The sequence below is a fragment of the Prionailurus viverrinus genome, chromosome A1, assembly GCF_022837055.1.
Source record: "Prionailurus viverrinus isolate Anna chromosome A1, UM_Priviv_1.0, whole genome shotgun sequence".
NCBI lineage: Eukaryota > Metazoa > Chordata > Mammalia > Carnivora > Felidae > Prionailurus > Prionailurus viverrinus.
Genome location: NC_062561.1, coordinates 74223833 through 74295921, shown reverse-complemented (window position 1 = coordinate 74295921; position 72089 = coordinate 74223833). Strand labels below are relative to the sequence as shown.

The window sequence follows — 72089 nt, the reverse complement described above, 5'->3', positions numbered from 1 at the left end:
TGAGCTGACTCCTGAATTTTTAGGCTTTCTGTCTTCTCTGGTACCCAGGCATGTTGACAAGGTTGACTTCTGTGATCCCACTTCTCAGACTCCCTATAGACATGCTTTTGTGCTCGTCCTTTGACTCCAACCTCTTCTGTCTTGAGTAACTTTGCACGATACCCATCCTCCAGTTCCCCCCTCATAACACCATTCCCAAAGACAGCTAAACGAAGATGCTCAGGTCCCTGTGCACAAGGGGTACCTGCTCAAGTGCATCCTGGGCGAACATCCTGAGCAGTGGTGAAGCAAAGCAGCACAGACCCATCTTTGGACTTTGTTTGAACTCTGTCTCTCTGCCATCACTTTGCAGTTTAAAGAAAAACAAGTAATATTTTTTAAATGTCGCTGTCATTACATCAAGTAGAAAGAAAATTTGCCGCCAACAAGATAGCAGCCTTGGCACATGCTCTACTCCTGTTCCCCTTTTTGCTTCCCAGAAAACCCAGAACAGAGGAGGAAGGGTTTGGAAGAAAAATGAGACACCCCTAAACCAGAAGCAACAATCAGTTGACTGGTTGCATCTAGCCAGGCCTCTTAGAAAGGCAGCAGCAGCCTACCTCATGACCACGTACACTCTCCACTCTCCACGGCCATGGCCACAGCCACCAGCCTCCTTTCTTTGAAGACCTTCCCACATCAGCCTCAACCTACCTTTCTGGCCTGATCTCCTTTGATGGCCCACACATGCATAACACACTCCGGCAAGGGTGGCATATTTGATGGTCCCCAGTGATCTTTCTCAATGACTTGTGATATTATCTCCACCAGGAAGTTCTTTCCTCGTTTCTCCTCCCATCTTGCTCATTTTCCATATTTAGTTTTGCTTCTTCCCTGAGCTCAGTCACTGTGTCACCCCACACTTGCAATGAGATATAATCTCTCTGCACCTAACCTGTCTCAGCACTGTGAGTCTACCTCTCCTTGAGCCCTTACACCACTCAGTTATACATTATAATCATTCACATATTGAATTGTGTCCTTTGCCACCATCAAGCCGTATTCATCTTGAGGGTAGAGACAGTATCGTTGTATCCCCTGCCAGGCCTAATACAGGGTTTGGCATGCTGAGAACACTGAGTAAACATTTTTCAAGTGGAATTAAACATTGTACTGTGGATAAATATCCTTTGAGTTACTTTATACTTGTTTAAATTTATTTTGTTTTATTTTGCAAATATAACTGACCATATCAACTTAATATATCTTTTTCCCTGCTTTGTTCCTGTTAGTGGCAATGGACAACATTCTCAACACACTGTGTATGTATGTGGAAAGCTAAAGGAGCAGAAAGAGTGACAAAAAATGGAGAACCAGGCCTTGTATTTAATCTTCATGTTTTACATTTCAGGTGAAAGTGAAAAAGCTTCTCAGGTTCTCAGATAACCTGCATAATGCACGAGGTTATGGCTCCACTGGAATAAAATAAAACTTTAAACACAAGGTTGTATTATTATTCTTTGAGACCATACTTCTCAATTATCCTTCGGTTTATCTCTAGACCTTTATCCCCATGATTCAGGGTTCTCTTCCTTTTTTTTTTTTTTTTCATTGTAAACAATTCAGTTTACAAATGTAGAATAAAAAAATTAGGCTTCATCATAAGAAATTCTGGATGCTGGTAGAAAATAAATCCTATCTCTTTTCCTCCCTGAGCCTGGCTTCTTGGTCTCTGTGGTTTCTTCTCTCTGGATCTGTGCCTCTTAAATGCCTTAAGATCAAAAAGTGGGAAGGTGGAAAAGTTGAGAAGAATGATTTTAATGAGGACAGCTGGGTACTATGACTCTGTAATCAATAAGTTAAGTACAAAGCAAGGGAATGTTTGTTGGAGAGCTATTTTAAATGTGTCATCTTTTTTCTCAACAGGAACACCTGGAAGAATGTACTATTTTTGTTTAAATGGATTCTTATAAGGCTCATCAGAACCCAGCATATTATAAACAACCCATGATATTTAATACAGACAGTGTGATAAAGATAAAAACTGTCAATGTTTTTGTTTCCAGATTCTTTAAAAGACATTGAATTGCTGAACCAATTGGAAAGAAAGAAACAAAGAAAAAAAGGCAGGAAGGGGTAGAACGTAGGAGGGAGAGAGGGAGAAATACTGATTTGGGGAAGGCTAGCTCAAGCTGTCTCCACTAGTAAATAAATTGAAAAAGCAAGGAAGACTTTCAAGTAACTTACACAGCACTTGTCCAAGTCCAGGGTTGAGTGTATCTAAAGAAAACAATACCGTCAGTTATTAACATTAAAAAGCTCCAATAAAGCCGTTTGAAATTTCTGAATGGATGTTTATTGTAATTCATTTCCTGAACACGTAGCCATGTACCTATCTGTTGTAGAGTTGGTGATATCTGAGGTATCCTTCCAGATTCAATGACCAAAAAGCTAAGTGTCTTAAAAACACTTTGTCCTTTACCATATACAGCACTTCTGTGCTGCGGGGGAAAAGAACAAGGTTGAGTGAAAGAAAGGTCTTTACAAACTGAAATATAGGGGTGCTGGGTGGCTCAGTCAGTTGAGTGACCATCTACTGATTTCAGCTCAGGTCATGATCCAAGAGTCATGGCATCAAGGCCCTTGTAGGGGTCTACGCTCCTGCTTAAGATTTTCTCTGTGTCTCTGCCTCTCTACCTCTCTCTCTGTCTCTGTCTCTCTCAAAAAATAAAAAGAAAGAAAGAAAGAAAGAAAGAAAGAAAGAAAGAAAGAAAGAAACTGGAATATACATTTTTAAAGAAAATCAGCAAGGAAAAAGGGACGATTTCAGGCATTGTCCTCTATCATAATTCTCCATTCAGATATTGTTCGAAGACTCAGATTTTCTTAAAAGCAATATGCCCCCATCTTTTCCTCTTGCCATTTCCATAACTTAAAATTCCTTCTGAGAACACCTGGGTGGCTCAGTCAGTCAAGCTTCCAACTCTCGATTTCAGCTCAGGTCATGATCCCAGATTCATAGGATGGAAAACCCTGCATCCAGCTCTGCACTGAGCATGGAGCCTGCTTGGGATTCTCTCTCTCTCTCTCTCTCTCTCTCTCTCTCCCCCTGCCCTTACCCACCCCCCTCCCTCTCTCAAATAAAAATTTTAAAAAATCTTTCTATTATTTTTTCCTCTTATTAGGGTTGTTAGATTTTATAAATAAAAAATACAGGGCATCCAGTTAAATTTGATTTTCAGATAAATAACCATTTTTTAGTAATAAGTATATTTCATGAAATATTGGGAAATTTGTACTAAAAAGGATTCATTATTCACCTGAAATTCAAATTTAAACAATGAATCTTTTTTTTTTTTTTTGGTATAAGTATGTCCCAAATATTGCATGGAACATACTTACAGTGAAAATTTATTTGTGGTTGTTCTGATGTTCAGACTGAATCTGCTGTATTTTATCTGGAAGCTCTGCTGTTAGGTAAATTCTCCCATCGTTCAAGCCCCGGTCAAATCCCATTTCTTCAGTGAATGCTTCCATACCCATCTTATTTTGAAAAGATTCATGCATTTATTCATTACCCCCCAATCAAATATGTAATGAGCAGCTATTTTCCCCCAGGAATCGTGCTGGGTACTGGGGATAAAAAGCAAAACCAAGTCCATAGCTAGCAGGTAGAAGATGGCCTTGGAGGTGGGTGATAATGACCCAGGGGAGAAAAAGTCACAAGAGAGATGCACAGGGGACATCAGAAAATCCATAAATAAGCATCCTTATAGGATGGCAGCCTGACTGTCCCTGTATGTCCTATCTAACTCTATGTTATATTAACATTTGGAGACATACCTTCTACTTCTCAGCCTCTTCCTGGTGTCACACTTCACCTACAGTAGGACTTGTGTTTGTTTTGTGCAGTGAAGCCCTTTTCTTGATCCCATTCACTTGCTCTCCTTTGGAGTTTTTAGAAAGATAACCCCAAGCTTGAGTTTTGTTTGCTTCACTTTATGGTGAGAAATGGTGCCTTTTCCAACGTACTAAATGTGACAGGTGTCACTTCATGTGCTTCGCATGGTCACTCAATCCTCACACTTACTCAGCGAATGAGGTACTCTTTATATCCCATTTCATGGAAGAGGAAACAAAGATACAAAAATGGTTCATTGACTTGCCCCAAATCACACCAATAATAAAGGCTTCACTAAGATTCAAACCCAGGAGCCTGGCTTCAGAATGCTGTGTTGCCACTCTGTGATAGAGGTGATTTTAAAAATGGAAGTTAATAATAATAGTAGGAGACTTCTACACCCCACTCACAGCAATGGACAGATCATCTAATCAAAAAATCAACAAGGAAACAATGGCTTTGAATGACACACTGGACCAGATGGACTTAACAGATATATTCACAACATTTCATCCTAAAGCAGCAGAATATACATTCTTCTCCAGTGCACATGGAACATTCTCCAGAATAGACCATATACTGAGACACAAATCAGCCCTAAGTAAGTACAAGACGATCGAGATCACACCATACATATTTTCAGACCACAGTGCTATGAAACTCGAAATCAACCACGAGAAAAAAAATTGGAAAGGGAACAAATACTTGGAGACTGAAGAACATCCTACTAAAGAATGAAAGGGCCAACCAAACAGTTAAAGAGGAAATTAAAAAGTATATGGAAGTCAATGAACATGATAACACCACAACCCAAAACCTCTGGGATACAGCAAAGGTGGTCATAAGCAGAAAGTAGATAGCAACCCAGGCCTTCCTAAAGAAGGGAGAAAGATCTCAGATACACAACCTGACTTTATGCCTTAAGGAGCTGGAAAAAGAACAGCAAATAAAACCCAAAACCACAAACGACAGGAAATAATAAAGATTAGAGCAGAAATTAATGCTATCAAAACCAAAAAGCAGTAGAATAGATCAATGAAACCAGAAGCTGGTTCTTTGAATGAATTAACAAAATTGATAAGCCACTAGCCAGTTTGATCAAAAAGAAAAAGGAAAGGACCCAAATAAATAAAATCAAGAATGAAAGAGGAGAGATCACAACCACAGCAGAAATAAAAACAGTAATATGAGACTATTATGAGCAATCATATGTCAATAAAATGGGTAATCTGAAAGAAGTGGACAAATTCCTAGAAACATATAAACTACCAAAACTGAAACAGGAAGAAATAGAAAATTTGAACAGACCCATAACCAGGAAGGAAATTGAATTAGTAATCAAAAATCTGCCAAAAAACAAGAGTCCAGGGTCAGATGTTTTTTCCAGGGGAATTCTACCAAACATTTAAGGAAGAGTTAACACCTATTCTCTTGAAGCTGTTCCAAAAAAATAGAAAAAGAAGGAAAACTTCCAAACTCTTTCTATGAGGCCAGCATTACCTTGATTCCAAAACCCCACTAAAAAGGAGACAGAGACTCCACTAAAAAGGAGAACTATAGACCAGTTTCCCTGATGAACATGGATGCAAAAATCCTCAACAAGGTATTAGCCAACTGGATCTAACAATACATTAAAAAAATTATTCACCACGACCAAGTGCGATTTCTACCTGGGTTGCAGGGCTGGTTCAATATCCACAAAACAGTTAACATGATTCATCACATCAATAAAAGAAAGATCAAGAACTATATGATCCTCTCAGTAGATGCAGAGAAAGCATTTGACAAAATACGCATCTTTTCTTGATAAAAACCCTCAAGAAAGTAAGGCTAGAAGGAGCATACCTTGAGATCATAAAAGCCATATATGAACAACCCAACGCTAATATCCTCCTCAATGGGGAAAAACTGAGAGCTTTCCCCCTAAGGTCAGGAACAAGACAGGGATGTCCACTCTCACCACTGTTATTCAACATAGTATTGTAAGTCTTAGCCTCTGCCATCAGACAACACAAAGAAATAAAAGGCATCCAAACTGGCCAGGAGGAGGTCAAACTTTCACTCTTCGCAAATGACATGATACTCTATATGGAAAACCCAAAAGATTCCACCAAAAAACTATTAGACTTGATCCATGAATTCAGCAAAGTTGTAGGATATAAAATCAATGCACAGAAATCGGTTGCATTTCTATACACCAACAATTAAGCGACAGAAAGAGAAATCAAGGAATCAATCCCATTTACAGTTGCACCAAAAACCATAAAATACCTAGCAATAAATCTAACCAAAGAGGTGAAAAATCTATACGCTGAAAACTATAGAAAGCTTAGGAAAGAAATTGAAGAAGACACAAAAAAATGGAAAAAGATTCCATGCTCCTGGATAGGAAGAACAAATATTATTAAAATGTCGATACTACCCAAAGCAATCTACATATTCAATGCAATCCCTATCAAAATAACACCAGCATTCTTCCCAGCACTTGAAAAAATTAATCCTAAAATTTGTATGAAATCAGAAAAGACTCCGAATAGCCAAAGCAATCTTGAAAAAGAAAACCAAAGCAGGAGGCGTCACAATCCCAGACTTCAAGCTATACTACAAAGTTGTACTCATCAAGGCAGTATGGTACTGACACAAGAACAGACACTCAGATCAATGAAACAGAATAGAGAACCCAGAAATGGGCCCACAGACATATGGCCAACTAATCTTTGACAAAGCAGGAAAGAATATCCAATGGAATAAAGAAAGTCTCTTCAGCAAGTGGTGCTGGGAAAACTGGACAGCGACATGCAGAAGAATGAACCTGGACCACTTTCTTACACCAGACACAAAAATAAACTCAAAATGGATGAAAGACTTCAATGTAAGAGACAGGAAGCCATCAAAATCCTCGAGGAGAAAGCAGGCAAAAACCTCTTTGGTCTTGGCCGCAGCAACTTCTTACTCAACACGTCTCCCGAGGCAAAGGAAACAAAAGCAAAAATGAACTACTGGAACCTCATCAAAATAAAAAGCTTCTACACAGTGAAGGAAACAATCAACAAAACTAAAAGGCAACCGACAGAATGGGAGAAGATATTTACAAATGACATATCAGATAAATGGTTAGTACCCAAAATCTATAAAGAACTTATCAAACTCAACACCCAAAAAACAAATAATCCAGTGAAGAAATGGGCAAAAGACATGAATAGACACTTCTCCAAAGAAGACATCCAGATGGCCAGCCGACGCATGTAAAAATGCTCCACATCACTCATCAACGGGGAAATACAAATCAAAACCACAATGAGATACCACCTCACACCTGTCAGAGTGGCTAACATTAACAACTCAGGCAACAACATGTTGGCAAGGATGCGGAGAGAGAGGATCTCTTGCACTGCTGGTGGCAATGCAAGCTGGTGGAGCCACTCTGGAAAACAGTATGGAGGTTCCTCAAAAAATTAAAAATACAACTGCCTTACAACCCAGCAATTGCACTACTAGGTATTTATCCAAGGGATACAGATGTGCTGTTTCAAAGGGACACATGCATGCCAATGTTTATAGCAGCACTACCAACAATAGCAAAGTATGGAAAGAGCCCAAGTGTCCATTGATGGATGAATGGATAAAGAAGATGTGGTGTATATATACAATGGAGTATTACTCGGCAATCAAAAAGAATGAAACCTAGCCATTTGCAACTATGTGGATGGAACTGGAGTGGATGGCTAAGTGAAATTAGCCAGAGAAAGACTAAAATCATATGACTTCACTCATATGAGGACTTTGAAAGACAAAACAGATGAACATAAGGGAAGGGAAACAAAAATAATATAAAAACAGGGAGGGGGACAAAACAGAAGAGACTCATAAATATGAAGAACAAACTGAGGGTTACTGGAGGGGATGTGGGAGCGGGGATGGACTAAATGCATAAGGGGCACTAAGGAATCTACTCCTGAAATCATTGGTGCACTATATGCTAACTAATTTGGATATAAATTTTTAAAAATAAAAAATAAAATTAACAAATATATAAAATAATAAAATGGAAATTATATAAGCTTCTGGAATTTTCTGTGGACACTTTATTTGTTCTTTTGCTATCATTTTATTTTTAAAACAAGCAATCCTTTTTATGTTTCTAATGATCCACAAAAGAACCACATAGGCCCAAAGACAATTCAAGGGAAGAAATGTTAAGAAGGAGGCTAACACAATGCAATCTCACACACTGAAAGCGTAAGTTAGTTCATGACCCTGCCCTTCATTATTATCTGCCCCAATCCTTCTGGTCTGTGCTACGGTTTAAGCCTGGATTCAAGTGCAAACACAGTGCACATCCCTGGTTACTACTAGACAACAGCAGACCCGATCGATCTAAGACAACAAAGTCATGAAAGCCTTTTCAAGTAACTGTTTAACTGTAAGTTAGTTATCATGCAGTTAGAAGAAGTAAAATCATTCTCAACGTGCAGCAAGAAATTTAGAGAAAGCCAAACATGGTGCCAAGAGACGTACTTGGGATGGAGGATTGTAACCTTATTACCTGACTTATAAAATTACAAACTCGAGTGTGCCGAATGCTCTAAATCTTATGACCTCCAAAATGTGACCTGGAGAAGCCCACTTGATGAATGTTAAAAATATCCATTTTATGGGGCACCTGGGTGGCTCAGTCAGTTAAGTGTCTGAGTCTTGATTTCGGCTCAGGTCATGATCTCACAGTTCCTGGGATCAAGCCCCACATGGGGCTTTGCACTGACAGCACAGAGCCTGCTTCAGATCCCGTCTTCTCTCTCTGACCTTCCCTCACTCTTGTGCGTGCGTGCATGTGCTCTCTCTCTCTCTCTCTCAAAAACTAAAATAAACATAAAAATATATCCATTTTTCTATTTGCATAAAATGAGAATACTTAAAACATAAGAGATTAATTTGGAGGCGCTCAAAGCCCCATTCTCTAAAAAGGATACTGCCTGTTCCCTCTTCTTGGTGGCTGGGACTTCTAGCAAATATGTCATGATTTAAATTTCAACTACATGGGATACAAAGAGATGTCCATCTTCAAGAAGTCACCTTCCACTATGAATAACAGAAGCTGTGGTCATCTGGTCTCAGTGTTTGTGTCCCACTTAATTTGGTGCAGTACATCAGGGGAAGTTTGGCTCAGTGTAATTGTTGCCAATAAATTACAGTGTTAAAACAAGTAAAATTATTGAGAAGAACTGTTTGTCCCTAGGCGGCATTCTGATACCAAAGCTAAGACTTCACTACTATTTTTTTTAAGGTCGTTGAACTAAAACATAGCCAAAGGCATCTTTCACTTTCTGAGTCAGAAGACAGTGCAGAAATGGGAAGTTACCATAGCAAATTATGGTAATTTAATACTTCATATAAATCAAAAATTACAAAATCTCAAAAATATATGGAATTCTCTTACTTTGGACAAATTTTCCACCATAGAAATTAATGGGAGCTTCATATATAATTGATAATAGTGTGACATTTAGAAAAATATAAAATGTCAACAGAGACATCTTGAGTAAACAGGTCACAAAAGCCTGTGCTTATAACAATAAGAGATAAATCGGTGTGGGGGAATAATAGAATCTCAGAGGTTGAAAAAACTTTAAAGGTTACTGAGTTTACTACCCCAAGTTTTAATATGCTCTCCAGCATCTTCTCCCCCATCTAGACAGCTCTGGTCCAAGTATAGGTGACTGTACATATCACCCCCAAGTTTGTACCTATGTTTCCAATCAAAAGCCATCACTGAAGTTGACTTACTGACAAAGAACAAGAAAATGGGGCAAAGATTGGGAAGCGACCTTGAAAGGGACCTGTGGGACAGGGGACTGCTAGCACAGTCTTTATTTATCTTTATAAATAAAGATAAATAAAATAAAATAAATAAAGGTCCCCTGTGGGACCTTTCCTCGTGTGGGAGGATTTTCACTATCACTAATGGAATCACTGATATCTCTTGGCTCAATGCAATCTTTTTCTTTTCTTGCAACTTTAACAAGGAACCTATCCAATGACACTTGCTATTGCCTCCTTTTGAGATTTCGCGGAAGTGTGACACTGCATTGTCATTAAACAGGTTCATCACTATCACTGCTAAAGCTTTACTCGGGTAGTGCTTTTCCACAAAGTTTTTCAGTTTCCCACATTTTACATGTCTCCCTAATCTCATCTGAAGTGATTTGAAGGGATCCGCCTCCTTTTTCTCCTCCTCTGCAGACGAGATACAGATGTAGGCTTCTTATAAAATCTTGCAATTTCGGCCACTCCATACCTCATTCGTACTTTTCGATGATTTCCTTCTTAACTTCTACTGTAATCATCTTATTACTGCCTTTCTTTCCAACCTTTTTCTGCATGGGCGCCATTGTATACACGCACATGGACTTGACTACAGTGCAGTATTAACAGACTCTTGTCATGTACTGTATTGAATGTAAGTGGCAATAAGGCAGCAGAGGAAATGGTCTGTATCTGCAGGCAGCCTGACCTAGAATGAAGCAAAGCATTCCTAAGCCCACTCTTGTACGGAAAAGCAAAGACTGTCCATAGGTGCTTTGAAGTGACAAAAAATACACTAGTATCAGTTGTGGGCACCTTCCAATGTCCTGAGAAATCACTGATTTCTGCCGAATGCTGTAGCCTAAAACCAAGCATCCGAGCATGGGAGACGATCACCCACAATCCCTTAGAGAGAGAGAGTTAGAGAGAAGAACCATTGGCTCATATTGTAAGACATCGCTTCTTTATCAAGTTAAAATTTATTAGAAATGTTTGCTCTCCTTGTGGAACACTCACAGAACACGTTACTTGCAAGCCAAGGTTTTACTGTATATGCTATCTTTTCTCTATCCATTCATCGATGGACATTTAGCTTGATTTTACCTCTCAGCTATTGTGAATAATGCTGCAATGACATGGGTGTGCAAATATATTTTTGAGATCCTTTTTTCAACTCTTTGGGATACACACCCAGAGTGGGATTGCTGAATTACACGGTAGTTCTATTTTTAATTTTTTGAGAAATCTCAAGTCTTCCCCCTTTTTTTTTAACTATATCCCTATGTGTTCTTTTCAACTGCCAGTGCTTCCAACTCTGGCTCCTGGGAATTTGCTCTTAACACTATCCAGGGGCATCTGGCAACAACCTTCCTCTGACTCCTCCTACACACATTAGTGTCACTGCTAAGACTAGAGCAGGCCTGTGTGGGTTGCTCTATACAGTCCTCCAAAGATAAAACCAACCCTGGTTATTCTTTACTTACTTCCTTAGGATGGGAAATATGCTGGTTCCTCCAATAATTAAGTGTATCCCAGCTTTATTGCAAGAAAGCCTGTCAGTGACACAAACAGAATTTCTATTTCAAAGGAATGATCTCCTTCCCCTCTTCTTTGGAGAAAGTAACTTAGATATTTTTAGGTAAAAAAAAAAATATATATTCTTTGGGGATATTTGTTATGAGATGTGTATTGATATGTTTTTTATGTGTACAGTAATTTATAAATGCAACTTATGGAATTAGGAAATGCTCACCTAAAATCTAAAATTAAGGTATCTCCTATGAATTATATTACCAAATAAACACGTCAGGGGAAAGGCAAGTTTTAATGTTTCTAGGTAGAATTCTGAAGAACCAGGACTTAGCCCAGTAAAAACTTGACTTGTACATTAGTCAGGACCACATTTCCCCCCGGCCCCCGAAAGAAAACCAGGACAGAGAGAAGTTTCAAGGAATTGGCTGAGAAGTCCCAAGGTCTGCCATCTGCAAGTGGGAGACCCAGGAAAGCCAGGGGGATAATTGAGTCTGAGTCCAAAAGCCTCAGTCCAAAAGCCTGTGAATCCCATTTTGAGAGCAGGAGAAATTAAGATGAGATGGACTTAGTTTAATTACTTGAGGCAGGAAAAAAAAAAGGATGAATTCTTCCTTCCTCTGCCTTTTGTTCTATTCAGGCTCTCAAACACTTGGAAGATACCCACCCACACAGGGGAGGGCAGTCAACCCTGCTGAGCCCACCTATTCAAATGCAAATCCCATCCAAAAACACCTTCACAGATACAGCCAGAAACAATATTTAATCTGGGTACCCGTGGTCCACTCAAACTGACACATAAAATTAACCATCACAACTGGGCATCAAGAAAATTTTGTGTAATCGATGGAATTCTTATTCTACAGAACTGTGAACATCAAGGGACCAAAGATAGACAAGTGCAAAGCAGAGAAATTTTCCAGTGTTTGTCAAGAATGATTCAGAAAAAAAGCAATACTGAAATCAAGGCAGAAACGCTCTGCTTCTTTCTAGAGCCAGAAAATATGAAAGGCAGTGAGAGTGTCTTGGATTTTCCAGAGCCTGGAAAAAAACAGTCCTTAAGGTGATCTCTTTCTCTTTGTACAATATCGAAAAGTAGAATTTTGAGTACCCCTGAGTTACCCTGATACTGTAAAGGAGGCATTGGCTTGAGGCCACTGGAAATATATTTTCTCCATTGTCAGTAACAGCTTGCCATTATGTTCAGACATCATTCTCTTGTGAGTTGATTTAAGGTGTTAGTCATTGGAAGGTTTATAAACTCCAGCACAAGCAAACCAGAAGACAAGACCACGTGCAGGGGACCTCATCAAAATTCTCCACTGACGGCATACTCCATGAGCAGGTGAATCCTAGCATAGGTTTATCTTCAATTCCTAACTTCCATATAGAGGCAATGGATATCTATCTATCCGTCTATCTATCTACCTACCCAACCGCTGTAAAGAATTCATCTAAGTGGTAAGATCTACCCCAGGCTATAAAGATCAAATTTATCTCAACCCGAGACTAAAGGACAGAAGCCAGAAGAGTGCAGGAAAAAAGCTTATGTTGGAAAATGAGCACAATAGTTAAACCCAGGACTCCCAATAAAAATGAAGAAATCAGTGGCGCCTGGGTGGCTCAGCCGGTTGAGCGTCTGACTTTGGCTCAGGTCATGATCTTACGGTTCATGAGTTCAAGCCCCGTGTTGGGCTCTGTGCTGACAGCTCAGAGCCTGGAGCCTGCTTTGGATTCTGTGTCTCCTTCTCTCTCTGCTCCTCCCCTGCTCATACTCTGTCTCTCTGTCTCTCAAAAATAAATAAAACATTAAAAAAAAATGTTAATGAAGAAATCTCTTAAACAGTCCCAAGCCATGATAGGCAAGGCTAGACAGGAGAACAGCACCAGTCAGGACAGACATGACTTTGACACCCTTTGGCCCTCTCCAGCCAGGAAAGAATCCTACCTACCATCCCTCCCCGTTAGCCCTTGATGAGAACCTGTCTTCCTCTCCTTTGTTAGGGGCAACTCTCAGGAATAAATACAAAATCAACCTCACCATGAATTTAATTCCGCTCAGTGAGTTCCTAGAGTTCTCATATGTTAAGCCTTAACTTCTACAATTAGACACCCCATTGAGTTAAGTTCATGGGATCCCACGAACTCTTCTCTACCTCTACCGGTAGAGGTGTTAGAATGATCAAATGTCAAGGAAGGAAATAAGGTCATCAGTAGGTATGCTGGGCCAAGGTTGGCTAGGTAAAGTTCAGAATCAAAAACCCGGGCAAGTCAGAAGCTCAGATCATAAATAGTTCTGACCTCTCTGGCTGGATTTTGTAACAGTCATCTGTTACTGACTTCAGCTTTTGTTTCGTTTTCTAAGTTTTAATGAGTTTGCAGTTTTTGGTTTGCCCATTATCTTGGCGGTCACTGATGGAGAGGGGTAGAGGAGGATGGTGTGTTATTCATTCCTTCAGATGAACATAGATAGGAATGACCAAGATTCTGTATTGTAGCATTGATCAGTTATCAATAATATCTACAACCAACTCCAAAAAGGCCTGATGGGGTGGGGACAGAGGGGGAGGGTCACACCACAAAACACAAAGATATACAAAATTACATTAATCACGTTGTATCTCTTCAACATTTTATTCCATAACCTTTCATCTAAAACAGCTCAGTGCGTCTCCTCAGCCCTGTTCTGATATGTACCTAATCTAATCGTTGCCTTCTGTTTTTTCAAAAAGCCAGGGAAGGCTGAGCCCAAGGAGAAAGCATGCCGAAAGAAAGGAATACCGTCAATCCTAAGACTTGCCTTGAGAAAACAAGGTAAAAGGCGAGATCCATAGACAAAATGGGCCCAGGCCATTTATTTTACCTTCCTTCACATGGCTATCACCTATGTTCCTACTTAGCAGTACGAGTTTTCTACCACTTCCTGATGTATAGAAACCCAAAAAGTGACCAACTGCTTGGAATAAAGTTGGAATTCTTACAGCAGAAACAGAAAAAATTAGTATCTCAGAAATCATCCTGCCACACGTGCAACAAAAATTCAAAATGCTCTCCTCAATAATTATCAAATGTTAAGTTAATCCTCAGTGAGCCAGATGGAATAAATTATAGTTAAATATTTAAACATTTATTGATGTTGCAGCAACTTTCCAGACAGTCCAAAATTCCAGAGTAATATTCTTCAAGATGTGGCACAGATTTTTTGGAGTTCTTACCACATCGGAGAAGCGCTGCTCTTTCTATTAGGTCCTCAGGAACTGGGAAGGGCATTCTGATGGACGACTTCCAAATCAATGGGGTTTTCTGCCTGTGGAAACAAGATCCGCCACAGGAAAATCAAGCCCACGTGTGAGTAAACTGTGGTGCCTTCATGGTGCCTTCACATCTCTTTATGGGAATTGACATCCATTGATTTTTGAAAGTATACATTTTACCAGAACTCAACAATGTTTTTTAACAAGGCTTTCTTACACAGTATCATCAGCTTCTGTCGCTCTATAATTAGATTCAATAGCATGTCCCAAATGCCAGAGGGGTTGGCAATAGTGACAACGTTTAGTACAGTTAATGCATAAAAATTAAAATGTTTGCTCTCTGTAGCATTGAGTTACATATCGTATTCCTCTTTATTTCTCTCATGTTTCTTTGTAGGAACCTTGAGAATGATGGTTTCTTACTGTGGGTCATTCATATGAATGCATTTTATACACAAGCTTACTGGTGGGTGACATAGTAAGAAGACCAGACGATCAACTCATAATAAAAGTGAGAAGTTTCCATATCCAACCCCTCTTTCCTGTCCATTGCCAGACTGAAATCAGGCATCCCGTATGAGCTCATCTTTGAGGGTGAGAGAAGAGTAGTTCGAAAAGATAAATCTTCCTCAAGATATGCAATAACCACCTCCAATTCTGTCCAACAAATAGGATAGGATAAAATAAGATCTAAATCCAGTCGTGTCTATAATTTTTTGTGACTGCATGAGCATGAAGCGAAATGCATTGATAAGAGTGAAAGACAGCAGACAGCAATTAACCATAACATCAGGTCTGAGATGGTACTTTCTAGTACAACAGGCTGCCACAGTAGTTTTGAAATAAAGTTTGCATGTGAATTACCAATTCAAAATTGACTAATTCATTCACAGAAATAAATTCACGTATAAATGTCAACCAATAAAAGAGAAGAACAAAGAGTGCCTGGGCGGCTCAGTCAGTTAAGCGACAGACTCTTGATTTTGGCTCAGGTCGTGATCTCACAGTTCATGAGATTGAGCCCCACGTTGGGCTCTGTGCTGACAGTGCGGAGCCTGCTTGGGATTCTCTCTCCCTCTCTCTCTGCCCCCTCCCCTGCTCGCTCTCTCTCTCAAATGAATAAACTTAAAAAAAGAGAGAGAGAGAGAAAAGAATGAAAAAGAAGACTAAATAAATACTTGGTAATTTATCAACATAAAAGTACCAAAGTTACCACAGAGTCAACAACTTCAGCCAACATCCCAGAAAGATTAAAATAGGTGTGAACACCTTTTTTTGAAACTGAAAATATAAAAGCTAATAAGATAGGAAATATAGATAAGAGGAGTTTAAGCAAGCATGGAGGGACATTTTTCCCAAGGTCCTTAGAATTCTGGAGGAGAGTTCAAAGGATTAGTTGCACATGTGACAGCTTTTTAGGGAGGGAATACAGTGACTGGGGTCCAACGCATAATAAAAAATAACCAAGAACTCAAGGACAGAGGACAACCTAAATGAAACCAATTAGGAGAAAAAAAAAAAAAACAAAAACAGGTGATAGAATCAGATCCATGGTGGTTCCAGATATTGTAGAATTTGTATTTTTTAAAAGTATTATTACTGTTTTCAATAAGATGCAAACCAAATTGATACTTATCATCAGAAAATTCCAGAAATAAAAGGTACAATGACTGAAATTAAAAAGATATGAATGACTTTAGCAGAATAAAGACAATTAAATGAAGAGAGTATTGGTGAACTTGTGGATATACCAGAAGAAAAGATTCAAAATAAAAAATAAACAGAAGATTATAGAAAATACACAAGACAGGAAGCAACTCAGAAGTCACAATGTGAAGCCTTAAAGTATATGTAATTTGTGTCTGGGAAAAAAAGATCAGACAGAAGGAATGGTCACAAAAACAATGGCTGATAGTTTGCCAACTTGAGAAACGATATCGAACAACATATTCAAAAGGACTACGAAGAGCAAACGAGATAAATAAAAATATAAGTGTATGTAAGCACATCATAAAATGCTGACAACCAAAGAGAGAGAAAATATTAAAATCAGCCAGATGAGGGGGAAAAAGAAAAATTATTTTCAAAGGATCAGCAGTAGGACTCAAAGCTAATTTCTCAACAAATGCATTGGAATTCAGAACAATTGGAATTATAACTTCCAGGTGCTAAAAGGCAATAACTCCCAAAATAGAATTTCAGACCCAGTTTAAGTAGCCTCCAAGAAGGGGGAAGCAGATCAAAACTAAAAGGATTCTCTACTAGAAGCCTCTCACTACGAAAAATGTTAAGTACCGCTTGGGGGCAGAAATACAGTCATGCCTGATGGATGCTTAGAAATGCAAAAAATAATAAAGAGCAATAAAATATATTAAATATTAAGGGCTAATGAATACTGGCTATGCAGGTGAAAATAATGCTTTATTTATGATAGAGACACATAAAATTCCCAACATCAGTGGCATATGTCAGGGTGGTTACTTACGTTATCTGGGGATAGGACAAAAGTAACAAGAAAATTGTGTTTGGTAACTCAGTTGTCAGTTTATACTGTGACCACCAAAATGATAATGGTAACTGTTTAGCACTCCCAATCTAATGCACAAGGAAAATGTAATATAGAAAATAATAAGTCCATAATTAGGCAAGAAAAAAAAGAAAAGGGAACATTGAGTATGTGTTCAAACAGAAAGCATTTAATAAAATTAAGTATTTGAACCCAAGTATATAATAAATTACATTAAATGTAAGAGAAAGTAATTTTCAAATAAATAAAACTTAAGATGAATAAGTGCCTTCAAGAAAGACATCTTAAATATAAGGAAATAGAAAGGTTACAAATAAAAGGATACCAAAAGCTACACTGTGCAAGCACTAAGAAGAAGTCTATTGTAGTCATATTAAATGTGATAAAATTTATAACAAAAAGCACTACAGGCCATTGTAATAATGAAAGGTTCAAATAATCAAGAAGATATAATTCAAAATTTCTATAATCTAATAACATAGCTTAAAATACATAAAAACCAAAATTAACAGTTTAAGAATATAAGTATATTCACAATTATCGTAGGATATTTTAATATACCTCTGTATAATTAGAAGAACAAGTAGACAAAAAATAGTGGAAATACAGAAGATCTGAAAAATATGATTAACAAATGTTATTCAAATAACATTGTGTTCAAAATACATTCTTATACATGCAGAAAATATATTCTTATAAAACACATGCTAATTCATTAAATAAATGTCAACAAATTTCAAAGAATTAAAATAAAAGCAAATATGTTCCTTTTTATTTTTATTTTAAATTAATTTGTTTAATGTTTATTTTTGACAGAGAGAGAGAGAGAGAGAGAGCATGAGCATGGGATGGGCAGAGAGAGAGGGAGACGGAGAATCCAAAGCAGGCTCCAAGCTCTGAGCTGTCAGCACAGAGCCCAATGCGGGGCTCAAAATCACGAACTGTGAGATCATGATCTGAGCCAAAGTCAGATGCTTAACCAGCTGAGCCACCTGGGGCCCCCGCAAATACTTTCTTTAACCATAATTCAAGCTACCAATTTCTAGAAATTATAAGTAGGAAACTTCATATATTTGGCAATTAATGATCGATACTTCTAATTAAATCCTGTTATCAAAGAAGAAATTAAAACTAAAACTGGAAAAATGTTTAACTCCTTGATATTAAAAATGCAACATATCAAAACTTATAGAATGCAACTAAAGATGTGAAAATGTGTATATTAGAAGAGAAGGGTTCTATATCCATCTCAAGAGATGAGGAAAAAGATAGCAGAGAAGTAAAATGAAGAACCTGACAAAAAATTTTACAAAACAGGAAAATTACTGCCACTTTCACTGTTGCTTCATAAAGTATATTTGGAGAGTGTTTCTTTAAGTAATGAAGATAATTCATGGGTGGAACCATTTGGGCCTGGAGTTTTCTCTGTGAGAAGATTTTGATTACCAATTCAATTTCTTTAGTAGCTATAAAGCTAATCATATTTTCTCATTTTTTTTTCTTGCACTAGTTTGATAAGCAGTGTTGTTTAAGGAACATGTCCATTTCATCGAAGTTGTGTGATTTATTGGCCTAAAATTTTTCCTATTTGTTTATTATTATCCCTGTAATGTCTATCGGATTAGTGGTGGTATTGTATCTTTCATTCCTGATGTTTATCATCAAATTTCTTTCTAACTTGATCACACATTCTAGCCATTTATCAATTTTACTGATCTTTTCAAAAAACCAATTTAGTTTTCTCCATTGTTTTATTCTCTTTCATAAATATCTTTAACTTATAGTATTTTTCTTTTTTATCTTTGTAATATTAAAACTTGGATCATTAGTTTTAAACTGTTCCTCTTTATTGCGAGCATTCAAAGCTAGTAACTCCACGGTTTTTGCTACAGTCTATCTCTGATATTGTGTGTTTTCAATTGCGTACACTTCACAATGCTTTAAATATTTCTTGTGGTTTCTTCTTTGGCCCATGGATAATTTAGATTTTTTTTCATTGCTAAATATTTGAAATTTTCTAGCTCTCTTATGGGCATTATCCTGTGGTTAGATGACATACTACAGAGGATTTCATCTTTCATATTTACTGACACATCTTTTGTCCTGTTATCTGATCTTAGTAACTGTTCCATATGCACTAGGAAATAAAAATGTGTGTTATGCTGTTATCAGGTCCAGTATTTTAAAGTGCCAATTAGGTGAATGTGGTTGATAATATTACTCAAGTCTTCTATAATCTTAATTTTTAGCTCCCTGTTCTATTAATTAATTACTGAGAGAGATATTAAAAATTACCAGGTGTGATTCTGTATTTCTTCCTTTCATTTTATATTTATCTCATATGTTTTGAACTGCTGTTAGTAGATATATATACACTCAGGATTGTTACATCTCCAGAACAAATAAAATCTTCACCGTTATGCAATATTTCCTTTATTGATAATATGACTCCTTTTCGTAAGTTTAGTTTAGATGATATTAATAGAGCCACACCAGCTTTCTTACACGAGGTAGTCTGATATATCTTCCATTCTTTTCCTTTCACCAGTCTATGCCTTTGGGTTATGGAATTTAAGTTTTTGTCCCCCCCCCCCTACACTCATATGTTGAAGCCCTAACCCCCAATGTGATGATATTTGGAGGGGGTCCTTCGTGAGGTAATTCAGTTTAAATGAGGTCCTAGGTGGAGGGTGGGCTCTCATGACAGAATTAGTGCCCAGTCTACCACAACTCAGTGGTGAACATTCATAAACTACTGTTCAGGTTAAGAAATACAACATCACCAGCACAGAAGTGGGTTCTGTCAACCACTACTCTCTACCTCTTATGATTTCCAAGGTAATCACATCCTTGCTTTTCATTAATAGTTTGCCACCGAAGCATGCCACCCCAAAGTTGGCAGTTTATTTTGTTCTGTTTTTAAATAAATGGAATCACAGAATACTGTTTCTGGTAATGGCAAGTGGCTTATGGGGAATTCATCCTCTTACAGATATCAGTTATAAATTCTGGCAAAAAAATGTTAAAAAGAACTATTTGAGGGTAATGAATAGCCACCAAAGGCAGGACGAAACTGGAAGGTATTTGATCCTTGATAAAAGAGAACCACTCTGAGTGAGATCTGTGATTGCAAAGCTCTTCCCCTCGAGGTAGCCATCAGTCCATGCAGCATGCGGTGGTGGAATTAAAGCAGAAATCCACACATACTTGAGATGTCAGAGCAAAATGTGTCCAATTGTCAGAGAAGCTACAACTTGGGGGAGAAATCCCAGGAAGAAAGAAGATATAAGGACATTCCCCAATTGCATGTAATCTCCCCTAAATCATTGGCTGGCCCCTGAGTAGCTCGGGTGCAAGGAAGACTCCAAAGAGTAAAGCAGAGAGAAAGAGCCGATCATACATTTCAGCCCCTACTCACCAGAGAAGACACAGCTTTAGATTTGAATTCCTGCAAATTAGAGAGGGTTTTGTAAATCTCAAAAACTCAGGCTTTTTGTGGAAGAGGGCCATGCCTCAAGAATAAAACCCGAAGACTAGACTAAGTGCAAAACCAAAAGGCTTATCCTTGCACAGTTAAAAAGCCCATGTAAGCTCAATGTAATAAACCAATAATTTAACTGCCCACTGGGGCAACTGCCACTTGGGTCAACCGCATTAACCTCTGCAGAGGAAGATTCCTTAATTAGGGAATCTGCAACATAGTGTACAATGTCCAGCACGCACTTAAGAAAACAGAACCTAGACATGGGGAGAAACAAGAAAATGTAATCCATACTCAAGAGAAAAAGTAATGATGCCTAGGAACAGATCTCAAAATGTCACATTTTACCTCAAAAATAGTAAAATCCAGCACCCACCCCCCAAAAAATCAACTGGAAACAAAGAAGTTGAGATACATAACCCAAAGCTAAGAAACTCAACCTGTAGGATCCAGGGTAAGGAAAAGAAGACTCTAGATTCTGTTGTAGCAGGGTTCCTAATCCTACTTCCCAACCAAATGCCATCCATTCTCCCGTAATAATGAGGCAACATCCTAAAATTGGTCACTAATATTCTGAAATATGGAACCAAGCAAGCTGAAGCAATACCCTTATATTTTTTTATCTTCAGATTTTTTAAATTTTATTTTAGAGAGAGAAAGACAGCATGAGTAGGGGAGAGGAGCAGAGGGAGAGGTGGAGAGGGAGAGAGAGAGAATCTCAAGCAAGTTCCACCCTCAGCACAGAGCATGACACAGAACTCACCGAGGATGATGGGATCATGACCTGAGCTGAAATCATGAGTCAGACGCTCAAACTACTGGGCCACCCTGGTGCCTTATCTTGAGATATTTTGAATCAAGAGAAAGAAGTGAATGTGAGGATGTGAACCACTTGGGGCTGTGGCAGTGTGTGTATTTAAGAGTGTACACTCTAAATTTGCTGGAGAACAATCCATGATTCAAGGGTAGAATACACCTTCCTCAAAAAGTAGAATAAATTCTGGCAAAGATATTTAGCAAAATCTGAAAAGTAAACAGAATGTATTATATATGAAAATGTAAGAGGGCTGAAGACAGGAAGAAAAGACGGGAAAGTAGAGGAGAAAAGGAAAAGAAAAGAAGAGAAAGGAAAAGAACAGTGCATGCAAAACATAGATAAAGAATGTAATCTGAAAGAAAATCTACATTTTAGAATAACTAAAAACAAATTCAATGAAATGGAATTTAACAGATTAAATGCTAAAAATACAGACTTTGATGATAATGGACATTCCAGAACAAAGTAAACAATTCAAGGACAAATGTATATCGTTTCCATGGTAAAAAATAATTTGGAAATGATAAGGAATAAAACCAATATGTACAAGACTGGAGATAATCACCACAAATTAAAAGAATGGGGCAAAAGATATTTTTTTAAAAAAATAGAATAGATAACAGAAAGAGAGGGCCTTTAGAACATACTTATTCTAAATAAATAATTAACTTTTTCTTAAATATGAAAGCTGAAATATGAAACAGGGAAAGTATCCAGATAAAATATAAGAAAATTTTCCTAATCAAAAGGAATATTGAATCAAAACAGAGGATATAGTGTTCTAAGACATGTCAATATAGTATGACCAACCCAGAGTCATGTTCTGACTGGAGTCCTGAACTTCAGAGTCAAAGAATAAATACTTCAAGTATTCAGCAGGAAAAAAAAAGCCATCGAGGAAAAAAAATATCTAGTCAAGCCTTCTCTACATCAATGTTCAGTGCCAGTAGACAATACTGTAATGTCCATAAAGGTCTAAGAAGTAATGTGAAATAAGAATATTTTACTTTCCGGGGCACCTAGGTGGCTCAGTCAGTTTAGGGTCTGACTTAGGTCATGATATCTCAGATCATGGGTTTGAGCCCAGTGTGGGGTTCTGTACTGACAGCTGGGAGCATAGAGCCTGTTTCGGACTCTGTGTCTCCATCTCTGTCTCCCTCCCCGACTCATGCTCTGTCTCTGTCTCTCAAAAGTAAATAAATGTTAAAAGGGAAAAAAAGAATATTTTACTTTCCAAGAGGAAAGCAAAAAGATAAATATTTCCAAATAGGAAAGCACAGGGGATAAAAATTCCTTGAGTCTTTCTAGATAAAACTAGTCAGTGGAATACATACAATCAAAAATTGCAATTTAAATTAAAAAAAAACATGAAAGAACTCAAAAAACAGAGAAGTCATCTATGGTGAATTAAAACTGGCTACAATTTTTTTTTTCTTCTCCAAAGTAGGATTTTTTTTCCCCCTTCTACGTAGACTCTTCCATGGAAATGGAGCTGGCTGTGCCAGTTCCAGGCTCAGCCTTCAACAACTGGCAACTTTCGGTCATTATGAGACGCCTCGCCATGTAAAGAGGCAACGCATAGCTGTTTCAGTGGACAGCCCCCACTGAGCTTCCAGCCACCTGCCAGCATGGGCTGCCATCTTGTGAAGGGGCCATCTGGGAGGCTCTGGTCATCCCACAGAATCATGAGAGGTGATATCACAGTTGTTGTTTTAAATCACTAAGCTTTGGGGTATTTTGTTACACAGCATTAGAAAACTAAAACACTAACATAGAAGGATTGATAATAAGCGCTAAATTCACTTTAAAAGATGAAACATTCTGTGAAGATTAGAGTTATAGAGAAAAATGTGAATATTATCATGAATGGTATCAGTCCATTAAGCGTCCAGCTGTTGATTTGGGCTTAGGTCATGATCTCACAGTTCGTGACTGAGAGCCCCCATGTCGGGCTCTGTGCTGGCAGCACGGAACCTGCTTGGGATTCTCTCTCGTTCTCTCTGCCCCTCCCCACAAGCACTGTCTCTATCTCTCTCAAAATAAATAAATAAAAACTTTGTAAATATATATTTAAAAAACAACAACAACGACGACACACTATCTAACAATGGCTCCCATTTCACTTCCAGTATCAGCCCACGTCCTCACAATGGCCTCTAAGGCTCTAACCGATCAGTCCTTCCATCCAATACACTTTCTCTCCTCTTCCATTACTCTGCTCTTTACCAACCCTATTCCAACCAGGCCGACCTGCTCACTGCCCCCAGATCTGCCAGGCCTTCCTTAGGGATTCAATCCAGCTTTCCTGTGCCGAGAATGGTTACCTCAGACACCTGATCAACTCCTGACCCTCTTCTCCTCCTTCATAATGAATGACTGGAGTCCAACTTTCTTCTCTCACTCCACCTGGCACACATGATTCTTCCTACCCTTTGTTTTTCTATTTGTTTATTTTTTATTTACCAAATCATTATCATGTTCACCTTCGTTATTTATTTCCTATCTCCCCCTGACTATACTATGAGTTCCACAAGGGCAAGAATCTGTCCATTTTATTCACCCAAACACCTAAAACAGTTTCTGGTGCAGAGTAGGGGCTCAACATAGATGAATAAATACAATTTAGATGCTGGAGGGCAGGCAGAGAAGAAATGTGAGAATGTTCATTTTCCTATATTTTATGTTAGAGAGTTAACATTGCATAAAATTCAATATATGTTTTTAAATGCATTCAATATCTAGGGCACCTGGGTGGCTGAGTCAGTTAAGCATCCGACTTCAGCTCAGGTCATGATCTCGCCGTTTGTGGGTTCAAGCCCCGCATCAGGCTCTGTGCTGACAGCTCAGAACCTGGAGCCTGCTTCGGATTCTGTGTCTCCTTCTCTCTCTCTCTGCCCCTCTCCCGCTCACACTCTGTCTCTCTCAAAAATAAATAAACATTACCAAAAAAAATTATTTTTAATAAATAATCACATTCACCATCTTACGCTTTCCATAATTCCCTCTCAATATTTCTCTGAAGCTCTTTCAGGCCTTTATTTGATATTTTGCTGTTAAACTCATGTAAAATAATTTTAATACATCTAATTTTTACCACAGTGTGCAGACACGGTGCCATTGTGAGCTTTCTTTTTATGCTAATGGAAAGACCTTTCCCTTCCCTCCATTTATCTGCTTAGGGACACGTTTGGACTGACGCTTACTTAATATTAACGAAATGTGCAATAACCTGGACGTGTTTTTACTTCCTTTTTCGAACCCTTTCACATTCATTGAAATTTTTGTAATAAATATGTATCACTTGTAAAAAATTTTAAAGTGAAATTTAACAGATAAATTACTTCCTTAATCAGTTATTTCTACCCCAAATGTCCTAAAAGTAGCTCATATTCAACATGTACCAAAAAAAAGAAAGAAAGAAAAAAGGACTGGCTTTATCCTTTTTACCGGATCCTTCTTTTCTTGTGTGTATCATCAAGGATGAGGCATGCTTAGCAAATTGCAACTTGAAATTTAAATTTATCTTTGACTCCCATCTTAACAAGGCATCTAGTTATCAAGACTTCCCTGTTTTTAATTTTAATTAGTGTCTCCATTCCCATTCTGCTCCTCGATTCCATTGCTGTGATCAAACACCCTATGCAGGAGGAGGTCCAAATTCCTTCACACATCACTCAGATATCTTAAGAAGATGCCCTTGACCACCTTTGCTGCCTCAGTCCCTATCTCTCCTCAGCCTAGAAACCAGGCTTTCATTCGTGGGGTTTTTTTTTTTAATGTTTACTTATTTATTTTGAGACAGAGAAAGAGCAGGTGAGGGTCAGAGAGAGAAGGAGAGAGAGAATCCCAAGCAGGCTCCACACCCAGAGTGGAGCCCAACTCAGGGCTCGATCTCACAGCTGCAAGATCATGAACTGAGCAGAGTCAGACATTTAACTGACTGAGCCACCCAGGCGCCCCCACCAGGCTTGCATCCTTAAAAAGCCCAGACAATTTGTGTGATATTAGGCTTTCCTGCCTATCATTAATTTGGTTTTCTGCTCTCTTAGTATTTAATAAAGTTCCCTTTGAAAAGTCAAACCCATGTCAGAAGTGTGAAAGTGTGACAGGTCGTGCATCCACTTTTTTTAGTTTCCCCTCGAGCTGGAAGCCGGACAGGAGGTTCAGTACCTGCAGACGGCAAAGAGGCCATGAGGCTATGATATCCAGTTTATCCAGAGGGTTAAAATCTGAGAAGTGAAACGTGACCAAAGGGCACATCCTTGTGTTGCTTCATCTGTTTAATCAGCTGCCCTGCTGCTTGGAGAGATCTATTACCAGAATCCCACTGTTGCGGTTTGGGATGGTATAGGTTCTATTAAAGAGATTATCGCCCTGAACTTTGCTTTACAAAGTGCCATTGAACACGAGCCTCCTGACGTGATAGACGTACAACTGGTGTGCGGTGGCCAAGCCTTTGATCCCACTCAGATGAATGGCCAGCCAGTCCGATCGTGGGTGACTCTCTGAGGGCCAGTGGAGACTCCAAACAATAACCCTGACTGTGGGACTTCCGGGCTCCATAAAAGTCCAGTCTGCAGGAAGGAATGGGAGACAGGAGCGAGGGAGGTCATCTCGGCCAGAGGGAGCTGTTCAACACAACCACTCAAGTCCCAAATGCCTGTTGATCTCAACAGAGCCATCCCTGATGAAACACAATAGGAAACAGAAAGCTTGCCTTTCACAGTGATCTTCACGGCAAAGGCTCAGAAAGCTATTAAACGTTCACTACTCCAGTGCGATACAGGGGAACCAAATGGAAGCCTGAGCAGTTGAACTGACCCACAACCTGCCTGTGTCTCTACCTGTGGGGGCTGAAGCAGGAATGTGCAGCTGGCTTCTTGAAAATGGCCCCGTGCATGGAGAAAGTGATCAGGATAGACTGAGGAAGGTGACAGTGGAAATCAAGCCCCAGCCTCCTGACAGTGACACTCAGGTGCTCATCTGTTCCCTGATCTTGCATTGTAATTAAAAAGAATGATTTTTGCATATTTAGGTATTTTCCATTTATCCAGTCTGATGCCTGAATTTGAATGCAGCTGAAGTTAAGGGTACTAATTAATTGTGAATCCCTCCAATACTTGAATATGAGGCCTCTCGAGCCTAATGTGCAAATTTATGTAAAAACAATGTGAAAATTAGAAATGCATTGGCACATTTTTTTTAACCAGAACTGTAGCGTTCTGTCTAGTCAAACAGACTGCTCATTTGCAAGTTGTCTATATGTAAAGCATTCTGCCCCTGGGAGCCTCAAATCTCCTTAGCAAGCCATCTGAAATTTGAGAACAGCTTTGTTCTGAACCTGCTTTCTACTCTCTACACTTTGTCTCCTTTGCTTCCAGCAGAAAGGCTAAGTAGGGAGTTCACCCAGTGACCCAGCAGCAAGCCCAGAACAGGAAGCCCATCCTGGGAAAAATCCCAGCCACCCTGGAGTTTCCCCTCGCAGACCAGACCTGGTGAAGCGAAGAGGCTGTTGGGGGGTAGGTCCTAGGCTAGCTTTTTCACTCTCCAGGGCTGTTGGAGGTGAAAGCAGGACAGCTGCTTTGGAAGCTGATCTCCAGTCCTGTGGACGTGCCCAACCCAGCCCAGCCCAGGCACTGGGGGGCAGAGCCCGAGCTGGCAGGTGCCGAGCTGCGGCAGCAGGGGGAGTGTTCAGCTCCTGCCCTCAGCTGCCGGGCACCTGAGCCAAGAAGTGGGTCAGAGGTCAGTGCCAGGAGATGCTTGCAGGGCAGGGACCAAGTCATTCCACACACAGGAGTGAGAGGGGAGCCCTTGTGGGGATTCCCTAGCTAATCATTTAGCTGTGGGAGCAGGAAGGGTAGTGAGAGAGTCGGGACGATTTCCCGGGAACTGGCATGCAGCCAGGCAGAGCTAATGGGAGCCCACCCATGCCAGCAAAGGCGGCTGTGAAGCATGACAGCTAGAGAGGAGCACTCTGGGGACAGAAGCTGCACCATAAGGAGTGTGAATCATGGTCACCCCTTAAGGACACTCTTCGACATTTTCCCAGCAGCTCAATTCCAGATTAAAGAGACAGTGCCCCTAAGCCCCCAGCAGCTGGGACATCTGACACAAATGGATCCCTTTGCCGGGTGCTCACAGCTCATGTGTACTCAAGCGATGAGAAAGGTAATTCCCCGTATTGAGTCACTCTCTAAATGCTGTTCTCAGTTGTGACCGGTAAGCTCAGTTTCCACCACCTTGGGTGCCATGGTAGTCACCCTGACATTGGTATTCTGTGGCCTTGATGCTCACAGTGTGGTCCTCTGGATCGGCATCATCGCCATGAATGCCAAGCTTGTCAGAAATGCAGACATCCTGAGGCCCACCCCAGACTTCCGGAATCGGGATTTGTGCTGTAACAAGACCCCTGGAGGGTTCATGTGCACACTGAGTTTTGAGAAGTTCTGTTCTAAGGTACTGCTAATTTTCACCAAGCCAGACTGAGTTTCAGGATGTCGAGGTATCCGCTGGGTAGCTTTGAATAAAGCACTTCATTTCCTTGACCCTCAAGTCTTCATCCATAAAATGGGGATGCTCATCTTCCTTAATTTAACATGATTAAATTCGACAACACATACATCTTGACGCAGTCGTTGGATTGTAAACTTCCGAGAACAGGAACAATCCCTCTCTCCCTCCTTTATCTTCCTTACACACCAAATACAGTGTTCTGTCTGCAATGAGGTTGACTATTTGACATTCATAAAAATCAGCCTCCCTTGGAACCTCTATCCACCAGCCTGTTACCTTGACCTAATCTTCTGAGGCTTATTCCTCTAAATAATTGTATTGTCTCTACCTAAAAAAAAAAAAAAAAAAAAAAAAAAAAAAGTGCTTTGTTACCATGGCAACACACACAGAATCGCTTCTGTAATTGAGGGTGGCTCTACTCATCAGCTCCCTTCCCACCAGACCACATAGAGAACAGTCCACCCTCCTGCATGTTACTGTCCCATAGGTTTGCATCAAGACCCTACAGATTTCTGAAACTTACATGTACTTTAGGAAAACTATAGACCAATACAAGCAGACCAGTTGATTCAGTAGGAAGGCTCTTGGAGGGAGGAAATTCAAGGTCTAGGTCCCAGTTCAGAGCCTGACACTATTTTGCAATTTAACTCAGCACAGGACGTGACTTTTTCAGGACCCAATCTCCCTTATATGAGTGAACAATGTGCTTTCCTATGGCTTACACCCTCCAACGTTCTTTCGTTTTTCTTAGTTGTTTTTAAGTGTCACTTAACTGAAATTTCACAAACCTCCTCAGCATTAAACATTAACACGGCTCTTTTTATATGGTACGGTTCATTATCATGCCAATAAATGATTAATTATAATTCTCCAGCCGGACCAACAATTTGGCAGGACTTTTATGATTCATAATTTGTGCTGTGTTGTAATGTTACCTCTGGAAACTGACATACTGGCATTTATTGTTTTTTATTGCTTCTCTGAGGTGGCTTTTGAAAGAGACTCAAGTGACACATGTTTGAGAAGGGTTTAAAAGTTGGACACGGCTGGATGAGGCATTATTCATCTGGTGAGGAGTGGAAGATTGGTACTTCTGTGGATGCGTGTGACCATTTGGGCACCAAATCCAGCAATGAATAATTCAACAGGCTGTTCGGCCAGTGCCACGGTTTGCAATGGGTCATCCTGTGTGCTGACTGAGAGCAATTTTAATAACATCCTCAGCGTGGTCCTGAGCACTGTCTTGACCATCCTCTTGGCCATGGTGATGTTCTCCATGGGATGCAATGTGGAAATCAAGAAATTCCTAGGACACGTAAAGCGGCCGTGGGGCATATGCGTTGGCTTCCTCTGTCAGTTTGGAATCATGCCCCTCACGGGATTCATCCTGTCAGTGGCCTTTGACATCCTTCCTGTCCAAGCTGTAGTGGTACTCATCATGGGATGTTGTCCCGGAGGAACCGCCTCCAATATCTTGGCCTACTGGGTCGATGGCGACATGGACTTGAGGTAAGCTATCTAAGCCTCTCCTACTGTAATCACATTGAATTAATCTTGTCACGAGCCCACGTCACTGTGATGTCCATCTGACCAGCCTGATCTAGGGTACAGCTGAGGAACTAAACAGAAGACAATAAGTGCATTCCCTCAACTTCCTGTACAGCTGCTTAGCTATTGGAATTTGGGGGTTATACTTTATATTTGTGGTTTCTAATCCAACTCAGTGAACAGGGAGCTGGATAGTTGCCATTTATCTTTGGGGAAAGACTCAAAGTGTTTCAAAAAAGAAGTTTGTCCAAGCCACGAGCACACCTGAGAAAGTTTGCCCTGTTGGTATCAGCAAAAACAAAACGAGAAACAAACCAGACCTTTCTTTGTGGTGATGAGGAGCTCTGAGTGGAATCACGCGATCCAATTGTTCGTTACACATTAGAATCTATTCTAAGACAATATCAATAGTTGGTCAACTCACCAAATACAGCCAGTTCTTTGAACAAGTTTTTTCTTGGTATAAAGCCTCAGGAGGAATTTGTACATTCGCTTTGCTTCTACTGGCATTAAAAGAGAAAAAAAAAAAAACCTGCAGCAGCTTTTTTTAAATTATGCTTACCTTACTATAAAATAAACAGAAAATGGCTTCTCTGCTTCCCACAGAGTAATCTAAATTGCAATGTTTCCCCAATTCATCCTGTGCCAGTCTGAACTAGCACCGGAAAAAAAAAAAAAACTAATAGAAATAAGACGAAGCATTAACGTGATGAGACCGAGAATTTTAATGCCTTACGTTGAATAGAAAAACGCCTTTTTCCTTACCTGACAATTCCTCATTTCCTGGGAAAGGTATGCATTTCTGCAAAGCAGCCAGGTGGTAATGTAACGCGTGCTTATTAAATACTATACAGTAGGCAGTCGGTTCTGTTAATCACCAGCTACTATGCTCAGAAGAGAGAAGCTTAAGGCGTAGAAATGTAACCACTGGAAAATGTAAAGCTTTATTCCGCGTTGACACAGTGCCTACTGAGCACTGTGTCATCTCAGCTGGGGTTGGTCCCCCCGAAGCTTCAGAAAAGCCATACAACCTGTATGGCTTCACTTCACATACTTTTCACTTAAGGAAATACCATCTCTCCTTGCAATAGATTTTTCCCCCTAAGGAAGTCTTGTAAAGAACAAAGGATGGCAAGCGCTGTTCAGGTTTAGTTAATCTGTGAACCACCACAGAGCCATAAGGCCCTTCTAGACCTCAACTTGGGCTGATCTGGACATAAGCACACAGAGGTGACAATTCACCCACTAAGCCAAGGGGAGTGACCCAAATTGAATATGGGACTTTGAATTCCACCAAACAGCTTTTACAGAGTATTTGTAACTTTTCAATAAAATGGAAGAGTCTTCTACCTCAAGAGAATGCCCCACGTGTAATCCGTTTGTAAAACAGAAAAGTATGCACGAGGCTGGGTTATTTGGCTGTTGGAACAGAGTTCTTCCTGCGGGCAAAAACTGCAGGGACCTAATCTAAGCTCCAACTGACACTTTTCTGTGGTGTCAAGGAAATCTTATTTGTCTTGAAACAGATGATTATGTAATCCTGTCTACCTCGTATAACAATTCCTGTAAAAAAATAAAAATATTTAGGAGAAAGAGCCAAAGTAAAACTTGAAACCTTGGTGGAAAACAGCCAGCTTAATCAGTGTATGTGAATCCTTCAGCAAGTCAGAATAATCCCTAAATGGGACATATGGCAGTGAAATTGTTCGTTTTCATTCTAGAAAGTGTGTTCTCCACAGATGCCCCTTGTCTTGTGAGTAACACCAACAGCTCTCCAGTCCAGCAGTCACCTTGCTAGCCATGCCCCCTATCCAGACCTCAAACAAAACCCAGGAAAAGATTCAATCCTGCTTAATGTCATAAATGTTCCTTGCGCAGGACCTTCTTAATCTCCTAATCCTAGAGCTCTGTTGTGCTATTTCTCAGCACAGAGGATGAGATATAAGAAGTGGGGTGGAGGTAGGGACGCCTGGGTGGCTCAGTCGGTTGGGCGTCCGACTTCGGCTCAGGTCATGATCTCACCGTTTGTGAGTTTGAGCCCAGCATCAGGCTCTATGCTGACATCTTGGAGCCTGGAGCCTGCTTCGGATTCTGTGTCTCCCTCTCTCTCTGCCCCTACCCTGCTCATATTCTGTCTCTCTCGCTCTCTCAAAAAATAAATAAACATTAAAAAAAAAAAAGAAGTGGGGTGGGGAGCAAGGTGCTAGTGGGGTGGTTCGGTGTCCCACAGCATCAAGTGGCCCCAAAAGCCTGACCTCAAGAGAGAGAACCAAAAATGCCCACAAAACGAAGAAGGCAACTCACAAAGTCACAGCAGCCGCTGCGTCCCTTAATCTAGGGACAAACAGCTCTCTAAACACAAATGCCCAGAAGACATCGCTGTATTTTAGCGGAGCAAATAATAGTGTTTATCACAATGGCTCATAATCATTGAAAGCAGTTAAATTATGCCGCTCAGTACGATGATGAGATGATGACATTATGCATTGCATATGTTAAAGGAAGAACTGGTCAAATATTCCTTTAGAGTAAGTTAAGAGAGTATCACCTCAGCTTTTGGGAACCAGTTTTCCAACACTTTCTATTCTTCTGGAGTCAGTTCTGTGCTTTAAGAACTTTACCTTCGGGGTGCCTGGGTGGCTCAGTCGGTTAAGCATCCAACTTGGGCTCAGGTCCTGATCTCGAAGTTTTGTGAGTTGGAGCCACATGTGGGGCTCCACGCTGACAGTGCAGAGTCTGCTTGGAATTCTCTCTTACTCCCTCTCTCTCTACCCCTTCTCCACTTGTGCACGCTCTCTGTCTCTAAATAAACAAACAAACAAACAAACTTAAAAAAAATTAAGAACTTTACGTTCTCCATTTCCACTGGAACCGTACCAATCGCAGCCAGGATATGATTGTTTCACAACAGGTATCTGCATTGCTTACCAGTTGCTAGAACAGATACCACACCATGCAAGCAAAACAACTTCATCTACAGTGACTTTCCTGGGTGTGCTTTCTGGGAGAAGAAACCAAATCAACCCCCCCAGCCCACCCAGCCCCCTCTCCCTCTCCCCTTCACCCCATTGTCCCCCTAACACTGTTGTCTCCCCCTCTCCCGCTCATCCCCTCATTCCCCTGCCACCATTTCTTCTGAACCTGACAAGCCATTGCATTTTGCAATCTCCAGTGAAAAAAAAGAATAGACAACAACAACAACAACAACAAACTTAACAGTTATCCTTAATGAAATTATAGACCTTGCTCATTGAAATACAGCAAGTGATATTTGAGCTCCTTCTCAGACTATTCCAGCCTAGAAAAGTGTTGCAGGAATGTGAGTAGAGTACAGGTATTTTCACCTGTTCTAGCTGTGCTGTGGGCATTCTATACACAAAATGTTTCTGGGAGAAATGAAGGTGACATTTTCAGGCGAATCTGCCGGTGGCAGGACCCATAGTCCAGAGGACACAAAGACACCTGCCTCCTTTGAGGCTCTATTCCCAGAGATCCCCCATTTTCGAATCTCCTTTCAGCCACACCATGCAAGGACTTTTCCTTGTCGTTTTCCTTTCTTTGACTTCTTGGAGGGATCCCTGCTTATGTACCTTTCCTCCACTCCCCCCAACTCCATCTGGAGTTGCCATCTACTAGCTACACTCCCTTATACTATTTTCCAGTGTTAATTGTTTCTAGATTTTCCTTCCACATCCTTTGTTCTCTGGCTAAGATTGCTACATTTTTCATCTTCCAGGTCAGTCCATTGTTCATTGTTTATTGTTATTTTAGTTGTTCAAGATCCTCCACCCTCTGGCTTATCACAAATTTGAAGCAACCTCTCCCATTTAAATCACATAAATGTCCAGTTTCTCTCTACTCTAAGAACTAACCCAATAGTATTCGACTTTTTCTCTTTTTCCCCTCAAAGTCACCAAGCTTTGTTTCTCTTATGTAGCATTTATTTTTATTTTACTAGCTAGTATGTATTAGCTCACCATTATGAGCCACACACAGTACAAGGATTCCACATACATTGGTGTATTTAACCCTCGAGATAATCCTCTTGAAGTCAGTACTATTATTTTCTGCACTTGACAGATGATAAAATTAAGGTTCGGGGCACCTGGGTGGCGCAGTTGGTTAAGCGACCGACTTCAGCCAGGTCACGATCTCGCGGTCCGTGAGTTCGAGCCCCGCGTCAGTCTCTGGGCTGATGGCTTGGAGCCTGGAGCCTGTTTCCGATTCTGTGTCTCCCTCTCTCTCTGCCCCTCCCCTGTTCATGCTCTGTCTCTCTCTGTCCCAAAAATAAATAAACATTGAAAAAAAATTTAAAAAAAAAAAAAAATTAAGGTTCATAACCTTAACCCCAGTCACAGAGGCAGTACATATCAGAGACAGATTTGAATCCAGACCTAGCCAGGTATCCTTATCCAGACTCTTAATCTTTGTTCAACATTTTTTCTATCACTTACCATCTCCCCACTTTCTAGCACCACCTACATACACTTCATTTGATCTGTCAAATTTGGTGTTTTACTTCTAATATGGTAACAGTCTTTACTTTCCTCATCAGTGACTTCACCTAATTCCTCAACATTTAGTGAATTCTCATTTATTGTCTTTATCTCCAAAAGAAAAGAAAAGAAAGGAAAACAAATTTCCCTGGTGGCAAATAGAGCTAAAGCCAAAAATTAAAGACAAGAGATTTTTTTTTCTTTTGTTACCTTTTTCCTCATTCCAGCATAAACTCATGGTAGTATTTCTATTGTTGATATCTATGCTTCTTATCAAACTTCAGATTTTATTCATAAAAGGATTTTTTTTCTTTTGCTGATCTATTCCCCTACACTGCTCCCTAAAATTATTACCTGTGAATTGTTTTTCATCTCATTTTGAGTGGTTTGATATTGTTCTCTTGTTAGTTCAAATGGCATCAACTTCTGGCCACCTGTTCTCTTGCCCCTCTGCAGTGCCTCATGGTCAAGGTGGCCCACTAAAGCTAGACTATTCCCTTCTCCAGCTGCTGCCATGTCCTACCTCAGGGCCTCAAGAAACTACTCTTGCCAAACTCAAAACCATAACACAATTTCATAAACTGTCTTAGCAATAATTTAAAATTGAAGCTTTCCCAAGGAAATTTGAAAGAAAAAACAAAGAGAGAAACAGTTGTTCTCAGAGTTTAAAATAAAAAATCCTTACCCTTCTCTTTACTATATCATCCAGGTAGAAAACACTGCCCCCTCCGTGCACCCCTCCCATCCCCTCTACTCTGGAAAGCACACTGGACATACTGGAATAAAATGATTTTATTATGGTGATAAATTTAATTTTTTTAATGTTTTTATTATTTATTTTTGAGAGAGAGAGAGAGACAGAGTGCAAGCAAGGGAGGAGCAGAGAGAGAGGGAGACACAGAATCTGAAGCAGGTTCCAGTCTCTGAGCTGTCAGCACAGAGCTCGACGTGGGGCTTGAACTCACAGGCTATGAGATCATGACCTGGGCCTAAGTCAGCTGCTCAACCCACTGAGCCACCCTGGCACCCCATGATGATAATTTTAAATCCATTCTAATTTATTTTTGAAATAAAAGATAAAAGAGAGAATGTCAAAGGAAGGGAGAGAGCTTACAAACTCCAATATTTTAATTATAAGCAAGACTATTTCTGAAAATTATTATTCTGGTTTAGGATGCTGCCTTAGCATCCGTTTTTTGTATCTAAATTAAGTTAATCTGTCCCATAACAGATGGAACTTCTTAGAAATGTTTCACATACATCTCCAGCACTTGTTGGTGTTATACTATTTTAGCTCCACGAAGACAAGTACTTTTATCCTAAATTCTTTTTTTTATCCTAAATTCTTTAAACACATTTTAAGTGAGGTCATTCCCAGTTTAAAAAAAAATGGTTATTAGCCAAGTTAAGCCCCCGTTAAGCGTTGCCACCACCCTTTATTTTTTGCCAAGACTGTGCTTAGTTGGATCCATTAAAATGAAATTCCTCACCCCTAGCTGTTTTCCTTAGCACTATGTAGTGTGGTTTTGGTGTTTGTGGAGCACAGCAGAGGGCAGGGTCACAGGTGATGTAAATAATTCTGCATTTTCCTTCAAGCCCACATATAATACCTTTAAGAAATTACTACTCTGATAGTCTCAATGCTACAGCTTTTGGAGAAAGGCCTTTCAGAAAAATGTCTCATTTCTGGATCCTGTATTTTGTTGGAACACAACACATGTGCGCGCGCGCACACACACACACACACACACACACACACTATGGCTGGAGAGCTAATACAGTAGTTGACTTTTAATGAGAGTCTTGCATTATTCTAAGTACTGGACTCACTGGGTCATTAGTCCTCACGGCCTATGAGGTGGCAATAGTTATAATCTTCATTTCACAGATAAGGAAGCTGGCCAAGAAAAGTCAAGTAAATTACCCAAAGAGCATAGTACTTATGTAGTAAGTGGCTACACCTGCTTCCAACCCCAGCAGTGTCTGGCTTTAGTGCCTGGCCTAGACATTTAACAGGTCTGTTCCCCAGGAAGAGAATGTGCCTCTGTGCACACGGACCCTTGAGAGGAACCAGGAAGACCCGCCACCCAAACACCTGTCTTCCATCCATTGTCACATTGCGGAAGATAGCATCATTCCATGTAAACTCCTCCAGGTCCAAAGCCAAAATCCGCTCACCCAGCCAGTCCGCTCACTAAAACACAGATGCTCTCAGGAGTAATAGTATCAAACCCTGGTCCTTCTGAACACACATTGGGTAAATTTCTCAGCGGAAATAGAATCCAGGCCCACCACCCCTCCACCCCTGCTTGCATATTTTCTTTAGTTCTTCAAGTCAGCTTCCTCTTTCCTTTTAAGCTACAGGCATTGGGGCAGTAATCTGTCTGCCTTAAAAAAGACACTGAGGCTCCCTCCCTTGGACATGTGCTCTCCTCCGAGGGACCAGGGAGTCCCATCCCATCTCAACACGGACAGACACAGCAAAGCCCCTAAAGTTTCGGCTGGTATACATGTGTTTGCTTTTCTCTGATTGGAGATCCAAAGCGTGGTGTGTCCAAGAACCCTGTACCTCTTCTAATAATGAATTTAAACAGTCATTAACTGTCTGCTCTGATCCTCGAGAACCAGTGGAGAGGGAGGAATGGCCCAAGACAGAGTAGAAAAACAACAAATCCAGATCTCCGCATTTTCCCCAAAGCTGGGACCTGTACAAAGATGGGCGCATGCACACATCCGTCCATCAGCCTAGAGGACGCTGCTGGTTGAGTCTTCCGCAGGATTTCCTAATCACGAATTGCAAGATGAAACTAAGTCTCCCCCTAGAAAACCCAGGCGGACGTATCAACCTGCCCATTTCCTTCCAGCATCAGTATGACCACATGCTCCACGCTGCTTGCCCTGGGAATGATGCCGCTGTGCCTCTTTATCTATACCAAAATGTGGGTCGACTCTGGGACCATCATAATTCCCTTTGATAACATAGGTAAGTCATTCCTCTGCAAGCTTTCTGAATATTACCCTCCTGTTCTCTGTTAACTTCGGGCCAGGCCCAGACCCAGCTAGTGTCTACCTCTCAAACCAGCGGCCGTTTTTACCCAATCAGGATTTCGTTACAGGTCATGCCTGCGACTGAATGAGAGTTGGCAGAATCCAAACCCCAAACTTTGACCCCAAGGGAGAACCTGGTTTTCCTCCACTGCAGGTACTAGAGGGAGGGCTGACTCAAGGCACGGCCGTCTGGACCTGAGGAAGCCAAAATTGCTGATGCGCAAGAGGCTGTGTCCTTCCCGTAACGCTCAGTACCATAGTTCACAGGAACATGAGTTTGCTCCCAGACACGCAGATAGAAGAAATATAACATAAATATATATACACACATTCCACTAATGATTTAAAATTAGGACACCTAGTGAGCAATCGTGGGTGTGGTGCTGGGAAACTACCCAACGAAACGTAATATAGGTAACACTCGACTGTGAGCCACATCTTGACTCAGAAGTTCGTTGCCTGGTGCAGTCTGTACGTGATGCCCCAGGAGTCAAATCTACCAGTCATGACTCTGTCTCCACTCATTTTGCTCCGAGATGTTCACCCCCACCCCAAAGGGGCTTTTTTTTTCCAGTTTCCGGTTCAACAGATAATGGTGAGAAATTAAGTCATTTGTGTAACATAGGGTCAAGGGTAAGACAAGACAGCTCCTGGCCTTCTCAAACCAGGCATTTCCCACACAGCTGTAGTCATAAAAGATGAGATATAGGTGAGATAGTTCTCTTGCAAACAGGTTGTAGGGTGACTCCACAGAATGCCCTGCTACGCCTCATGCTCCTTAACTCTCAGTCTGCTCCCTTAGAAAGCACCTTCCTTCAGGTTAAACAATGTAGACTTCCTGCATTGCAGGCCTCTCAGAGAACCTGTCTCTTGAGTAAGGACTTTTAATTCTATTATTACTTATTGTTTAACAAAATAATTTAAGCTTCAAAATATTCTCGTTGAGGGGCACCTGAGTGGCTCAGTCAGTTAAGTGTCTGACTTCGGCTCAGGTCATGATCTCGTGGTTCATGAGTTCAAGCCCCAAGTCAGGCTCTGTGCTGTCAGCTCAGTCTGGAGCCTGCTTTGGATTCTGTGTCACCCTCTGTCTGCCCCCTCCCCCTCTTGCACTCTGTCTCTCACTCTGTTTCTAAAATAAACATTAAAAGAAAATTCTCTTCGTGATATTCATTCCCTTCTGGAAAATACTTCATGGCTATATTGAATAATTCTAACTGTAGTGTGAATGACTTATAACACGTCCTTTTTTAAAAAAATATTTGTTTGTTTATTTATTTATTTTGAGACAGAGAGAGAGCAGCAAGCAGAGGAGGGCAGAGAGAGGGAGAGAGAATCCAAAGCAGGCCCCACAACACCAGTGAACAGTGTGACAAGGGGTTCAATCTCACAAACCCCAGAGATCATGAGCTGAGCTGAAATCAAGAGTTGGATACTTAAACGACTGAGCCACCCAGGTGCCCAGCGCTTCCTTTAATGTGAATAAATTTTGAAAGGAACAGAAAATGAGACAGAGTAATTAGCACCTCCGTGGAGGTAACGGTCATCAGGAAAGAGGTCAGGGCAAAAAGAAAAGAGAAAAGGGCAAGATTTTTAAAACTGTTAAATGAGCTAGCAAAAACAAAGATACTGACTCTGCTTATTCACCATTTTACCCAGGCCTGTTTTCCAACCTAACCTTCTTGCTATTGGTTTTTCTAGTCCGTTAAGACAACAACCCAATCACTTCACAAGTTGTGCTCGTTACTTTTTAGACAAGGAAACTAAGGCCCAGGGTAAAGGTTTAATTTGCCCCAAATGAGCGCTGAGCTGGAAATGCCCCCTGGCCTTCACATTCTCTCTGTGGTCAGCGCTGCCCAGCCCAAGTTCCACACAATGCCCACCCCACTGTGCAGGTGCAGCACCATAGCCAAGCCCTTCCCATAGGGGGTTGGGGTGGAAGAGGGCGTCTCCCCAGCCTGTGGCACCGAGAACACGGAGACCAGCGGCTGCGGGGTGCTGTCCCTGCTCCCCTCTGCTGTCTGTTTAAAAGTGCCCAACTCTATGAACCGTACATCTGCTTCATCACCTAATTCCCATGGCAGCTGCGTGAGCTACTTATAATTCTACCCGCTTCACAAAGGGGGACACCAGGGCACAGAGAGGCTGTACAGTTTGCAGCCTTCCCACAGTTGGTCAGGTTCGGACCCCAGTCCCTCTGGCTCCAGTCCATGACTGTCCTCCTCTTGCTTTTATCCAAATTTCTTTCCTCCCAGACCTGCTCTGGGAACTCAAAACAAAAAGGCCACGTTACAGTTCCAGTGGCCCAACTGCTTTCCCATCGAACTGGACAGGCGTTAGACACGTGCTGCACGGGCACACGAGGAAGGGGGAGAAGGAGAGAGAAACTTTACCCCACGGGGAGTCAAGAATCACACCAACCCACCTTTCTGGGTGAGAACCACACACTGAATTTGAGGAAGGGCAAAGAGTGTCTTTAATGGCCAACTTCTGGTCCCAGAAAAACTGTCTCTGGCCTCACCCGGTTGGCAGAGGAAACACAATTTGGGCAGGTGGTCCGTGCGTTCATCTTGTAGCCTTGGGCCTCCCCAGAGAGGTAAAGACTCTCAGCAGGAGGGGCCCCAGCCTGGTGGGGCAGCGGGGGAAGGGAGCCCCTTTCACAGAAGGGACACATTAAAAATATACTATACCCTAACCACACTGGCATCCCAAGCACAGTATCTGCACCTGGATGTAAGCTACCAGAATACAATCAATTCGGATCAAGACAGTTTCAACTGGAGGCCTACAAACTTGCCACAATTTAAGTAGTCTGGACACCCCAGGGAAGAAGTCTCCTCCCAAAGTAGCAGGATGTAAGGATACCCAAAGGAGGTTTTTCTGGAAGCTCTTACCAGTATGACCATCAACCACTCTTTTCCATATCCTGTGTTCCACCATTTTCTCCTACCATCTTTTTTTTTTCCCTGTTATAGGTTTTCCTGGCCATTACTTAATCCCTTTGAGTAATTTCTGGGACAAAGTAACTGCTGACCTTTATACTGCCAGGAGGACCAGAAGGCTACAAAGAAATTATGTTTTCATCACTGTTGTGTTCATTTTAAATTCATGTTTGCAGCCCTGGGATCTAGAATCCATTTTCCGGTCCTCATCAAATCTTCTCCAATGCAGAGCAACGACCACCCTCGAAACTTCATGATTCGATTGCACTTTCCCCTCCTGCTTTAAAAGGATATTTGACAAAGAAACAGCCCGTGAGAAGTTGAGGTTGTTGGCACACAATTATGTAAAAGCAGTGATTGGACAAAAAATAGTTAAATAACATGGGGTAACAAACCATCATGTGATGGGAACAGCAGTAAATTTAACACGAGGAAATTGAAGCATGGCTCTTTTATCTGGCTGGGTGAGCACGTTCCTGCAAAGAATTATAATTGTTTGAGAGGTCGCCAAATATATTATCTCACAGAAAATTTAAAGCATGCTTTTTTCAACCTCCTCTCTCACCTCTCTGCTGTAGATTTGAAGACCCGAACTCAGTCTTAACCAGAAGTCATCAGCCCACAGAATGCCTGGAGAATTCTGAACTTTTTGTTTGGTTTCCACTGCCGTGATGTAACAGGCAGACATAAAATACCCACGTACACCCCAAGAACATAAACACACACACAAAGTTTAGAAAGGTATTTTTCCCATGATATCAAGATCCAGAGACCAAAGAAGCCAAGATTTTGACAAACTGAAAGTAAAAGATTGGCAGTGTAGAGAACCCTAAGAGGGATTTGTACCATCCATGTTAGCAATGCTTCACCAGGAAGATTAAATCTTCTGCCGGGGTGGATCAAGGAGAGTTTTATTACTGTTTTGCTTGAGTCTGTTTTGTGGATTCAAGAAGGGGGACTGATATACTACCTAAGCCTTTTGCAGGCTGCTTACTGTTTTGTCTTCCTTTTTCCTGGGCTACATATTTTGTTGATCAAATTGCTCTCCTGTCATTTTCAGGTACGTCTTTGGTCGCTCTTGTTGTTCCCGTTTCCATTGGAATATTTGTTAACCACAAATGGCCCCACAAAGCCAAGATCATTCTTAAGGTAAGTGCCCCATGCCATAGGTTGCAAATACTCCACAGTGTGAGTTTCAATAATTGATCTTTCCAGTGACGAAACCGGTTTTTTCAGTACATCATAAACCTCCATCTAGCGAGACTTCAAGTTGTTAGACATTGCAGCGCACTCTTCCAGAGTGCCCTTCCTGGTCCCACCTACAGGGCAGGATTCTATCCAACTCAAATGCCACCTCCTGCTTTTACTCTACCCTCTATTCCCAGGGCACCTTGCTCTGATCTCTGTTCTGTGGGTTTGTACTATAAAATGTATCTAGACAGCTGTTTTCAAAAATAGATCAGATGTTTCTTATCTCTGAATCCATACAGCCAGTTCAGCATCTGGCAATTGGTAGATATTAGTACCCATTACTAATTAGTAACCATTCATTAGTAACCATTCATTCCCCTTCAGGAACTATATTCTAGCTAGTTGGTATGGATATGGATAAAGTGGTATAGATATAGACACAGATGATATAAATACAGAAATAAATGCAGATAAAGATATACATATATATAGATGGAGACATATATATATCCTACTGATTGGAAGACAAAATAAGCTAGTTGGTGTTCTTTATTTTTCTGGACAAAAAAAAAGTTATAATCTCCAAATTTTCTTGCTGTGAAAATAAGAAAACAGTAACAACAGTGGCTTTTGTTTATATATGATTTGTTAACTTTTGTAGAGTTTTATATCCCTTTTCTCATTATCATCATCACAAAAGGCGTCTTGGGCAAGACTTGATCCTCAAGTACACATGAGGAAAGCAAGACTAAGAGACGTTGTAAGACTTACCAAAGGAAGGAGAGCAGGAAGATTTCAATCTGGAAGCCAGGTGTTCCAATTCTTCCTGAGTGGGTTTTGTTCTCCATCACAGCTGTCGGGTCTGCTTGTGTCTTCCTTCCAGATCGGGTCCATCACAGGTGCAATCCTTATCGTGCTCATAGCTGTCGTTGGAGGCATTCTATACCAGAGCGCCTGGACCATCGCTCCCAAACTGTGGATCATAGGGATGTTATTTCCTTTGGCTGGTTACTCCCTAGGGTTTTTACTGGCTAGAATAGCTGGTCAGTCCTGGCACAGGTATGGTGTTTTGATCAATCATACTGGGAATCTGCTTCTGTAATGGTTGTTGTATTCATTTGCTAGGACTGCTATAGAGAAGTACCCCAGCCAGAGTGGCTTAAAGAGTTTTGAGGTTAGAAGTCCAAGAAGCAACGTGTCAGCAAGATGCTTCCTTTGGAGGGATGTGAGGGGGAATCTGTCCCAGGCCTCTCTCCTTGGCTTGAAGATGGCTGTCTTCACACTGTCTTTCTTCTAGAAGTGTCTCTGTGCCCAAACTTCTCCTTCCTATAAGGACACCAGTCATACTGGATTAGGGCTCACCCTAATCATGTTATCTTAACCAAGTATATCTGCAGTGACCCAATTTCCAACTCAGGTCACATTCTGAGGTCCTGGGGGTCAAGACTGCAGCACATGCATTTGGGAAGACACAATTCAACCATAACAGCTGTAAATACTGATAAGACATTCAAAATCTTTCACCTGTAATAACATTCACCCAATCATTCTAAATAGACTCAGGTCCCCCAGAAATAAAATACTGACGGACTCTTTTGCTCAGATTCTTGGGGACCATTCCCCACACAATGCAGACTGAGTCCTTCCATTGTCTCACGTCCTTATTCTCCAGGCAGAATAACTTCAACAAAAGCACTTAGGGTGGCCTGGTGACAAGGGGCCCTCCGTCCAGCAACAGGCGGAGCTCATCAATGACCCAAGGTGCAAACATCAGAGCTGGGTTTAGCATGGACAAGTCTAGTACCGAGTAAAAACTTTTCCTCCCCTGCCAGACCATCTGAGCCAATAGGCAGAAAGAAAAGCAGGTGTCGCAGCTGCAGCATGCCAGACATTGAGAAAGAGACAAGCAGGGCTGGGCAGTGGGGGGTGTTACACGTCGTCAGGCTGATCTGGGCTTGCACTCTGACCCACTGCCAACTGACCTTGGGAACCCCAGGGCAGGCATTCACTCTTCCTCTGACTTTTCTCGTCTGGAGAATGGAGCAGTACCACCTTCCTGGAAGACTTTTATCCAGCTTTCATCAGAAAAACAAAGCCAATTTAACAATGAAGCAACTATAACAAATACTCTATCTTGAGTGTCTTCTCGGCCCCTGCTCTGTGCTCTGCACTGGTACCAAGGGCATAATTGGAAAGAATGAAAGGAGTCCCCTTTGAATTCATGGAACACTAATATAAATGATCCTGCTCTTTTCATATGTAGATTTTTATTTACATATATATCTGCTTTAAGTGAATATATATTAAGCAATATTACACTGTATGTTAACTAACTAAAATTTAAATTAAAAAATATGTTCACCTAAAAAATAAATAAAAGATAAATGTATATATTTATTCAACATGTAATTTTATTTGTACTGAATAAATATACTATTTGTTAATAAATATTATTATATAACATAATATAAATAAATATTATCTTTATATATAAGGTTATATACATGCATATACACATATATACATATATATAAGATGTGTACATACATATTATATATGTATATATCATACACACATAGACATATAGATATATTCCACTGCTCAATGGGCAAAATAAGCTAGTCAGTGTTCTGTGTTTCTCTGGACAAAATGATGTCAAAAACTCTAAATTTTCTTTAATGTGGAAAGGAGAAAACAGCAACACCGGTTTTTGTTTGCATATGCTTTTTTAACTTTTGTGATGTTTTATATGGCTTTTCTCACGATCATAACAATCATAAAAGGTGACTAAGCCAAGATTGTATCTATGTATATATAGAGAGAATATTTATGCATACTGTATATAATCATATATATTAAGAAGTTATTTATCCATGTAGTATAAGTAAAAGAATATGTTGAATAAATATATACCTTAAAAGCAGATAGCGAGCTACATACACATACACATATAAGCACTTGTTCTCATTGTATCTGCTTTCAGTGCCATGCAATAGCAAAGCACAAAATAATGACTGTAAGAGCATAAATCCTCTCAACGCGTCTTGCAGGTGCCGAACAGTTGCTTTGGAAACGGGGATGCAGAACACTCAGCTGTGCTCCACTATTGTGCAGCTCTCCTTCACCCAGGAGGAGCTCAACGTCGTGTTCACTTTCCCGCTCATCTACAGCATTTTCCAGCTCGCCTTTGCGGGAATCTTCCTAGGCAGTAAGGAGTAATGCTGATCACATGGCCCTGGTGATACTCCCCTTTGAGAGACCCTCGAGTGGATAATGTGGCATTGTGTTCGATCACCTTTTTCTTTTTTTTTTTTTTTTTTTTTTTTTTTTTTGGCGGTGAATCGTAGAAGTTAAATTAAGTACCTTTTCGTGGGTGGAGAAATAAAGGGGTGGGAAAAGTCATCTCTACTGTTACCACGAATTCCCAACAGCTAATGAAAAGGTGGCAATTTTATCAGAAGATTTTTGTAAAGATTATTGTTAAGTGAAAAGTAAGAGAGGTTCATTCATCTCCACAAACTTTTCTTTTTCTCCAGTAATTAGGGAGGCATATTAACCTGTTAGGACCATTTTATTGTGTGTCTTTCTATATGCTTCTAAGAACCCCGAACTGGCTGTTTTTTCCAAATCATCATCTTCATATGCTTTGTAAATATAGGATATTTTTCACAAAAGTGGTATTCAAGAGATATTTATCAGGCTAAGTTATATTAGAAGACAGATACATGAGCATGTGCACGTGTACATGTATTATGTAACATCCATATAATTATAAGAGTTAAGGCAAACATGTTCTTTATTTTAGGGACTAGGGATAGCTAATCTGATTTTTTAGAAGTTTATTTATTTGTTTGTTTATTTATTTATTTTGAGAGAGAGAGATACAGACAGAGAGAGAACGAGCTGGGGAGGGACAGATTGAGAGGGGACAGAGGATCTGAAGTGGGATCTGTGCTGATAGCACAAAGACTGATGTGGGGCTCAAACACAAACTGTGAGATCATGACCTGAACTGAAGTCAGACGCTCAACTGACTGAGCCACCCAGGTGCCCCTAATTTGATGTTTAATTTTACTCTGCTGTCGCATACACTTCTGATCCTTGGCCCCTGCCACCTGCTGGCCTTCACCTAGGTGAAGCTTTCCTTACATTTCGTTCCCCAAGGATTCATGATGTCTAGCCTCTATTTTTAAATTTTATCTTCTCTTTAAAACGAGACTGATATTTTATGCTTCGTAGCAATTTAAGAGAGGTTATATAGTGAAGGTGAATGACAGAAATAATGGGAATGTTATGTTATAGACTGCCTGGCTGTCCAGTGTTGTTTGGGTTTGGTTTAATTTTTCACTTGGCTCTCAAGTTCTCAAGCTCTCATATTCAACTTGCCTATGGGTACTAATCGTTCTCTGTGTTACTGTCTTGAATGTTATCCTCAAAGCAGAGTTTTCCTTCTAGTATAAAAGACTCCCTGGATCCATTTGAAACTTTCCACTGATTTATCACTGACACAGGAGACAGGAGTCCATGGCCTAATTACTCTGTTGTCTTGTATGATAAAGACATATAGCCAATTTGGGTACCTTGAGGTTTTTCCACATAATTAGCTAGTGATGTCTACTAGAAAGCCAGAGAAAGCAGACTGGCTGATGGAACAATTAAGTGAATTTACTAGTTGAATAACTAACTCAAAAGGGATTAGTAGATAAGTGGAAGGAATGATGGGAAGGCAGGTACTGGTATTGGTCTTATACTTTCCCACATTTTTATAAGTAAGAATAAAGATGAGGAAGCCATATTTGTTGATACATACAATGCCTGGAAACATATTTTGGTGAAAGAATTTTTTGGAACAAAGAAAGTAAGGAAAGAAGGGAATGAGGGAGGAAGAGAAGGAGAAAGAAAGGAAGGACAGAAAGAAGGAAAGAGGAAGGAAGGAAGGAAGGAAGGAAGGAAGGAAGGAAGGAAGGAAGAAGGAAGGGAAGGGAAGGGAAGGGAAGGGAAGGGAAGGGAAGGGAAGAAGAAAGAAGAAAGAGAATAAACAATTTGGTTAAATAGAATTAGTGGTGTACGTGTGTTGAAGGGGTCCTGGCTGAAAACAGTTTGTAATAAAACTGTTGGGCTATTTTAATTAACCAAAAGCTCAATTCAATAGATTCAATAGCTCAGTGGCTTCAAAATTAATATATTATAGAAGTGCAGGGACCAACAAGGAGACATGGATCTTGACATACTAAGACCTTTGAAGCACTCCTGAGCACTGACTATTCTCCCAGGGCCATACTAGGTACCTTACTATTTTATTTCACTTAATGTTCACAACTGCATTATGAGATAGACATTATTATGTACCGATTTTAAGTGTGAAGTTCCAATGATATAATACTTTTTCTTCCTCTGTTGACTTTGTAACCAATGAGAAGTAGAAGAAAAAAAATCATATATTTAGATAACAAAATAGCACTCATTCAGATAAAACTTAATTAGAAAATATGGCTCAAAAACCAACGGGGCCTATGAAGACCACCCCTCTCCCCTGCCCCATACATGGGCCCATAGCGCTTGTCTACACACATACACTGCTCTGCTCCCCTTGCCAGGCAGTGTGCCCAGGTGAGCTGGCCTCAAAACTACGCTGATAGACGCACTGCCACCAGAGACCAGCAGCTTCCCAGAAGAGAGGAAGGCTGATCCCAGCTCAGCCAAGGCTCCCGCTTCGGGGGAAGAAAGGAGTCAAGTCAGGGAGAGACGGAGTGTGATTCCAGCACAAGTCCTCCCACACAGAGCACTAGACCTAGGTGTTGGACCCTGCACCGTAGCATGGACCCTATTTACTGAGGACTGTAATAAGTAGGAAGTGGTAGGCACAGAATACGTGCCTGCTGTCATTCTTGACGAGCACCCACCGCAGGGCTGATGCCTGCAGAAGCCATGTGAGCAAGTGCTCCCCATGGCTGTGCTCCAGGTCTTCCAGAAGTACCATGACTGGTGTGCAACCTAAGAATGGCTTCTGCTCTCTCTAAGCAGCCCTCAGCCTACAGGAAGTGCAAGCTGATATCTGAGCCATAGATTATGATCACTGCCCAAAGAAAGTTTGCAGCTAATTGATACGAACCTTGATTAACCTCCTGTGTCTTGCCTTCTAGTTTATGTGGCATACAAGAAATGTCATGGAAAGAACGACATGGAATTTCCAGAAAGCAAAGACATCGAAACAGTCTCTGGGTCATCGTTCTCAAAGGTGAACGGAGGATTTCAGCCAGATAACAAGTAGACACCAAGTGGACAAAAAAGAAGAATTCTAAAGTACACGTTCTGCGATAACAGTATCTGTTTGTTTTTGTTGGGATACTTGGCAGGAAAGGGTTAAGGTGAAAATTTAAATTCCAATTGAATCCATATATTGGTTTTGGTACCAAGTGACTGGTGGCCCAAATCCTTAATGTGACAAATATTTATATGTATATATGTACTGTCTTTGAAATATGCCCGAGAAATGTCCTCAGACCACAGACTACACTTGACACTGGTAACATTGAGAACCTCTTAACTCCTAAACTGGATTCTTACTCAGAATCTCAAAATGCAGAGATGAACACCTGACTTTATGTATCTTAAGATAGATGCAACGAATTATTATTGTTATAAAGTGATCAAGATTTTCTTCAGTATTTATGATTGTAAGAAGATTGAAATGAACATCTTCCACTGACATGTTAATTATTATTTTGAAAATGTTGCAACCTATTTATTTATATGACTTTATCATGTAACATGGACAAGTAGCTGACTTCCTGCATTAAAAAAAAAAATTAGCCTTCTCCAGTGACAGTCCAAGAGCAAAAATAAGAGAAAAGAGTTACTAAACAGAAATCAATTGTCAAATTAGGAGTCCATAATGCATCAGCGATGTTATACATTGGTTGCTCTGCCTCAGGAGTCCAACAATGCCACTAGATTTCTTTTTTTTAGGAAAAACAATTCTTTCCAATGGCTTGAATTTGGCAAAGAGCTCTTCAAGCCTGGAGAGGGGCTTCCTCAAGGTCTGCCTGCAGGGGGCAGGTCAACGTTGGCTAGCGGGACAGCTATGGAGCGGACAGGTTGCAGAAGCATTGGAAAAAAACACCACTACTCCAGTCGGTGATTTTAGTTCAATGGGAGGTCATGGCGAACGCAAGGAAAAGCACAAATAATAAAGACCCACTTGAAATGCAGGACATGAGTCAGTTAGATGTGCACAAGTGAGTATCGATAAAAAGAAACATGAATGTTTGAGGAAGAAGACGACATGCCCAGGGCCCAGAAGTAGGAAGGGCGCTACCAGATGGGTTCTCTGGATGCTGTAAGTAAGTGTCACAAGAGGAAGCAGGGAGGATTTGATCAATGTCACCAGGGGTTTAATGTCAAGGGGGAAACAACTGGCCACGTGTTAGGTCTGATTTAATTTCTTTTCCTTCATTCTGCGGCAACATGGGGCACATTCTTAATTCAGTTCATGGTGGTTTTGTTCCATTTTCCATTTGGAAATTCTCCCTGCCTCATAGATTTCCTTTCAAATGTTTTGGCTCCAAACGGCCTTTGGCGTTTGGGTGAAGCGAGTTCAGATCCCGCTGGTGTTCTTCAGCATCACAAGAACATGAACGTCAACCCTTAGCTTCCGATAGGGGGTGAGGGAGGCTGCTTTGAACACCGTAATATGTATGCCTTTTTAGATGAGGTTCACATTTACGATTGGATAAAGTTCCTATATTTTTTTTCATCATTAGATTTATTAAAAGGGACTACAGCTTTTTATTAGAGGCCAGTAGGGAAGAGGTGGTATAGATTTTCTATCAAGGAGTGTCAAAGAATATGCTTCTGATGGCGCAGAAGGAAAACTTTGAGTCTGTCTGTTCAGTGCCTCCTACGCTTTCCTCATCAAACAGAAAATAGGCAGGTGTGCTAAGGCCACTGTGAATTCATATCAGCATTTCAGCATGGCCAGACAAGGGTCCGGAAGCCAGCAGCTGCAGCAGGCAGGATTTTCCTCCCTGCAGATCCAAATATGTGAGACAAAACTTGGCTTTCTTACATGGTGTGGTATTGTGTGAGTTGTGCTAGAGGGAAGAAAAATAGCTGAGCTTTGTAAAATGACAGCTCTCTATTTTTAAATGAGCTTGAAAAGCCTATTAAATTATGTATTTTATTGCCTCTGTGAGTATCATATTAAATGAATATTTTATTTTAAAGGCTTGAATAAATGCAAATAATTTTTGTAATGTTTGGTCTAGTTGAGTCCTTGTGACAAGTGTCAAGATTTCCTCACTGTTCAGTTGGAGAGATCTAAATAAGGTGGAGTTTCTCTACTATGAAATTGTTCTCTGAAAAGTCCCTGAAAGAAACTCTTAATTGAATCCTCCAGTAATTAGGTCTCCCACTGATATAGACTGAGGTTTGTCCCCAAGCAAATAATACAGGGGGAAACATTAATCAAAGACTTAAAAACAGTGTGACAATTATAGCTGTTTTAAAATAATAATAAAAGTATGACACGTACTTATAAATAAAACCACCATCACTTTTTATGAAAAATATAGAGTAATATATATATTCTCTATGAATATATATATGTACATTCATATATATTTGGAGAGACATGGAGAGACTCCAGTGATGGCCTTAGTGCACTAAAATCTTTCACCAACAGGATTGAAGAAATTCCATACATGAGCCTCATCTGACGCCTCAAAGACATCACCCTGTTGTCCCTCCAGGAACCCTTATTACTTTCCTCCAGCAGGAAACAATTTATCTTTCTTGGAATTTTTGACAGCCCATTGCTTGTCAAGCATTCCCTTCTTCAAAAACCACATTCATTTAGAACAAGAGTCTTCATATTCTGGTATGAGTACTCCTGGGAGTTCAGGAAATTGTCCCTGGGAGTTCAGGAAATTGTCCAAGGAATGTGAAGGCATGGATAGGGAATCCATTTCCATTTCTCCATTTTCCATATGTGTGCTTTCCCAAAACTTCCATGCTTGGGATGCCTCAGTGCTCCACTGGCCCTGGGTTCTGCATCCCCTGGCAGGGCTCTCCCCCTTGAACAGGAAATCCCTAATCTACCTGTGGTGGACAGACCTGGGGGAAAGACTTTCCAACACCAGCTGAAGGAACAATTCAGAATATCAGTGTCTGTGAAAGGATTCTTATCTTTTTAATGGATTACGTATTTATTTAAGAATCTAGAAGCGACATTTTTCCCTGTGTTGGAATATTTCAAATATAGAAACACTATAGGGTGGGAGCGGAGACAAATTTCCGTGAACATGCTAGCACTTCCATCCTCCACTTTTTACCCCAAAAAGCATCACTCTGGAGGGTGATCCAAACCCATACTTATGCATTTGTCAGAACTGAAAAATGAGGGGCACCTGGGTGGCTCAGTCGGTTGAGCATCCGCCTCTTGATTTTGGCTCAGGTCATGATCTCAGGTCATGAGATTGAGCCCCCCATTGGGCTCTGCACTAACAGTGCTAGAGACTGCTTGGGACTCTCTTTCTGTCTCTGTGTCCCTCCCCGACTCTCACACACACCCTCTCTCTAAATAAATAAATAAACATCTTTAAAAAAGAAAAATGAAGTCAGGTGTTTTTTCCTTCTGACAGAAAGTCTGATTTGGCAGATTGGCATGTGAAGGGGCCCTGCTTTGCTAATTATGAAATACGAAGGGCATTTTTCATTAATTAGATGAGCTAACTCTGCAGCTCCAAGGTTTTCAAAAGTATATTTAAAACATATGACAAGATAAAAAGCATATTTTAAAAATAATTGATCTATAATATCAAGGGACTCTTACAACCCAGTAATAAGAAGGAAAGTAAGTCAATTTTTTTAATGAACAAACGAATTTGAACAAATGAGCAAAGAATGGCAATGAAGCAAATAAGCACGTGGCAATGGCCAATGAATACATGAGAAGATGTTCAACATCATTAATAGTTGGATAAATGAAAAGCACAATGAGGTGCTACTGCTTGCCCAATAAAATAGCTAAAATGAAGGACGCCTGGGTGGCCCAGTCAGTTAAGCGTCCGACTGCAGCTTAACTGACTGCAGTCTGATCAGGTCATGATCTCATGGTTTGTGGGTTCGAGCCCCACATTGGGTTCTGTGCTGACAGCTCAGGGCCTGGAGCCTGCTTCAGATTCTGTCTCTCTCTCTCTCTCAATCTCTCTCTCTCTCAAAAATAAACATTAAAAAGTGTTAAATAAAAACAAAAGTCTGGTCAGTGTTATAAAGATGGTAGGGGAAGCTAAGGAATGATTGTCCTTTCTGCAGGTAAAATACACACAAACACAAACACAAACATATGTATTAACTATAAGCATTCCTAACTTACCCACCTGGTGATTAATATAATGGGAGATGCCTTGGGTAAAAGGTCCCCATGCAAACATCTGAGGAAGCAGTACTGTGGACAAGAGGAGGCTAATAGTTGTAGAGCACTGAAAAGATAAAAGTTTCATCATGTTAAGTTTTGCTCAGGGCACAAGGTGGCAAGTTCCATAAAGGCAGTGACTATAACATTCAATTTTCCATATCTCTTACCACAAAAGCAGCTCAAGACATACTTATGAAATTGAATACACTGGCCCTGAATCAGATTATGAAAAATATTGCTTATTTTTCAGCCAAAAGAATCTTCCCCATAAACTTAAACTGAAAGTAATAAACAGAAGTTGCAGATATAGGGAATAGGAAAATTTTTTTAATTATTTCCAAGTAGTTACTCCCAAGCTATGAGTTGTAATATTTCACTGTGTACCCAGCATGATTATAATTTTTATTAATTCTCCCCAGCTTGTGCAAATTTTTAAGGGATAATTACACTATTTGCTGTAACAAAAACAAAATCCTACCATATAGCATCAGGTGGGGTTGGAAGGATAGAAAACAAAAATTAAAATTACATAATTCTTGTGTGCATAGTAGTTTTGAAAGCTTCAGATACAGATTTATTAGATTGGGTTTCCAGCTGCACATGGAGTCATGATTCAGACTATCCTTTGACTATTGAGTAAATACACATTAGGCACTACTTTAAGCACTCATTATTAACTCCAAGCAGAATAAACCCATTAAGAGTGAGTCTATCTGGTTTATCAAGTGTATCTAGACTAGATTCTTAGGAATGTGTCTAAGTGTTACATTTATTCATTAGACCTCACTAGAATCCCAAAGTCATGTATTCATTATGTCAGGGAATTTTTAATGTTCTGTGTCAAATGATGTTCTCCAAAATGCTGAAGTGATAAAATACGATTAACTTTATAACCCAGGTGTTAATTCTCATGACATAAAAAGGGCCATGAATGACTCACCAGTACTATAAAGAGCTTTGCTACCTTTGGTCTCTAAATGCCCCATACCTTGTCTTCCCAAACTTCTAGCCCCCACCTCAACATTGACACTAAAAACTTGGTCTCTTTCTTCTTCACCTGGAGATTCTCCTGTTGAACCTGAGAAATTTTCCCCAAACCAAACACTGATGCCTTCCATAGGCCACGGGGCAAAGTCCACTGCTGGAAGCTGCTCTTAAATCCAGGTTCCCTCTGGGAGAATCCTCCATCTATGTAGAGCCTGAGAAGGTGAAAACAAAAGCACTTGTCCACCATGAACCAGCATCTCTAAAGGAATCCTTTTATCTTACATAACACACATCACATTAACTAAGATGGTGAAAATTATTTAATTTTCAGACTTGGTTATCTCCTTATTAATCTGTACTCTCACAGTGTTTTATGATCTGCTCTATCACGTGGCACTTCCCAAAGACTTGCTTGATTAGTCTTCTCTCTCCTTCTCCAAGCCTCATGAAGAGTTAGGACTTGATGAATATTCATTGAATAATGGATACTTTAAAGTATCATAGACCTTTTTTAAAAATTCAAAGTATTTTTATTCCTTTTTCATACCACCTGGCCAAAGGTTTCTGATTTCTGTGTTTCAAAAACCATTAGTCCTACAGCATATTATTTCATAATTCACAAACTATACACTGGCTTCACACATAAGAATCTGCAGCCCACTTACAGTTATACCTTCTCGCTCATCCCCAGTGTTTCCTGGCTAAGCAAACAAGCATTTATCTACAGCTGGTATCTCTTACTTAACTGAATTACAAAATCCTTGGAAAGACCTACAAGTAATGACAGTAGTTACCAAAGGGCAAACTGTATGATTATGCACTTCATGTGTCTAATTAGTACAAATGGGATCCTGATATTTATGGGGAAGATGTCTTCCACGAGAAACAACACTACCTTTGCAAAAGCAAGTTACATATTTGCAAAGGAGAGATCTTTTATTACAACTTTCGTACGTGTTGTCATCTCCTGAAGCTCACTTCCCGTTGTTAATTACATTCTGTTCTGACAATTCAGAAAAGGCCATGTCTGGTAGTTAAAATCTGGTCAGCAGCTTCATTTCCAAGGTAATATGCCTTATGCACCTACTCCCTGCCCCACCTCTTCTGCAACTCCCTTTTTCAAGGACTTAAACATTTTATGGACTTGTAAAGAAATTGTATTATATCTAATGACGATGATGTACATCAGTCATAATCCTAAAGTTCTGCTCATTCCTCACTCCACCTTATCTCCTTTTTATGACTCTATTTTACTGTCATTGGGATTACTGAATCGTAAACCTAAAGGGGAAAAAATGTTCCATTTAAAAATATCTTTTATACTATGGGGGTTACGCCCATATTTTGAATCCTCATAACATATTGCATATCGGTTCTTTAAAATGTCTGAGTTGTATCACATGAAACTAGAATATTCAACTTCCCTTGATTTCCCCCTATCTATACATAACCTCCATGAAGTCAGGGACATTCATACTCAATGCTACGTAACCTTAACACCTAAAGTTGTGCCTCGCTCATAATAGGTACCCAATGATGTTGTTAAATAAAAATCTATGAAAGTCTATTGTTGAAAATACTGACCTTGAAACTTTTTGCTTTTCCCATTTCCTCCAATTACCCTGCTCCTTATGAGTCTTCTCTTCACCTTTTGGTGGCACCCCGTACCAGCTGTGGCCATCTCCATATGTGTTTCTCGGCCCTATGATCATCAACTACAGTAAATAAGTAATATGTCTCATTAAGTTAAATGCAACAACTTTAACTTTACCCTGTTAGTGATTCTAATGCCTACATTTCCAACCTTGAGCTCTAATTTGAGCTCTAGTCCTGTATCTCTAATTGCATGGAGGGAATGACCACTGTAAAATGATGTCTGTGCTCTTCCTACCAAAGTTGACCCATGTACCTAATCCCATTCTTTCTATCAATGGCATTCTCCAAGCCAGTCCAGCTTGAAAATCTACCTTTCCTTTATCCCCTATAGCCAACTAATTACAATGACCAACTCCATATTAATTCAACTAGCATCCTAAACCCAGCCCCTCCTCTTCAGTTCCACCACCATACTCCAACTCTGCCCTCATTTTCTCATATCCAGACAACTACATTAGCCTCTTGGTTTTCCTTCCTCCAGCTTCTCTTCCCTTCAAAATCCTGTACACCCAACATTTGACAGCATGTCCACAAATATTAGGAGCCAAGCATTATTTGTTCAATGAATGAACGGATGGACGGGTAATGGATAAATGCTCTATCATAACATGTGCCTTAGGTATTTAGTTCGTAACAGTCACCCCTGTCTTAATACGTTTCAACTCAGGCTTCAAATCTGTCCATAATCTGACTCTAACTTTTGTCTACTATGTCCCAACTTCCTCACTGTCCCCGGTAGCTTACCCTAAGCACACCAGAATCAAGCTTCTCTAGCTCTGAAAGCACCCCTCCCTCTTTTCACACATGCAAAGTTTGCCCTATTACCTCCTGAATAGATGTCTAGAATGACTTGTGTCCCCCATTAGCCGTCCATCTTCTCTGAATTCCTATAACATTCCCTACACAATAGTAATAAATTTGGGCATTCTAATGTGCATTGTCACTGCACTATTTCTTGCACATATGTCTTTTTCCCTCAGCTAGATTTACATAATCTTGGACACTATGTCTTAAGGTCTTTTTGCTTGACTGACTACAGTGATTTAAGGGACTAGGTATTTCTTTAACTCTCTACATACTTCATTTTGCCCTTATATGCTTCCTATGAAGAATAAAAAGGAAACAAATTTTAAAGCAGAACAAAACCTACACATAACAGGCTCCTGAAAAGAGAGAGCACTGTATGTTCTACACCAATTGATTAACATGAAGCATAAAACCCAAGAGAAGCTTTATAAGTAGAGCTTCCTAAATGCTTACACTGATAGCCAGGAAATAGAGTGGAAAAGTAAGAAAAATCAAAATTAGAAACAGAATACCTTCCCTTTCTGCTATTACTTCCTGAAAACGCAAAACTGACTTACTATTTATGAGTAATCAGTTTCAACTGAGAATATATATATATATATAAACTTATTCCTGTTCTTGTATAATACATATGTAGAGCAGTTTATTTAATTTGATGGTTTTCTATGTACTTAAGAACAAAAAAATCTGTGCAACCTGTTTCTTAAAAGCATCCAGTAATAGTAATGTCAAAAGAAAGACAACAAACACAGATAGAAATCAATTATCAAAGAAAGCACCATATAATTTTATTAAGGATGCTTGTTCCTACAACTCAAAAGTTGAAAATGCTCTTATCAGATAAGTTTCAAAGATAAGAAGAACGACTGAAGAATGAGTTTATTTTTTGACCCTCCAAAGTCTAGCGGCCATTTAGTAAAGCATTAAAAATAATAAAGGAAATAACTCACATTTTTTTGGCCTCAGGAAATACTCTGTTGTTTGTGGAAGTAATTCCCAATCTTTATCCCCTGTTTTTTCAGATAATTATTTCAGCTTTCATTGGGCTTTGGTGCTCAATCATAAAATAAGAAAATTTGAGGAAGGATCCCAACAAAAATACTAATATGTGAGCAGAGCCACCCCCAGGCCATCCTGTGAGATGAATTGTATATCTTCTCCTTCCTGGGCATTCTGCTGCCCTCTTCCTGCCAGATGCTCGCTGTGGGTCATTACAAATTTCTACTCGTGGCTTCCACCACTTTCCCAGGGGAAAACTTATTCTCCAGAAAGGTCAATCCACTCAATATTTCATAATGACTCCTCATAGGTACTTGACTCCCCACTTCAATATGAACCATTTCTGTCCTCCAATGTCTTCCTCTGGCCTCACTACTTATGCAGATTTCACCCTTCCTTCAGGGTCGCACTCAAGCCCCACCTCTTCTGTGGAGTCCCCACCCTCATCATATTAGAGTCTGCAGAAATGCTGCAGAGCTGTAGCATTCATGGAAATGCTGTCTTCTCTCCTCAAGAAATGCCTACCTATTCCTTTATGTCTCTCCTCCACTTTCCTCTTCCTGTTAACTCTTCATGTCTTGTTGAGAGCCTTTCATTTTGGTTATAATTTGTGCTTAGACATTTCTCGTGCCCCTGACGATACAACAAGCTTCTTAAGAGGAAGGCTATGTCCTATATTATATGACTCAACCACCAGTATGAGCAGTATCATAAATATGCCAAGAAATAGTGGGCCACTCTATAGACATCTGTTTAATAAAGGCAAAGTAGTGGTCTAGAGTTCAAAGATCTGGAATCAAATTATGACTTTGTTACTTACCAGCAGCAGCAGCGTGACCTTGGCTCTTTTGTTTGCCCTCTACTGGCCCTAGCTGCCGCAAATGTGGCATACAGTGTCATCAGCTATTTTCAGTGTTGTTTTTGCTATTGTTAGGGTTGTGGTGTCGCCAGCAGCCCCCTTTCAGCCATAACCAGAGGACGGGCATGTTGGTGGTGAGAGACAATTCTTTATTTAAGAAATCTTAGCTGTCCCATTAAACCCTATGTAGAAATTCACAGAGTTTCCTCACTGCATTTTTCTGAAGTTTTTCTTCCAAACTCACAAAAGGAAAGTATGGGAAGGCAATAATAACAAAAGGAAGGAAACATTTATAATATACATGTTCACTCTTTAAAACTCAAACAAATGATACGGAAAAGTCTTTACTGTCAAATATCACCTTGTAATCATTGATGGGCATCCAACCTCAGTTATGAACAATATGCCGGCTTCTGGAGATGATTTTATAGTTCACTGCAGTCTTGGTCAAAGTCTTTAACCCATGACCCTCGCTTCAGTGAAAAGGTTCAAAACCACGTTCAGTCATTTCAAACCTAACATTTGCTTGCTTTGTGCTATTGGAGTCATTCTTCAGCATAAAGGTACACCCAAAAGGGATGTGGGCAGCCAAGTGGCAGTCCACGGGGATGCTAATATTTGCATGCCTGAGTGACTCTGATTCTCACATGCCAAAACAATTAAAGAAGCAGGAGTGGACTAAAAATTGTGAGAAATTTTTTTCTCTTTCTAAGTCATTGCTCACAGTTCCTATGCATAATTTGTTTTCCGTTATACAGACTTTAACATCTTGTTTACCACCGCTCAGATGGAGTGTTTCTATTTAGAAAACTTTCTGAGTCTCTATGAATTGATTAAGAGTGGGATTACAGAATATAAGGCGTAGTAATTATTCAGTGTGTGTGACAAATGCTCATGCCCAGGAGGTGAGCTCAGCCCAGACCTGTCATTCATCTAAACATTACTTAGTTATTGAGCAAACGCTATATCCCAGGCGGTGTGCTAGACATTGGGAGTACCTCGATTGCTTTGCTTCAGGATCCTCTATATTGTCTTTTAATTGTCATTTGCAATTCTTGTCCTCTAAACTGTCATTTGCAATTCTTACTTAAGATGATCTGATTGACAAATCAAAGAGGAACACAATGCACTCTCAAAAATCAATCTGAACTTAACGAAAAGAGTTTATATTCAATCTCACAACAATGCGATATGGTCAAATGAACTTCCTGTACATGGTATTTGAAGGTGTCCTGTAAAAGCGCCTCTCCAACATCATTCTCTAATCCTCTCCCATCTTTCAAGACATCACCTATATTATCTTAGCTTATCTCAGTTAGTCATAGCCTCTACACCAGAAAGGCACCCTTTGTTTTGCCCTTTTAACTTTTATTTCACTATGTTTTCCCATCCTCCCCACTCTTAGAAAACATTCTTTTTACTCTGTCTCTGCCAAACTGAGACCGCTTTTCTCAAATTCAAGCAACAGATTCATTTCTCCTGTGAAATCCTTTTATACATAGTTTCCGTCATGATGTTCACTTGAATAAAGGACATTCCAATCAATTTCAAATAGTAGCTAGATGATTCTAAAATATAAATGTAAATATGCATTCACTACGCACCTTACACAGAGCAGCTGTATAATTAATATCTGATGAATGCATAAAAATTCCTTTAATTTTTCATCTCTCTACATGAAGATCTTTCCAGTACACTATCATTCTCTATTAGTGTACATTTTGGCACACCAACAGCTTTGCTATGGAGAGAAACAAATTGTACAAAGTTATAAAGACCATTAGCAGTAGAAAAATTGTGCAAACTTTGTGGAAAGAGAAAGTAAAGGTTGAGTCATTTGACAGTGGGAGCCACTTCAAAGGGGTCTTAGATTTTTAGAAGTTAGTCCTGGAGAATTTAGACTGAGACTAATATAACAGATGCTTGACAAAACTAGACCCAACTTCCCTATGGAACACACACACACACACACACACACACACACTCACACATGCATACAAAACAATGACTGGTCAAGTCATAAATTGGTGTCTTTTGTCTAGGAATTTCAGTGGTAGACAGATAGATCCAGGAAATTTGTGCAGAGAAATACAGCTTTCCAAGTTAGTCACCCAACAGACATGGATCAGCAGAGCAGTTACTGTTCTTAACTGGCCTCCCAGAGGTCTCCTTGGTCAAGAATGGTGGAGGCCAGCAGAAACTTCTCAAATTATGCCAGAATCCTGGGATTGACCTGGAACAGAACCATAGGGAAGCAGGAACAGAAGCTGTTTGTTCATTTGCCAACATTTACCTCAGCATGAAACTGGCAAGTAAAAAGTGCCAACAAATTTTTAAGACAAGTACCCTTAACTACACAATGGTCAGAAGACTGAGCACAGAGTCAAATGCACATATTTATAGCGCCCTCTCCTGAGCATTGGATCTTGCCTAATGTCTGAGAGTAAAAAAATATCACTTCATCAGTTTGGTGTCATAATCAACCCCACGATAAGACCTTCAATCAGACCATGAAAAGTTGAGACTTTTTCTCACATAGGTCCAGTGATGATGAGAAACAAATATTAAAAGGGAAAAGACAAATTGGTAAGACCTAACTCCAGAAAACAAAAGGGTAAATATATATCTTCACTTAGGAAACATTATGTTCCTTTCAGCTGGATGTCTTGTGAAAACAATGGCAAAGTATAATGACTTGGTTATTGGCCCAAAGATACAGTTTTCTAGAAAAATGTATCTCAGTATGAGGTCACTTGGGATAGTGGGTCACAATTGGGTGCTTAAGGAATTTCAGTTAAAGATGCCTCCTTTATTGCATCGCAATAAAAATATACAAGTTAATCAAATGCCACAAAATTTTTCCTTGATGATCTACACAGCTCACACCGCATTGTCAAGTAGCTATTTAAATTTACAACTTCAAAGCAGGGGAATTTGCTGACAGGTATGACACAGAACATCTTGGTAGGAAAACAGCCTTGAAAGCATTTTTTTTCATCATGTTATCAGTATCCTCATTCCCACCTATGCCCACAGCCCCAGGAACTTCCAGCTCTTCAGCAATTAAGTGCAATCTGTTAGCTTCAAACACTGAAGAGGCTGAACCAGAGCCATCTTTGGACTCTACTGTCCAGATACTGCATTATCTGTCTACTGTGTGACTCTCCACACGTGCCTTCTTGTGTCCCCTTACTCAGCTGTCCCCCTTTTTTTTAATGTTTATTTATTTCTGAGACAGAGAGAGACAGAGCATGAATGGGGGAGGGGAAGAGAGAGAGGGAGACACAGAATCCGAAGCAGGCTCCAAGTTCTGAGCTGTCAGCACAGAGCCCAACGCGGGGCTTGAACTCACAAACCATGAGATCATGACCTGAGCCGAAGTAGGTCACTCAACCGACTGAACCACCCAGGCGCCCCTCAGCTGTCCCCTTTAAGCATGCCTGCTTCGCTGAATAGTGGCAGTGAATCAATGAGGTTGGGTTCAGGAATTCCCCCAAGTAACTTCACTGTTGGCCTTAACCAGTACTATGCTACTCAGCCCTTAAATATAAAGGAGACCAGGAAAAAAAAAAAAGCAGTATGTCCTTGGTAGTCTAATTAATTTCTATTTCAGCACATTCAGTTCTTTTCCATGCTTTGCTTTTATCTTTCACTCTTATTAAACTTAATAATCTAACACCATATCTGATTTTTTTAATTCTATATATACACACGCACACACAAAAAGGGAGTTGGGGTGGGGGGAGGTCAGACACATAAAAGTGTGATATCTCCAGTCAGAGCCAAATTCCTAAAGGGTTAGCCCATTCAATGGCCAAACAAAATAAGACACAATCAGCGCTAACTTCATTTTCAAAAGTTCCCACGTGCAGGTTTTATAAGTGCCCAGAGGGATGAGTTACCCTCAATTGTGTCTTGTTTAATTTGGCCATTGGAAGGACTAACCCCTTTCTAACTTGGCTCTGGTTGTAGATATCACACCTCTGCATGTCTGAACTTGATTCTTAACTTGGCTTTTTCAGTGCACATTAAATGTTTCTGATTTGGTATCACTCTAAAGGAATTTGTAAGTGGTTTCTTTGCACTAATGTCTGGACGGATTGGGGTCAGGTGTGATTGGTGAGCTTCCACTATTAAATTATTTCACACTCCCTCACCCCCACCTAATGGCTGTAACCTCAGAGTTCATCTTCTGCGTGGGAGGCCAAAATATTCTGAGATCATGCACTGCAGAAGTTATATCTACACATTGCAATTACAGCAAAACAAAAATGATATGTTGTGCTGTTGAATACATGTGTTATCTTAGCCAAAAGCTTCTCATTAACACTTTTTACTTGGAAAAAATAATGAGGAATTGCCTAATGCAGTAGATGGTATGCAGAGATTAAGTCCTTGTTTCTGTCCATTTCTTCATTTATTAAATGGGGAGGCTACTATTTATCACAAAATTACTTAGCTTATGATTTAGTAGAAAGAAACTCAACTGGAATTCACTCTGAAATTCTTCATGAAAATTAATTGTATTTCTTTTTCCCCCTGAAAAATAATAAAATTTGGCCTATAGAGATACATAAAACACAGCAATATAACCTAAATTAGAATGGGTGAGAGAGAAGAAAACTCATGTAAAGATACAGAAGATGGAGTAAGGAATGGGTTGATAGACCATGAGTTTCAAGAGTCACAAAATGGCATTGCGTTCCTGACTTACTGGCTTTCTAACCAGTGGTAAGCCATTTAACCTCACTTCATACGTGTAAAATGGAAATTATAATAATTTCTACCTTACTGGGTTTTCGAGGGAATCACAGAAGACTATAGATATGAAAGTACTCTGTAGAGTATAAATCCCAACAGGATACTTCACTACTATCATAAAAGAATTAGAGAATGATTAAGGGCTAAATTATAGTGTGGCTATAAGAGTTCATAGAAAAAGGATATTGTATGGATTATAGAAGATTAGAAAGTGTTCTTAGAGCAGGTGCAATTTGAGGTAGACCTTGAAGGATGTGTCCAGTTTGAGAAAGTACAAGGGAAGAAGAAAGTCTTCTGGAGAAGAGAGGTAGGAAGGGGTTGGGGGAGAGGGGGCTAGTGGGCAGCAAGATGCAGGAACATACAGGTAAAAGCACTGGGACTGGAAGAGGGGTGCTGGGAGGAAACTGGAGGTAAGGCTACATCTCAGGAGATACGGAAGTAAGGCTGAGGAGGCTGAAGGAGCCCTGTCAAGGGCTGAATGTTGGCATCCTCCCCAAATTCATACATTGAAGCCCTAACTCCCAATGTGATCATATTTGGAGATGGAGTCTTTGGGAGGCAGTTAAGGTCACATGAGATCAAGAGGGTGGGACCTTGGTCTCAAAGGATTAGTGCCTTTATAAGAAGAGACACCATGTGAGCCCAAAGAGTTCATGTGAGCACTCAGAGAGACGGCACCACCTCTAAGCCTCAGAATAAAACCTACCTTGCTGGCACCTTCATCTTGGACTTCGGGATGCCAGAACTCTGAAGCTCTGCTGTTTAAGCTGAGTTTACCAGTTTACCATTTTTTTTTTTTTTTTGGCGATCCATGCTGATGAAAACAAGCTCCAAAGAGGGAAAGCCTCAAAAATCAGACAGAGGGATTTGGCTGTAGTTTCCTGAGGGGAGTGGCAAAATGAAAGCGGTGTCTTTGGAATGTTACCTTGGTAATCATGTGCAGAGTGGAATAGAACGGAATAAGGCTGAGAGCAGAGAGGCAAGCTGAGAAGCTGTTTCTACAATCCATATATAATGTGATAAAAACAATGATCTTAAACTTAGCACTGAGAGGAAGAGAGCAAATCCAATGGGTGATTTCTAAGACAAGCACAAAAGTATCCAGTGACAGGGAATAAAGGGAGGGAGAGTCAGCTTGAATCCTAAATTTAGCTCTTGTCTTCATATTTTTTTAAAATGGATAAGAGGCTTGGAGTGAGCAGTTTGGATTGTTCAAAATAAGAAACTTGAGCATTATTATGATAATCATTGTCTTCTTCATTATTAATACTGAGCACTAAGTCTTTACTTATGGGCTGGCCAAAGATTAGGAAGCTGGAAGAACTATGCTCAGTTTGGCTTAATTCCAAGTGCTATCTCTAACTTCAAAGTTTCCGAGAAAGTTGCTGCTACATGGCCCTGCTTCCACATCTAGCAAAATAGGAATAGCCAAACAGTCCCTTCTCAAGCTCATAAGTTTATTTGTAAATGAGTGAGACAGCATATGTGAATAATGGGAGCCCTGCAAAAATAGTATCACACAAACATAAAAATTAGTATGCTGAGACACACAACCATTATGAATAAGTATTCATGGTCAGCAGAGCAACTAACCTTTACAAATTAAGCATTTTTGATCAGGAAACTTTAGGAATCATAACTCAGAATGTCATCGTTGGGCTACACATGAGTTCTTCAAAGAATAAACTTAAAATTTAGATATTTAAATCCTAAAAGTTTCCTGCTTCATTAAATCGTGTTAATGGATGTTACCTCGAATTTATAAAGTAACCTTTCTTTCTCAGAGTCTGTGTTTTTATCATAGTCATTCAAAATATATCCGAGATATAAGCAGAAGAAAATGTTATATTCATCAGAGCAAAGAGATTACATTATCATTTCTTCATTACTAAAAAATTGGTTAAGTCATGTATTCTTATGTATGTACTACAGACACACATGTACACATATGCATATGTATATAGACACAGATCTATAAACTCTAACTCAGGACATTAGAACTAGGGATAGTTTACAGGTCATCTAGTATAATGCTTTTATCTGACAGATGAATCCATTGAGACCTAAGCTTCTATATTCATATTTCACCAAAGAAAAGAATGGAGGCAAGAGAATTCAAGGAATTTAGCAAGGTCATGTCTTGGGTAAGCAGTGGAGCTCAGACTCAAACACGAGTCCAGTCTTAAAACCTGTCCTTTCTAAAGCCCAAACCATGAACTTTTCATTATGTCATGCTGCCTGCCTGTCTTCTTCCCAGCCTATAATCCTGGAGGTGATATTAGGAACCCAAAGCCACCTCAGGAGAACTGGGTGAGGCCTCCCTGGGCCCAAAACACCCCAAGAAGCTCTAGGCCAATCCCCTGTCCAAGAGAAACAGTTGACTTGGAGAAGATGCACACTTCTCAGATTAGATTTCCCACGCAGTTACCGAGTGGAAGTCAAAAGCAGATCTGAAACTGAAGTTCAGAACAAATACGTTAACTCCTGTTTCTTCTGCCCTGCCCCTTCCTCTGGCATTCCTCAGAAAGCAAAACTGGAAACTAAGCAAAGCTTGCCTTCTTAACCCTCAGAACTCTCCTCTGTGTCCCTCCCAATGCCCCGGCCTCCTTGTTGCAGACACAGTCAGGCCCACCCTCTGCAGCTGTGATGTGCGTGCAGCCCCCACCTCACTTGACATCAGAACCTTCATTTCCCCCATCTACTCTCTCAGGTTCCAAGTGTGACAACCTAATTGTTACAAAGACGAAGTTTTCCAGGGCACTTGGGTGGCTCAGTCAGTTAAGCATCCAACTCTTGATTTCAGCTCAGGTCGTGATCTTACGGTTTGTGAGTTCGAGCCTCATGTCAGGTTCTGCACTGACAGTACAGAACTTGCTTGGGAGTCTCTCCCTCTCTTTCTGCCCCTGCACTGCTCATTCTCTCTCTCTTTCTCTGTCTCTGTCTCTGTCTCTGAATAAATAAATAAATAAATAAATAAATAAATAAATAGACTTTATATATATATATATATATATATATATATATATATATATATAATTTAAAAAATAAAACAAAGACAGAATTTTCCAAACTTGTTTCTGTGAACAAATAAAAAGCTTCTCAACCTCAAATAGGTTTTGGAAATTTTGTTGACTGTATTTCTTTCTTGGAGATTTATTCTACACATACTAAAATCTTTGGGAAATTTATAGCTTAAGAGAAGAAGAAGAAGAAGAAGAAGAAGAAGAAGAAGAAGAAGAAGAAGAAAGAGAAAAAGAAAGAGGTGGAGGAAGAGGAGAGAGTAAAGGTGGAAAAGGACAAGAAGGAAGAGGAGGAGCAAAGTAAAAAAGAATGTGTTCCCATTTAACCAAGCGTTTGCAAAACCCATCTGCCCATAGACTCCTTTGTTTACATAATTTCTCAGAGATAATATCCTGTTAGGTACATTTTAGAAAAATTTACATTAAGATCTTTATGCCTATTGGATTAGTGTGCTATATGTATGTCTCTGCTGACATTTTGTAATTTAACTTGGACTTCCTAGAAATATACCTTAACCCAAGCACACACTCCCTGGAAGGAGAATCTTATGCAACTGACAGTCCCTTGAGGGAACAGTGAGTGGCAGAACCTCTCCAGCCCCAGAAAATGTCATCAGGAAATGCAGCCGGGCTGGCCCAGCCCCCCGCAGCCCGTCCCTGCCTGGTCCCATGGCAAACACCTACCAGGGAGTTAGGAGTCATGATGGCAGAGTGTTTTTTTAAATCACATTTTTCCACATAAAAGCATATGGATATAAAATCCCCGAGGAGAAAATTGAAACGATATGGTTTATCACCCAGTTTTCTTTTTGCAGCATTTATTGAAAAAGGCATTATCACATGGAACCCTTTTGAATTGCATTTTGATTTTGTAATTTTATTTATTCATGGTTTTCTGATGTCAAAGTGTGGTGAGAGCTTAAAATTCTATTTCAGATCCACCTAATTGTGTTTGAAGAGATCTATGAAAACAGTCCCTACCACGTGAACTGTCTGTGTTGTCTGGGCGCTGGGTGAGGGCCGGCACAGCTTCCTGCGGGACCCAGCTCCACAGGCAGCCCTTTCCCTTAACACCCCATCCTCTGCACAACTTGCTCAAACTGAGCCAAATAAAGCCTGATCAGCACACCTCATGAGGACCCGTGTCCCTTCACTCGTGCTCAACTACCCATTTGGAAATGAAATGCTACTGCTTCTGATGCTGTCTTTATGCAATGCTGGGTAAAGTGAAGCCTCCGCTAACCTGTTCTGTTTCTCCTCCTGTTAACTGTCTACGGTCCTAGCCCATCAGTTACTCCCTCTGTTCCTGCACCTACCCCTGCAGCTCCGGTGGTGGATGGGCTGGGGCACAAACAGGGGTGAAATTCCTTCTCAGGCAGCCTAGCTCGCAGCAGCAGTGGGAGAGGTTTGCTGAAGCTTCAGACCATCTCGTGATATTGTCTATTTGCTTCTTTCTCAGTCACCTAACATTCACTCTCATTCGTCAAAGGTGGCAGAGGTTTGCTGAAGCTTCAGACCATCTCGTGATATTGTCTATTTGCTTCTTTCTCAGTCACCTAACATTCACTCTCATTCATCAAAAAGAAAAATCAAGAGCCTGTTTGGCATATGACGAGGGCATATGACAAATTACAACCCACGGGCTTTTGATACAGTTTGGTATACAACCTTATCACAAACAAAATGTTAATAATGACACAGTTGCAAAACAACAGTGCAAGCGATATCTCGGGTGATATTTTACTAAACCTATTCACTTTTTAAAAAACCATTACTTAGCTCCTACTATGTGCCAGGCAATACGCTTGGGGCTAGGGATGAATGGATGAAAGGAGAGTCCTTGCTGTCAAGGTGTTCACTGAGAGTCAAGGGAGAGAGAGAAAATAATTAACCAGCACCTGCAAGGCAGCAGGACAAGTGCTTTGAAAGAAGTATTTCAAGGGGTGCCTGGGTGGCTCTGTCGGTTGGGCATCCAACTCTTGATTTAGGCTCAGGTTATGATCTCACAGTTCACGAGTACAACCCTTGCACGGGGCTCTTCAGTGACAGGGCAGAGCCTGCTTGGGATTCTGTCTCCCCCTCTCTCTCTGCCCCTCCCCTGTTCTCTCTCTCTCTCTCTCTCTCTCTCTCCCCCTCTCTCTCTCAAAAAATAAGTAAATAAACTGAAAAAGAAAAAGAAAGAAGTATTTCAAGAATGCTGTAGGAAAATAGGAATTCTGGCCAAGGAGAGTCTAGAAAGCAAGACACCCTGGGTTGAGTTTTAAAAACAAGAGGAAGTTGGCCATGGGGGTAAAAGAGAGAAAGACACTTAAGGCAGAGGGGGCAGGGTGAAAAAAGGCATGGAAGTGAGGGAGAAAATGCTGAGCCCAAGGAACTGTGTTCATTGGCCATGGAGAGAGCATTTGTTACACACTGGGTGTCAGGGAACAGTGACGAGACAGCTGGCACTGGTCCAACTATGGAGGACCTGGAATCTGGACTTTGTCCTTAGGGTAGTGGAGAGTCATAGTATCATTTTAGACAAAGAAACTATACCATTTAAACTGAATATTACAAATATCACTGCAGCAGCAATACAGAAGGAGTTCAAGAAAGAGCTAGTGAGGGGGCGCCTGGGTGGCTCAGTCGGTTAAGCATCTGACTCTCGATCTGAGCTCAGGTCATGATCTCATAGTTCATGAGATCGAGCCCTGTGTCAGGCTCTCTGCTGACAGTGTGAGGCCTGCTTGGAATTCTTTCTCTCTCCCTCTCTCTGCCCCTCTTCCGCTTGTGTGAGCGCTCTCTCTCTCTCTCTCTCTCTCTCTCTCTCAAAATAAATACACTTAAGGAAGGAAAGAAGAAAGAAAGAAAGAAAGAAAGAAAGAAAGAAAGAAAGAAAAGAACTAGTGTGGAAACAGAGGTAGCCTGAACAAGAAAAGATTAGTGAGGAATGTGGGGTAATTTCCAAACTTGTGGCTGCACAGAATGAGGACATCAAGGCTCATTTGAATATTGTCCGCATGTACGCGGCTGTCTGAATGTATGTGGCAATGGAAGCCAAGGCAAGTAGAAGACAGGAAATGCAAAGTGGCTGAGGAATGGTCCAGAGAGTGTTGGAGAACCAAGGTTAATTAATTAATTAATTAGTTAATTAATTAATTAATAAAGCTACTAGGGAAGCAGCCCCCTCACACTGCTACCCTAAGTAAAAGGGGGGTTTCTCACGTAATGTAGGCAGCACAGACCTTCCAAGGACTGCATATATCCTTGTTCCAGTTTCCTTCCTAGCTTGGTAGTAAATCAATGTGAAAGCCATCTGATTTGTCATCCTTATCTACCTGCAAACTGGGAAACATTTCTGTGGTCTCTCCTGCCCATTTAATTACCACTTTCATTTTACAGATAAGGAAGACGAGGCTCAGAGGTTGAGACGTGGCTTCGCATACAGGCAACAAGAGTTAGCGCCAGCCCTCAACTCTCACCTGCCTTCAGATCCAGTCATTGTTCACTAGATCCCACCGGTTCTGATAACATTTCCCCATCTGTTCTCTTTTTTCCTTGCAAACACTTTCTTCCAAATGAACCCAAATTAAAACTAGACACTCTTTACAAAACTTGACCTTGCTGCCTTCACATAAATGGGAATCGCATTGCACATTCTTAAAAAAAAAAAAAGGCTTATAAAAAACACAAACCAGTAAAGATTTTTAGTTGTCCTCACTATGTGAAAGCTCAGTGTTTCTTTCCTGTTTCCCCATCTGCTATTTGGGAAAGATTAAAAAAAAAATGAATGAATGAATGAATGAAAATGTCAACAAATTTCAGTCAGGAAATACTGCCTTAAGAATACCATTGATCACAATTTACCTTGAAAGGAACCTGAAGGGAAAATAAAAATCAATCTAGGTGAACATATATAAATGGTCTGCAAATAATATGCTAATAGAATTTTCATGACTATGTAACATATCCAGGAATGAGTCCCAGGAAAACCCTAAAAGGCAACTGGTCTCAGGTTTAATATTTTGTGAGTCAAGACCACTGTAATCTTGAATCAAATATACTGAGAAAGGCAGGGGGGTGGGGGTTGGAGAGGGCGCCTGGGTGGCTCAGATTGTTAAGCGTCCGACTTCGGCTCAGGTCATGATCTCACAGTTCACAAGTTCGAGCCCTGCTTCGGGCTCTGTGCTGATGGCTCAGAGCCTGGAGCCTGTTTTGGGTTCTGTGTCTCCCTCTCTCTCTGCCCCTCCCCCACTTGTACTCTGTTTCTCTCTGTCTCTCAAAAATAAATAAAACATTAAAAATTTAAAAAAAATAAATATACTGAGAATGGGATCCCGTGTAAGATTAGGTTGGATTAGGGACACTATTTTTGTTTAATCCAGGAGAACAACTTTTTTTTAAGGCTTCAGAATGTGTCTCTAGTGATTTATATTACTGTGCTGTAATGAGGAAAGAAATTAGGTCAAAACTCATTATCAAGTGGCATTTCCACAAGCAGCGAGGGAATACACTGTTTCCTATCAGACATTACATCCAGAGTCTGGATAGGTTTCTTTCCTGAACCTGAGCCTAAAAAACTACTTCATTTCCTCACCTTTTCCCAGCATTTTTAAGTATCCAAGTTTCAACAGGGACCACGAATAGTAGACAAACTACTCCAATTCCCTGGGCTGTAAAACTTATTTTGAAAAGCGACTTGTAAATTCAGCAGCTTGCTTCAGTTTCTTCCTGTCAACCAATAATGGCCAACCATCCCCATTCTTATGGACAGACAGAGAGAAACTATCACAGCCAAAAATAATTTACTTTTTTTATTTAGAATAAATCATTTTTGGCACAACTTTGCTTCCATTTCTTCCTCTCTGGAGGATCATTATGGAAGTTAGTACTCTGGACTTGAATTATCAGCTTCAGTTTTTGCTTTAGGGCCATAACTGTAAGTTACTGAGAGCATTAATTGTGGTATTCTTTGTTCCACTGGCATCTTTCTTCTGAGAACTCCAAGCTAAACTGTTCGGTGTTTTATCTCTTGAATCCTCACAGAAGCCCTGAAAAATAGAAATACTACAATGGCTAATCTACTTTTTAAAAATATGTGCATCCTTCTACCCAATGATGTAAAATGCCTCCCAATTTATAACTTTATAATCAAATGAGAATTATCTATTCCTGATATTTAAGGTTTTATAAAAACAGATATTTTATGTTGTTGGATGGATGGATGGATGGATGAATACATACCATAATCTTGGTATATCTTATCCTTTCTTCTATTTGTTTTATACCTGACAAAAGTGGCTGGCTGGCTGGCTGGATGGATGGATGGATGGATGGATGAATAGATGGATAATGTATGAATGGAAGAATGGAGAGGGGAGAGATGAGTGGATAATATATTAGAAGAATTGAGAAAAAGTAGTTCCTACAAGGGCTCCATTCTTAACAACAACAACAGAGTGAAGAAACAATCTGGGTAAAATGACCCATATTATTTATACGACATTATATTTGCTACAACTTGATCTCTCCTTCTCTGTCTTAACCTATAAATCCTATTATCAATGAATCCACTTAATCGATAATTTAATGAGCATATTACGATTTGTTAAAACTTAGTGTTTTATAAAGATACTTATCACCCTTTATCCTTATATGCCATTCCTAATGACATTTCATCAAAATGTTCCTTCTGGAATAAGAGTGCAGTCAAATAACTTTTTGAATGTGATATTTAAGATTATAATTTTCAAAATGAATAATATATTTCATAACTTCAAGAGAAAAAACAAGGTATATTTTCTTCCTTACTGCTATTTTAGGATGACCTCTAAAAAGCCACTTTAAAATGACTACTACAGAATCACATGGTCATTCCTTCAATAATCACTTGAGTACATACTCTGTGCCCAGCACCACGATAGATGCCTTCTGTTTTCACATATTCTTGAATCTACTCAGGAGACAGACAAACAAGCAATGAAAATATGGTGCTTGGGACCATAGGGAGATGTACACGTGTAGCGGAGACATGAAAGAACACCTTAGTCTGCTTTAGGGTGTCAGGAAGAGATTAACAGGAAGAAGTCACGCTTGAAGTAACACTTGAAGGATGGGCAGTTTGCCATTATCATTAGTAGGACAAGCGAGTGCTTGAGAGAACAGTATGTGGATACGTGCAAAAGTACAGAAACACGAGAGATTCTCATGTGTTCAGAGACTACAGGAACTCAGGTACTGGAGGAGAGAAAAGCACAGGTGGCAGAAGATGAAAATAGACACATGAAGGGAGAGGGGATGATGAAGAGTCTTGGGTTCCCTGCAAAGAAATTTGGACTTGATACCACAAAGAATTGCAAAAAGAGACGCATCATTACCATCTTTGCTTGTATGAGCTGCTGCAAAGCCCAGCTCAGACCCCTGACTGAAGAAAATTGCATCTAATCAGCAGAGCCTGAAGAATATGCAGTGTTTCTCTATGGAGATGCCAGCTCACCATTATTTCAATAGCCATAGTGTCAACGTGGTCATCTTCACTCCAAAGGCTGGTTGCAGACCCAAACAATCTAAGGAAAAATCCATCCCAAAACTACTCTATTATTGGGAGCTGGCCCCTTGTAGCGTCTGAAAACCTGTTCTTGTTTGAACAAATAACCTAAGCTTGGCAAACTGGGATACCCAGGTGCATGTAAGTACGGCATATCCTCCGGGGATGTCAATTTTGCTCAAATCAGTGTGGCAAAAATAAACTTGTAGATATTTCTCAAAATCAATATGATATTTCAAGATTAAAAACCTGCGATTCAAACTCTTCCCCCAAACACCCACCTCAACCCCCCACTCCCAGGGGCCAAAGTCATTCCTCCATACAGTTATGGGCAACAATGTAAATGTCAGAAAATCCAGCGCTCCATGAATTAATGTTTGGAAAAGGATATGCCCCTGAGGAAGAAACGCATTCTAGGGGGGCTCACACATATTTTATTCTTTGCTATGAGTCAACATTAGTCTGTATATAAGTTAACACCAAACATTTAAAGACGGGAATAGTAGCATGTCGGATTTTCTCCTCAACAGTTTAGCCCTCTTTCAACAGTCCTGCCGATTTCTCAAGGTTATTTTAAGGATTAAATGAGGAAATGAAAGCACTCTGTAAACTGTAAAGTGCTACCCTGATGTAATGTTTCATTAACAAATTAATTTACAAATGGCTAGGACAAGGTGCCTTCTGAATGACGGTTTTGTTCCCACATGAACTAGAAAAAAAAATGCTCTGGTGTGGTCTACCCAGCAAAATGAAGGGCTGTGGCATTCCCTGATGTCATGGCACAGATGTGCAGAATTCCGATTGTCTACATCAGACAGTAGCAATCAGGCAGCGTGTGGAAACCCATCTGGTTCTCATATTGTCTGAACGAGGTGGTGAAGTGGAGGGTTTTTACTTAGCTGAATTTGAACAAATCCTCCTGAGCTTTTACCAAATGATTAAAGACGGTGCAAACTGTCCTCAGCCTAGTCCCCATGCTTTGATGTGCCCTGTCAGCAAACCCTAGGCTCTCACGTAAGACAAAGGCTAAA

General features: G+C 40.3%; 1 protein-coding gene across 1 annotated transcript; it reads left to right on the top strand.

The window, feature by feature from the left end:
- Window positions 1-28936: 28936 nt before the first annotated feature.
- On the top strand, window positions 28937-47297 carry SLC10A2 (solute carrier family 10 member 2). Its single transcript, XM_047851474.1, has 6 exons — window positions 28937-29313; window positions 36713-36831; window positions 40896-40984; window positions 41910-42085; window positions 44077-44234; window positions 47170-47297. The coding sequence occupies exons 1-6, from the start codon at window positions 28937-28939 to the stop codon at window positions 47295-47297; spliced, it is 1047 nt and encodes a 348-aa protein (XP_047707430.1).
- Window positions 47298-72089: the final 24792 nt, after the last annotated feature.

Excerpts from the sequence above, each read along its gene's own strand:
- SLC10A2 (XM_047851474.1), top strand. The coding sequence starts at position 28,937 with ATGAATAATTCAACAGGCTGTTCGGCCAGTGCCACGGTTTGCAATGGG. Across the intron at positions 36,832-40,895 it reads AATTCCCTTTGATAACATAG|GTACGTCTTTGGTCGCTCTT; the intron begins GTAAGTCATTCC and ends TGTCATTTTCAG. Across the intron at positions 42,086-44,076 it reads GCTGGTCAGTCCTGGCACAG|GTGCCGAACAGTTGCTTTGG; the intron begins GTATGGTGTTTT and ends CGCGTCTTGCAG.